Genomic DNA, 72089 nt, shown 5'->3' with positions numbered 1-72089 from the left:
GCTGCGGAGCAACTTAGCCTGTGAGCCACGACTACTGAGCCTGTGCTCTAGAGCCTGTGAGCTGCAACTTCTGAGCCCGCGTGCTACAACTACTGACGCCCGCAAGTCTAGAGGCCGTGCTGCACAAGAGAAGCCACCGTAATGAGAAGCCCGCGCACCACAACGAAGAGTAGTCCCCGCTCGCCGCACCTAGAGAAAGCCCATGCGCAGCAACGAAGACCTGACACAGCCAAAAATAATAAATAAATAAAAACAAAATAAATAAAGTAATAAAAGTTCATTTGCAAGACTATTCTTGTCTTTGGGGGTGATACAGAGAGGAACAGGAACAGAGACAAGACATGGTAGATTCTCCTTCCTTCAGACGTCTTGTCTCTCTCAGGAAATCTCTACAGGCACAGCTTAATAGTGAGCCAGCCGGAAAGGCAAAATAGGGTTGACAGAGACCCAGAAACTTAGAACAGGTTATAGAATTTTGAGCTCAGATATTAAACAAATTTTACTTACCCTGCATCTACTTCCTCTTATATATCCTGACAAAGAATGCAAACAGTGTGCCTTCTGACACAAAATAAACACAGAAGTGACTATAACATCAGTAACACCCACTTCCAAAAACACAAAAACAAAATTTAAGACCTTTGTTAGGGAGTGTACTCATGTTTAGATAGTAAATAGGGAACCACTGACAGATTTTAATGAAATTTACATATATCATTAATTTTGATGTAGAAAATTTCATGTACATAATGACTTCTCTTCTTTCTCCCATGGCCACCTAGGAAACTCAGAGATTAGGAAAAATGCTTCCTTCCCCATATGTTGGTTTAATATCCTAGCCTCAGATATACTCAACACCTCTGCCTGCGCCCCTGATGGAACACCACTCTCAGGTGAGGCAGTGTTTCTACCTGAAGGATTTCAAAATACCCTTAAGATTTGGGAGGAATTGGGAGGTCTAAAGGTAAAATCTGTGCAAACACTATGTAGAAGCAAAAACCTTGTATGACTCAGAAACGTATCTGGAGGGTTGAGTGGGTGTGTGTGAGTGTATGGGTAAAGATTATTTCGGCTGAACTTTAGGCAAACTGTAAACATAAACTCTACACAGAAACACTTTCCAATCCCCTGTGTCTTTAAACTCATGAGATGAGCTGCCCTGCAGAGGCAGGACCTGGTGTCTTTGGGCAGCTGTGGCAGTTAAAGGGTGTGAGCTCTCAAACCAGACTGCCTGGATAAAAGTTCCAGTTCACTTACAGGCTGTGAGATCTTGGGCTCAGGATTTAATATCTCAAATCCTGTCTTCTATAATAATTCTCAATTTCTCCATCAGTAAATGAGGTGAAAAATAGTCCCAACCTCATCGGATTGCTGTACAGATTTAATGAGCTAATACTTTACAAGGGCCTACTTGATGTCGAGCTTGGCACAGAGTAAGTGCAAATTAATGTCTGGATACATCACAAAATGAACACAGTCCATGCTCACTGCTGTAGCTGCACAGATCATCTTTTAATTCTTCAAATATGCTATGTTCTCTTTCTTCTAATGGATCTTTGCCCATCTTCATTCCTCTAACTAGACCTTATGCATAGCTTTGGCCAAAACTGACTTTCTAAGCCCTAATCATCCTTAACGTCCCAACTCAGGCTTTTTTTTTTTTTTACAAGAAGCCTCTTCTCTGTTAAGACGGGGTTGCACATTTCTTCCTTTATTATTTTTAAACTAAAGTGAAAATAAAATAACATAAAATTAATGATTTTAGTCACTTTAAAATGGACAAATCAAATAAAAAGTTCTAAAAATAAAATGTACAAATCAGTTCTTTTAGTACATTCACGATGCTGTGCAACCATCACCCCTATCTAGTTGCAGAGCATCTTCATCAACTCAAAAAGAAACCCTATACCCAGGAAGCGGTCATACCCCATTCCCTCCTATCCTCAAACACTGGCAACCACTAATCTCCTTTCTGCCACTATGGATTTGCCTAATCTGGACATTTCATAGAAATGGAATCATGTCATATGTGGCATTGTGTGTGTGTGTGTGTGTGTGTGTGTGTGTGTGTGTGATATTTTGTAATTTTTGTTCATGGTAGTTGTTATCTTTTTTTCATTATGAACTTTTTCTCATTCTAAAAAAAGATTCACTTCATGCATGATTGTGTATAATGATAGAAGAGAATCTTCCATATTGTATGAGTTTCTTGCCTGTTTGTACTTGCCTGTTTGGAACCCGTTTTGGACTCTCCCTGTAAACGACCTAGACTCCTTGGGTATAATGCCTGTAGCAGTCCAAGAACATACACAAAGATTGTATGCCCTGACCAAAGGATTTTTATCCCAGGAATATAATGTTGATTTGGATTTGTATCCCAGGAATATAATGTTGATTTAACATTAAGAAATCACAGTGTAGGGACTTCCCTGGTGGAGCAGTGGTTAAGAATCCACCCAAAAATGAAGGGGACACAGGTTCGAGCCCTGGTCTGGGAAGATCCCACATGCCACGGAGCAACTAAGCCCATGTGCCACAAATACTGAGCCTGCGCTCTAGAGCCCATGTGCCACAACTACTGAAGCCTGCGTGCCTAGAGCCCATGCTTCGCAACAAGAGAGGCCACCGCAATGAGAAGACCGCACACTGCAACGAAGAGTAGCCTGCAGTCACTGCAACTAGAGAAAGCCCGCATGCAGCAACGAAGACGCAACAGCAGCAAAAAATAAAGAAAGAAAGAAAGAAAGAAAAGAAATCACAGTGTAGGGACTTCCCTGCTGGAAAAGTGGTTAACAATCCACCCGCCAATGCAGGGTACACGGGTCCGAGCCCTGGTCCGGGAAGATCCCACATGCCCCGGAGCAACTAAGCCCGTGTGTCACAACTACTGAGCCAACGTGCCACAACTACTGAAGCCGGCACGCCTAGAGCCTGTGCTCCGCAACAAGAGAAGCCACTGCAAGGAGAAGCCCGCGTACTGCAATGAAGAATAGCCCCCGCTCAGCGCAACTAGAGAAAGCCCACGCACAGCAATGAAGACCCAACGCAGAGAAAAATAAAAATAAATAAATTTATATTAAGAAAAGTAATCAAAGTGTAATACATCTAACAGAATACCAGAAAAATCCTCATGATCATCTTAAGAGACATTTATAAAGCCTTTAGCATAATTCAAGAAACTTCCATGATAAAAGCTCTCAAAAAAACTAGGATTAGAAGACATCTTCTTCAATGCTCAACATCACTAATTATTAGAGAAATGCAAATCAAAACTATAATGAGGTATCACCTCACACCGGTCAGAATGGCCATCATCAAAAAGTTTACAAACAGGGACTTCCCTTGGTGGTCCAATGGTTTAGACTCCACACTCCCAATGCAGGGAGCCCAGGTTCAAACCCTCATCGAGGAACTAGATCCCACATGCCACAACTAAAGGACCCCGCATGCCACAAGTAAGAGCCCACATGCCATAACTAAAAGATCCCACATGTCACAACCAAAGAGCCCACATGCCACGACTAAAGATCCTGCATGCAACAACTAAAAGATCCCACGTGCAATGAAGATCCTGCATGGGGCAACAAAGATCCCACGTGCCCCAACTAAGAACCAGCACAGCCAAATAAATAAAAAAAATAAAATAAAATTTAAAAAAACGTTTACGAACACTAAATGCTGGAGAAAGTGTGGAGCAAAAGGAACCCTTCTACACTGTTGGTGGGAAATGAAATTGGTGCAGCCACTATGGAAAACAGTGTGGAGGTTCCTTCAAAACCTAAAACTAGAGTTGCCATATGATCCAGCAATTCCACTCCTGGGCATATATCCAGAGAAAACTCTAATTCAAAAAGATAAATGCACTGCAATGTTCAAAGCAGCACTATTTACGACAGCCAAGACACGGAAGAAACCTAAATGTCTATCGACAGGTGAATGGATAAAGAAAACGTGGTACATATATACAATGGAATACCACTCAGCCATAAAGAATAATGAAATAATGCCATTTGCAGCAACATCGTTGGACCTAGAGATTATTATACTAAGTGAAGTATGTCAGACAGAGAAAGACAAGTATCATATGATATCACTTACATGTGGAATCTAATACAAAATGATACAAATGAACTTATTGATATTTACAAAACAGAAACAGACTCACAGACATAGAAAACAAACTTATGGTTACCAAAGGGGAAAGGGGGTGGGGAAGGGATAAATTAGGAGTTTGGGATTTGCAGATATAAACTACTATACATAGAATATGTAAACAACAAGGTCCTACTGCATAGCACAGGAAGCTATATTCAATATCCTGTTGTTAACCATAATGGAAAAGAATATGCAAAAGAATGTGTGTCTTTGTGTATATATATATATATGTATATATGTATATATATATTTATATATATAACTGAATCCCTTTGCTGTACACCAGAAACTAACATAACATTGTAAATCAACTGCACTTCAATAAAAATATATTAAAAAATGAAACGCAGCTATGAAGCCACAAAAAAGGTACAAACTCTTAGTTATAAAATAAATGTCATGGGGATGTAATGTACAGCGTGATGACTACAGTTAATACTACTATATTGTATATTTGGAAGTTGCTAAGACAAAACCCTCTTAGGTTTGCTCTTAATAAGAGATGATAATAGGTTTTTCCTTACCTTCTAAGTAATCTCCATAGAAAGCAGAGATTCTGTGTCTTATCAGAATAATTTCCTGTGCTTCTTGTTGATTTATCATGTCCTTTATTTGTAAGATAAATGAGTCTTCTTACTTCTAAAAGAGAGAAGGCTCTTTTTAATCACATTACTTCCAATATTTACTTTTGAAATCTTATATTAGTACTCTGGTTAAATAGGTGGCCAAATAGTTTCTTAGTGACCCATGATTCTATTTAGCCAAGTGTACAAATCTTTTGCCATTTCTAACAACTAGTGATATTTGGTCTTTCCAAATTCAAATCCTAAATGAAATCTGCTTGATCTCATACTGACACTGATATTTCCCAGAGGGCCTGCGGAAAATCCAGAGTTTGTTCTTTCACCTTGTAAATGAGAGATGTTACAATAAGTAGGTTTATTTGATAAGTTGAGTTGCACAGGAAGCACTGCCAAATATGAAGAGATGCTTAACCTTCTCTAGTTTATATTTCTATGTGTAAAATGTTATTAATACAAATACTTCAGAAATTGTATTAATTCCTATAAATGTCAGTGCCCTTGCTGTCCATGACGTATCTTGGCGCTGCTTTGCCTTAGAATCAGACAACATCAGCATAATGTTATCAGCTGTCATGCCAGTTAGTGTCTTAAAATGTTGTATGCCACAGAAACAACCAAATGTCCTTGGCAATTGCATCATTTTTATAATGAACTTTCATCACGTCTTTTACCATGGCCATTTTCACTCTTTTGTCATCCACACTTGTTTTAGTTTGATGCCTCCCTGAAAGCTCTTGCAATCAGCTACAGGCCACAGTAATTATCTTCAACAAAATGGGACTATCTTGGAGTCCCACAGAAAGGACTATGCCAGGTACTCTTGAGGCACAGAACTCCTAATGGCATTGCTTAAATAACTTTGAGACCGTACCACCGGCCTGAGTCAGGATTTCCAGAATTCTCCTGGAGAAGCTGATAAGTTCATGAGATGGCTAACCCAAGATCAAGCAGAACAAGAATTACATAGGGCTGAATGAATTGATCAAGGACGATTATGGCTTTTGCTTGGACTACTGCTGATGCTTTAATGTTCTGTTTTCTGGATATAAAGAACTGCCTACTTTTCTAACTTCAGCTATCTACAATTCATAACAGTTTAGTAGATCATACTTCTGTAAGCAGAAATGAAGTATTTATCTTTTTTTGCCTGCCTGATCACTCTAGAATTTGAATATTCTTACTAAGTATTCTTATTTTCACAGTAATACAATGAACTGCTTAGGTTCCATAAGAATCCTTCCTCCTGGGAACAGAACATAATTGATTTGACTATATGACCAAAGCTCTGAGTGGACTGTCATGTTTTGAAAGAATACAGTGTTTTTAAAAATAGTGATGGATTGATTGACTTGGCTGCACCAGGTCTTAGTTGCGGCACGAGGGATCTTCGTTGCGGCATGCGGGAACTTCAGCTGTGGCATGTGGGGTCTTTTAGTCGCAGCATGTGGGATCCTTAGTTGTGGCATGCAAACTCGTAGTTGTGGCATGTGGGATCTAGTTCCCTGACCAGGGATCAAACCCGGCCCCCCTGCATTCAGAGCACAGAGCCTTAGCCACTGGACCACCAGGGAAGTCCCAGACTATCATAGTTGAGAACAATATATATAATCAGATATGACCAGATAGTCTTAAGGAACTAAAGGTGATTTTATGGAGCCAATGCTTATGAAGTCTTCTTGGGAAAATGGGCCTGGCACCTGGATTACAGCTTTCTCAGCCTTACAGGTGAGCGGGAGAGGCCACCTCCTGGCAGGCCTAGGAAACTTAGGATATTTTGGGGGCCTTCAAGAAGAGATTAATTTACCCAGATCTATAGGTACTGCAGGGGAATTGTGGTGGTGAGATTTGGGCTTGGTTTCCTAGCTTTGAGAGGCTTTTAAAAGTCCAATTGGAGTGAGACTCCTTATGAAAAGTTCCAGCAGAGTAAACTAAAAATGGCCTATGTGGTCAATTATCATCCTTGCTGCAATTGTGCAAATAAGCAAGCCAAATCTAATAAGACCAGACACTCTATAAGCAAGAATAATCTTACTTTGATTATCTTTGATCAAAAGGGAGGTGACGGGGCTTCCCTGGTGGTGCAGTGATTGAGAGTCTGCCTGCCGATGCAGGGGATACGGGTTCGTGCCCCGGTCCAGGAGGAACCCACATGCCGCGGAGCAGCCCGGAGCCTGTGCTCCACAATGGCAGAGGCCACAACAGTGAGAGGCCTGCGTACCACAAGAAAAAAAAAAAAAAAAGGAAGTGACGGTTGAGTGAAATTTTATATTTCAATACAAAACACACCCTTGTGAGGGATGAGATTCTGGTCCCATTCATTATCTTTCAGCTAATTTGCACTTCTTTGTAAACTACGTGTTTGTGTTACCTACATGTAAATTGGACTAGCTCCTGCTATCTCACACATTTTGTCAGTCCTTACCAAATTCTCAATTCTTCCAATTTCCTTCAACATCTGGCTGCAACTCTTCAAACTAATGTTTCCAATTTTTCTCCAACCCTCCTGATTTGACATCGCAGAGAACTCAAAGCTGACCACCCAGATTCTTACTGGATCCTTAGGTTTTCTTCTAACTGGCTTTGTTTCACAGGATCTAAAGAAGCCCTGTGAGCTGAAGTTGGACAACTTGATGTAAACTTCAAAGGACTCTTCCCTGCAGCAGATCATGTATGATCCTCATGCCTGGAACTGCTGCCGTGTGGGCCACTCGGGAAATTCACTTTATCTTCCATGCTCTGCTCCACGAAATAATCGTGACTGTGGATGATCTTACCCAAACCTAACTGATGTCTAGGCCATCAGAAAACATCCACTGTAAACTAGGAAATCCATCAGATTGCCACTGCCATCCTCACTCCACCATCTAAACATGCGTCAAGCCCAGCATCTTCAATGGGCTGTCCTTCTGGACTCAGAAGCTGGCTTCAAATAGTCCACTACAAACATTAATCTTTCTTTTTCTTTTCTTAGAAACCCTCCTCATTAAATGCCTCATTCCTGGCATGATCCAGCAAATATCCTCTACTACCAAACATCAGCAGATGGCTCAGTTGTTCCTTAATGAACAAAAGGTGACTGAATGAGAAATGGACTTATATTGTTCACAGGAAAAAAGAATGCCTCTTGTTGCCTTGCACAAGAAGGGGAACTCAAAGTAACTCCCTTCTTAACCAAACTTGAGGCCATTCTGAGTCCTCTTCTTCACTAGGCCTCAAGCTTGATCCTATCTTTGGCCTGCCAAGCCCAGTTTTAGCAAAAATCCTCCTAGGCCAGTTTAGCAAGAATCCCCCCCTCCTTCGTATCTAAGTTCTTCATCCCTCCTCTTGAGGTCTAATCAAGTTCCACCCCCCAGCCTCCCTTCATCCTTGTGTTAGTCAGGGTTCTCCATAGAAACAGGACCAGTAAGAAACAGATAGGCATATAGATAGCTTATCTATCTATATCTACAGATCAATATCAATGGTAGGTATATATATCTAGATAGCTATGTCAGATATCTAATATCTGTATATTTATAGATGTATCTTTATATTAATGCTATTTCTCTGTTATATAGAGATATAGATGTTGATATAGATATAGATATAGATGAGGAGATTTATTATAGTAATTGGCTCATGAGATTATGGAGGCTGAGAAGTCCTACAATCTGCTGTCTGTAAGCTGGGAAACCAAGAAAGCCAGTGGTATAAACCACTCTAAGTCTGAAGGCCTGACAAACAGGAAAGTCCCAGATCAAGATTGAAGGCCCAAGAATCAGGGGACTGATGCTGCAAATCCTGGTCCAAGTCCAAAGGTCCCAGACTAGGAGTAGTGATGTCTAAGAGCAGAATAATATGGATGTCCCAGCTCAAGCAAAGAGAAAACTCATCCTTCCACTGCCTTTTTGTTCTATTCAGGCCCTCAAGAGATTGTGATAATGCCCACTTGCATTGATGAAGGCAATTTTCTTTACTAAGTCTGCCAGTTCACATGCCAATCTCTTCCGGAATCCTGCTCACAGACACACCAAGAAATGTTTCACCAACAATCTGGGCATCTTTTACTCAAATCAAATAGACACCTAAAATTAACCAACACAATACCTAAGTTCCCCTCAGTAATCTGCCATTCACTAACTCCCTCACCCTCCCTGTTGGCCATAAACTGTCATCTGTCTGTCTTGTATGTGGAGTTGAGTTTATTTTCCCTATGGCAATAGTCCCTGGCCCCTATTACAATGGTCCTGAAAAAAGCCTTCCATGCCTTAAACTCCATATGGCATACTTTTTTATTGACAATATTGATGTTACTATGTTCCTGTGAGTGAGAGAATGTGTCCGGATCATTGCTGAGCTAGGTAATGTGTCTGCATATTCATGTGAGAGAATGTGAGAATGTGAGTCCATATGAGCGAATTTCTTCTGTGAGCTTATGTTGGAGCTATACGGTGGATGTGAGCATATCTGTGTGTACATCTGTACGTAAGCATGTTCCTGATTTCAAGAATGTGCATGTGCAAGTGAAAGTGTGAGTGACAGCATCGGGAAGCATCTGAGTGTTTATACTCGGGTCCCCATGTGAGTAAACTTATGAGTATGGTCATGAAATTAACTGAATATATCAGCATGTTTATGTGAAGCCGTGAAAGTATAAGTGGATGCATGTGAATGTACGTGTTTTTAAATTTCAATTTGTAGGCAAATCTGAGCGTGTTTAGGGAGTGTGCAAACATGTGACTGTGTGTAAGCATATCTCTGTGTGACATTGTAAGTGTGAACATGTCCATGGGTGAGAGTGTTTTCGTAGGTGCAAATTTGTGTTTAAAATTAATATTTAAGTGTGTTCACTTGTACGAATGAATTTGTAAGCACGTGAAGGCAGATTAGCATAATTCTGAGTCATTGGGGTAAATGTGTTTTTTGTGTGTTCTTGTTTATGTGTGAATATATTTGAAAAAGGGAGCATGTATATGGGAATGCATGTAATGGTTTTTTAAGTGAATGAATGAAATCATGAGCTTCTTGCTGATTGTGAGCATGTTCCTGTGCAACTCAATATGTAAGCATATTACTGTTGGTGACAAGGATATTTTATATGGGTAAGGGAATGGGTGTGTGCATGTGTAAATGAAATGAGTGTACCTGGAGTGTGAGTGAACTTGTAACCATGCTTATGTTTTAAGTGCATGATTGATGATGATAATCTGAATGAGGTGGGGCTACTGTGTGTGTGTGAACTGTGAGCCACCAAGTGTGAATGTATGTTAGTATGTGTGAGTACCTTTGCCAGTATATGTGTTTGAGTGAGTTATCTGTAAGCATGATACTGTGAGTGAACAAATGAGCATGTACGTGAGCTTGTGCATTTGTGAGAGTAAATATGCGGCCTTGTAATCTCAAAGTGTGCTAGTATTTCAGTCTCTGAGGACTGCTGTAAATGTATGTTCAAGCGCACCCTTGAATTTGCAGCCATATGCATGGGGGTTAGCATGTTTGTATGAGTAAGTGAACGTGTATCAGGTTCACTGTGGTGAGCTACTTCACAGGTGAGTATATTTGTGTAAGTGAAACCTGAATAAACATGAGTGGAAGTGCATGTGAGTGTATTTGCTTCTTTGAGTGGATATTCTGAGCTTCATGGAGGATGTGAGCGTGTTTGTATGTGAATACCTATGTGAACATGTTCCTGATTTTAAGAGTGAAAATGTGCATGTGTAAGTGAATGTGTGAGTGGGAGCTCCTGAATGTATGCATTTGTGTCCCTGTGTGAATGAATCTCTTGGCATGGTCATGTGATTGAGTGTTTGAGCACGTTCGTGTGAAGGAGTGAATGTCAGTATGTACGTGTGAATGTATGTGTGTCTGTGAGTGGGAGTGAATTGGTGGGCAAGTTTGAGAATGTCTGAGTGTTTTGTCAGTGAGTGAATGTGTGAGTGTATGTATGTGAGCCCATCTGTCTGTGACAGTGTGTAGGTGAGCCTGTTCGTGGGTGAGAGTGATCTCTTGGATCTACATTGGCACGCTTCAAGTGAACACTTTTGTATGCTCATCTGTATAAATGAACTTGTAAGCCTGCGAATCATGTTAGCATATTCACGTATAGTGGATGAGCAAGTATGTTTTCTTGTGACCTTGTTAATATGTGACTACAGTAGTTGCAGACTATTCATGGGGGACTCATTCCAGCACCCACCAAGGATACCAAAATCTGAGAGTGTCCAAGTCCCATAGTCAGCCCTCTCTATCCCCGTAGTCTGCATTCGTGGACTCAACCGACTGTGGATCATAAACATAGCACGTGATATGCAGCTGGTTAAATCTGTGAAAGCAAAACCCATTGATACAGAGGGCTAGCCGTATATTTATTGAAAAAAATCTGCATATAAGTGGACCCACACAGGTGACACTCTTGTTGTTCAAGGGTCAGCTGTATATTCGAATGAGGTCATTCATGCCCATACGTGTGAGTCAATGTAAGGGTTTTTATATAAATGAGTGAATTTGTGAGCTTCTAAGTCAGTGTGAGCATGTTTGTGTGCAATTATATTTCTGACTATGTTAATGTTTATGACCAAAAAGGTGCATGAGTAAATGAATGCGTAGGTTTGTGCATATACACACAATGAGCATGTCTGGAATGTGAGCGAATTTGTAATCACTCTTGTGTGTATAAGTGAATGTGTGCATTTGCTCACAAGTGTGATGTGGGAAATTTGGGGTAGGTATATGAATGCCTGAGTGTCTGAAGGGGAATATATGTGCATATGTGTATATGTGTAAGTAAATTGGTCACTACACGTGTTTGAATAGTGAAATTTAAGCATGTTAATATTAGTGAATGAATGTTTGAAAGTATGCGTATATCTGAGTTCGTCCACTCACAACACTGAATATATGAACATGTAGATCTGAGACAATATTTGTGTTGATGTACATGTTCGTGAATGTTCAAGTGCATCTTTTTTTTTTTTTTTTTGCGGTACGCGGGCCTCTCACTCTTGTGGCCTCTCCCACTGCGTAGCACAGGCTCTGGACAGGCAGGCTCAGTGGCCATGGCTCAGGGGCCCAGCCTCTCCGCGCCATGTGGGATGTTCCCGGACCGGGGCACGAACCCGTGTCCCCTGCATCGGCAGGCGAACTCTCAACCACTGCACCACCAGGGAAGCCCTCAAGTGCATCTTTTAATTTGTGACCATGTGTATGGATGTTAGCACGTTAGGGAATAAGTATCAGATTCACTGTTTTCAGCTAGTTAAGATAGTGTGACCATTCGTGTAAATTATGGGTGTGTACATGGAAGGACATGTGAGTGTATTTTCTTCTGTGAGCAAATGTTTGAGCTCCAAGGTGGATGTGAGTATGTTTGTGTTCGTGCATCCGTGTGAGCATATTCTGGAGGTTAAGACTCTGAATGACATGTGTAAGTGAAGGTGTGAGTGGGAGCATCTGACTGTATATATTCGTATCCCAGGTCGAGAGAATGTGTGAGCATGGTCGTTTGATTGAATGCACGTTGGAGCATGTTTGTGTGAAAGAGTGAATGTGTCAGCGTGTGAGTGTAAATGCATATGTGTTTTAGAATGTGAGTCAGTTTTGAGTTTGAGTTTGTGAATATTTGGTGTGCTTTCTGAGTGAATGTGTACCTCTATGTAAGTCAGGATATCTGTGTGCAACAGGCTATGTGTGAGACGGTTTAGGGGCAAGAGTAATTTCCTGGCTGTAAATTTGCACACTTACAATGAAGATGTATGTGTGCTCATCTGTATAAACAAATTTATAAGCATGTGAATGCAGGTTAGTATAATGCTGAGTTCTCAGTCAGTGAGTTTGTTTTTCAAGTGATCTCATAAATGAGTGAATATATTTGAATAAAGTAATTTGTGAGCATGTGAGTGAGTGAATGCAACTATTCTTAAGTAGTGTAATTGAGTGAATTTGTGAGCTTGGTGTGACCATATCTGTGTGCAAGTGAATATATGAGCTTGTTACTCTTAGTGACAATAATAATGTGCATGCGTGAATGGGTGTTTATAACTGCAATGAGCATATCTGCAAGTGAGTTAATTTGTAATCACTTTCATGAGTGAATGAATACGTAGTTCAGCTCATGAAAGTGAGTGAGGTGTGGGATACTTTTTGTGAGTGTGTGAAAGTATGAACATTTGGGTGTGAATGTACGTTAGTTACCATGTGTATGGATGTGGGTAAGTTGTCACTATATGCATTTGCATAGTGAATGCAAGTGGTAATGTGAGTGAATGTGTAACCACGTGCTTCTATGCGAGCATTTATCTTCTTTAGAGTGAACATGTGAACCTGTACATCTGTGTATGCTGACATGTTTGTGTGTTCAACTGTATGTTTAAATTTGTGACCATGTGTACAGCGGTCATCATGTTTCTCTGAGTTAGTGAATATGTATAGTTTATTACTGTGAGTTGAATCGTTCAGTGTATTTCTGCGAGTGAAATACGAACATGAGTGTAAGTGCATGTGAGTGTATATTCTTCTGTGAGTGACTACTGGACCTTCACCTAGAAGTGAGCACACTTATGTGTAAGTGTCCATGGGAGCATGTTCCTGATTTTCACAATATTAATGTGCATGTATAAGTGAATGTGTTAGTGGGAGCATCTTAGTATATATGTTTGAGTCCCCATGTGAATGAATTTGTGGGTACGCTCATGTGATTGAGTGACCGTTTGAGTAGGTTTGTGCGAAGGAGTGAATGTGTCGGTATGCATGAATGTTTCTATGTCTTTGAATGTGAGCAACATTGTGGGCATATTTGAATGAGTGTTTGAGTATGTTTTGTGAGTGACTGTGTGAACATGTTTATGTACGCAAGCATGTCTTCTATGACGGTTTAAGTGTGAGCCTGCTCATGGGTGATTGTGTTCTTAAGTGTAAATTTGTGTTTACAAAGTGAATATTTGTGTTCCCATCTCTACGCGTCCATTTGTTAGCATGTGCAATCCTATTAGCATATTAGCGGGTATGAGCAGGTGGTTTTCATGTGATCCTGATAACGTACAACTATATTTGAATAACCTACTCTGAGAGCATGTGTGAGTGAATGTGATTTTATGTAACTGAGCGAATGGGTGAGATTCTTAGTGTATGTTCTTGAGCAAGTGAGTGTGTAAGCATGCTGTGTTTGTGACCATGATAATTTGCATGGAAAAGTGAATGTGTGAGTGTGTGCATATACATGCAATGAATGTGTCTAGAATGTGAGGGAATTTGTAATCACTTTCATGTGTATAAGTGAGTATGTGATTATGCTTATGCGAGTGTGGTACGAGCTACTTTGTGGGAATGTTTGAGGATCTGAGTGTGCATATGTTAGTATGGGTATGTGTGTGAGCCAGTTTGTATGTGCATTTGAGTGAGTGAACTATAAGCATGTTAACAGGACTGAGGGAATGTTTGAGCGTGTGAACATATGTAAGCATGTACACTCGTGAGAATGAATGTGTAAACTTATACATGTGACAGTGTGTCAGGAAGGCATTTGAAAGTTGACATATGTGTGTTTTAAAGTGTATGTTTCATACTGGATGTGAGCATGTTTTTGTGTGAGGGTTCTTACAAGCATGATCCTGATCTTCTCAATGTTAATCTGCATGTGTAAGTGAATGTCTCAGTAGGAGCCTCTGTGTGAATGAATGTGGGCATGGTCATGTGGCTGAGTGAATGTCACCACGTTGTGTGACTGAATGTGTCAGTCTGCGTGTGTGAATGCATGTCTTTGAATATGAGTGACTTTGTGGGCATATTTCAATGTGTGAATGCTTAAACTTTTTGCTGAGTGATGAATGTGTGAGTGTGTGTATATACGTATGTCTCTGTGTAAGTGTATGTGTGAGCCTGCTCATGCTCCTTCATTGTGAGCAAGCATTTTTCAAGTGATGTTTCGTTGCACTCATTGTATGTATGGATGGTGAGCATGTACAGACACGTTAGCATGTTTCTGTGTAGTGACTATATGGTGGGTTTCTTTTTTATCTTGTTTATGTGGGAGTACATCTGAGTAAGGTCATGTGTGAAAGTGTGTTGTAAGGGAAAGTGTTTTACGTGTTGTAAGATTTTGTGAGATTCTTGGTGACTGTAAGAAGATTTCTGTGCAAGTGAATGTGTAAGCATGTTTCCGTTTGGGACAATGAAAATTTGCATAAAATTGAAAGTGAATGTGTGATTGTGGAACTGTAAACCTAATATGTATGGGGTATGAATGAATTTTTTATCATGTTCATCTGTGTGAATGTGTGGTAATATTTCTGTGACTCACTGAGCTGTCGGCATGATTGTGTGAGTGAAGGGAAGTGTGTGTGTGAGTGCAAATGTATGCATGTTTACATATGTGAGGAACTCGTCAGGATGTTCACAGCAAGAAGTGAACTATACTCATCTTAATGTTGGTCAGTCAGTGTGTGATCCTGTGCATATATGTGAGGATGCACATTTTTGAAAGTGATTATGTGAATGTGTAGGTGTCTTGGAGTATGCTCACGGAAGAATATTTGAGTGGTCAAGGAAAGGTTTCTTGGTGTTCATGTGTATGCGTTACCTTGTGACCGTATGCTTGGATGAAAGCATGTTCATGGGCGTGTATGATTGTATTTTATGCTCATATTCATGCATGTATACTGTGTGGGTGAAATGTGAGTGCATGACTTGAGTTCATGTGAGCGTATGGATTAATGAATGCGTGAGCTTTGTGGTCAGCACGAGCATATTTGTGTGCAAGGGCGTACGTGAGCATGTTCCTGATGGTGAGCATGTTAATGTGGGTAGCTAAATGGGAGCCCTGGAGAGTATATTTTTGGGTATCCCTGTGAGAGAAACGGTAATCATGGTATGCGACTGAGTGAAGGTGTCAGCTCATTTTTATGGAGTGAATGTATCAGTGTGTTTGTATGAGCAGCTCTGAGTATGTACATCAGTGAAATTGTGAGCATGTTCAAGTGAGGGAGTCAATGTCTGACCACGCTCATGGAAATGAGTGAAGTTGTGAGCATACCTGAGAAAACGTGCGAGCATATGGTGCGAATGTGAATGAGAAGTATTGAGTTTTTAGTCAGTATGTTCATTTGGATGAGTCAACACTACGTGTGTTAACGCAATTGTGTGTCCATTGGTGAGCATGCACACTGTGAGCATGAATACATGAACTTTTACACGTCTTCAAGTGTGATTATATTTGAAATGTTTGAATTTATTGAAAAAGCATTTGTGTGTGCATGTGAATGTGTGAGCATGTTCATGAATGATAGCATATTCATGTAGGTGTCAGGGCTTATTGTGTTTATTTATGTGAGCCTGTTAAAGTGTGAGTACACTGTATGAGTGGAATGTGAGCATGGGAGTATGTTTGTGAGTTTATGTGAGTGAATGCTGGCACTTCGTGACGAGTGTGATCATGTTTATGTGCAAGTGTATATGTAGGTTCCTGATTGTGAGCATGTTCAGGTGCTTGAAAAGTGAATGGGTGTGTTGGAAAATGAATATAGGTCTCTATGTGCATGAAACGGTCAGCATGCTCACGTGGTTGAATGACTGCTTGAGTAGGTTTATGTGCAGTGAATGTGTCAGTGTGTGTATGTGTGCATCTGAGAGTGTTTATGTATGAGGGAATTCATCAGCATGTTCTTAGGAGTTCATGTGTGAAAGCGTCTTGTTACTAGGTGAGTGTACGTTACTGGGTATATGCAAGCCTTTCCACGGCTGAGAGTGCCTTATTGTGAAGGAGTCTGTATGTTTCAGTGAATATTTTGTGTGTACTCATCTGTATGAGTGAATTGGTGAGCATCTGAGCGCATGTCAGCATTTTCTTATGTGATGATTGTGTATGTGTGTTTTTGTGTGATATGTGAATGTAAGTATACTTGTATAAGGGAATGTATGGAAGTATGTGTGTGAGTGTACTTTTTTCTGAGTTTGAGATAACTTGTGAGCTTCTTGGGAGGTGTGAGCATGTTTGTTTTGACGTGCCTACGTGAGTTAATTCCTGTTTGTGACAATATGGATAAGTGAATGTGTGATTGTTTGCATATAAATATAATGAGTATGTTGTGACAGCACTGTGGCAATGGCGACCTACAAGAATGTCCTGGGCTTCCCTGGTGGCACAGTGGTTGAGCGTCTGCCTGCCGATGCAGGGGACACGGGTTCGTGCCCCAGTTCGGGAAGATCCCACATGCCGCGGAGCGGCTGGGCCCGTGAGCCATGGCCGCTGAGCCTGCACCTCCGGAGCCTGTGCTCCGCAACGGGAGAGGCCACAACAGTGAGAGGCCCGCGAACCGAAAACAAAAAAAAGAATCCGCCTGCCGATGGAGGGGACACGGGTTAGAACCCTGGTCCGGGAAGATCCCGCATGCCACGGACCAACTAAGCCGTGCGCCACAACTACTGAGCCTGAGCTCTAGAGCCCGCGAATCACAACTACTGAGCCCACATGTGGCAACTACTGAAGCCCGGGCACCTAGAGTCCATGCCCCACAACAAGAGAAGCCACCGCAGTGAGAAACCCGTGTACCTCAACGAAGAGAAGCCCCCACTCGCGGGAACTAGAGAAAACCCGCGCGCAGCAACGAACACCCAACACAGACAAAAGTAAAAAAAAAATGTAATGGACTGAATTCTGTTCCCCCCAAATTCGTATGTTGAAGCCCTAACCCCAGTGTGACTATATTTGGAGATATGGCCTTAAGGTTAAACGAGGTCATAAGCTTGGAGCTCTAATCCAATAGGGGGGTATCCCTATAAAAAGAGGAACAGACGCCACAGAGCTCTCTCTCTCCCCACACTGAACAAAGTAAAGGCCATGTGAGGACACAGTGAGAAGCCAGCTGTCTGCCAAGGACAAAGGTCTCACCAGGGTATAAATTCTTTTAGCAAATTCTAGACTTCCAACTGGATTGAACTGTGGACCTTTGTATCAATTTAAATTGTTTCCTCCCTCTGTATTCAAGTTTTCTGATTTCTTTCTCTCTGATTCTTTTTGCTTGTTTGTTTGTCACTGGATGTACTTTGTGTGTGTGTGTGAGGGTGTGTCCTCTCTAATCTGCTCATATTTATAGATTTCTTCCTTCAGAGAGCATCAAACCAGTTTCATTAGGGATAGAAGCCACCCCTATGGCAATGGTTGCTTACTAAGTCTTAAGGACTCTGGCTTAAGTTGGGGTTAATTTCATCACCGTGTCACAAAAGTGCCATGGTTGCTTTTCCCTATCATTAGGATGATCAGGATTTTTACTGCAACAGAGGCATACGCAAAGGAGTGGCACAGCAGAAGATTGCTGGGCCCCCAAGCCAGAGGTGGGTGGACTGAAACCATTTTCTGCTATGGTGCTGCCACTTGTGTTGCATGGAATTATTATTATTATTATTTTGTCTTTTCTCTCTATACATATTCCTCAGAATATTTTAGATTTCTAGCAGGGCAAATTTACAGCTGTGGGTTTTATCTCCATTTAATCATGAGTGGTCCAGACCTTTTCGGGGCTTATGGGGACAGGTTCGGAGGCACACTGACCCACCTCTTGGGCAGCCCAGGAGAGGAGGACATCGCAGGCCATGCAGGACACGTGGGGGTTGCATTCTGGAACAGCGTGAACCAGAAGGCTCTGTGGCAGGCGGGCTTTGGTGAGGTACGCCCTGGTGCCTAAGCAAGGATGTGATTGGCTTGTTTGAATCGTTCAGCTGGCTGACAAGGAAACACTATTCAGGGGTAAGAAGCAAAAAAACCATCCGGTGCATTTAATAAGGGTTGTTGCTAGAGGACCCTACCTGGCGGAGCAGAGTGGGGAGCGGAATCTGGGATTAGGCCGTTCGAGGCCCTCCCAGTTTTACCAGCCGTCAACTCAGCACGGAATACTAACTTTAGCCCTCACCGCACCATCACCCCCTCCCCCCGCGCACACACACACAGGGGCCAGTATACCTGGCTGAGGAGAACTCAGTCCCTGGAGATGGAGGGGTGGACCCTGGAGCAGTAGCTCCCCGACCCCCGCCATTTCAGCGCTATTAGGTACCACAGCGACACAGGGGCTGAAACAAGGGGGCTCCATCGCAGCTGCACGTGCCCAGCCCCACCACCAACTCCTCTACGGACTGGCCAGCAGGCAGCGCGCGTGGGCAGCGGTTCAAAAGCCCAGACCCACGTCTGCTCCAGCCGTCTCCTTCTAAGAGGTCGCCCACTCACCCTCTGCCCGCCCAGCTCACGGCAGCCTGGCGACCCCGCTCACCAATCAAAGAAGTCCAGAACGACGTCAGGAACATCAGGCGAGGAGAGGTCAGAAGCCAAAGTGGAATTTCCACCTGGGATTGGGGTCGTCGCCCGCCAAGGGCCGGGTCCTGATGGGGAGTAGGCGCACAGCGGCCCGCCGCATGTCGGGACGCCATAGCTCCGACCGTCCGAGAACCCTGGAGACCGCTGCAGAGCGGGAGGCCGATAGACGAGGGGGGCGCGGGATAACCAAGAGGAGCGGGGCGAGGAGGTCGTGCTTCTGCAAAGAGCCGCCTGTAAGGTGACAACATCGAGGCCAAGGGGAGCGCGGAGGGTGCGGGTCGACCAGCGGCCCTGAGCCAGGGAGCGGCAAGAAGAGCAGCAGCCCAGCAACTTCACTCCACGCAGCACCCCGACCACGAACCCAGCCGCTGCAGACAGCGCTGGGTCTGACGCCCTTCTGGCGGCCGCTGGGCGGGCCTGAGGCCCGGCGCACAACTGGCTCCGCCCACCCCTATGGCAAGCGAGCTTCGCCAATCAGGCAGGCGCCGGGAGCCTTTCAACGAGATGCATGGTCCAGCCTCCTACCGCAGCCTGTGTGCCGCCCAGCCCTCTGCTCCTTCTGGCGTCTGCAGTCATTCCTGGGTCAGCCGCAGTTCCAGCTCCCTGGCAGCTGGAGAGCTGGGCCGGAGGTCAGCGGCCTGGGGCACCCCACCCTGCACCTCCCCTTTGCAAAAACGCAAAATGTGCTTTTCACTTGGAACAGTGTATGCCCAAGAGTTTGCTTTTTGTGGTGAAAGTAGTAATTTGACCACCCAGGCTCAATCTGCGTTTTGAAAATACTGGACACCTTTGAGGAATCAGGACCTAGTTGACTGGTGGTCACTCCCTGACCCTCGGGCCTCCAGTGAACCAGACTGCCTGTCCTCTGGAAGGCATAGAGGAGGTTCAACCAGTGCGTTTTGTGACACGGTTCTGGCCCATCATCAGGACCGAAATTGGGCTCCAGGAGCCCCTCTCCCATAGCTAAGGGATGCACAGTTGAAGTGAGGGTTCTTGGCTGACAGCATTGAAGGGGAAAAGAAGGCAACGGTCAGTGTATCGGATCTTCAAGGCAGTGAGCCCCCGGAGAGCAGGCCACTCTAATGCTCCAGCATTCTGGCTCTGCATGTGGGGGAAAAAAAAGCCTTACGTTTTTGCTAGAGGGCTTCTCTTCTTTCTGCTACCCTGAACATTGCCACACAGAGTAGAAATATCTCAGAGAAAGAGGAAATGCTTCCACTCATTCACTACCCTTCATCCTTCCCATCTCAGGTACCTTGATGAAGCAAGGTCAGAAAGAGGCTTCTTCAGAGCACATAAGCCACATGGGCAATGAACAGATAGACCTCAGTCATATTCACCAGCGCTGGACCTCGTGAGGCATGCCATGTAAAAGTGTTGAAATCAAAATGGATTTCAGGTTCACTCTTGGTCAACTAGAATATTCAAAACAAACATTCCCCCCCTTCCCCTTTCCTTCAGTATTTGGTGAAAAGAGTTGGTACTGCTTGTGCCCAGCATATTGCACAGCTTTATTTGCATGGAACTCTCTGGGGTGGCTGAGTGTTTTGTACAGCTAAAAATTTAACTCTTTACCCCACCTCGACCTCTTCTCAAGCACCCTCTTTCTTCTTCTGTCTTTTTTTTAAACGATTTTAGAATCACACATGTTTAAAATGTGTCTCTTAATTTCCTTCCTTCTCTTCACCAGCAGAGCATCTTCACACATTCGTTTTCCCTCTCCTTTCCCCCTCTTTTTCCTTCTATTGCAGTAAGTGCTCTCTTCTCACTTACAGGGCAGATCCGCATAGAACTAACCCACTTACTTAGGTGGGGGATCCCTCTATGACGAACCATCACAACAGCAGTGGGTCAGTTGAGCCCAGCCCTACTGCTCTTAATCCTGCACCCCTTGTCTCTGGTCAGCCAGGCATCCTCGAACAGACAATGCTTGCTGGTTAAAAATGAAAAGGCCATTTCAGTTCAGTTTGTCTGAGCATCTGAATTGTATATGGGCGAGGAGGTGTGGGGACTGCCTAGAGAAGGAGGGTCGATGGGCCCAAGGTTACACAGTGACAAAAAGCGAAACTAGAAACCTATTTCCAGGTTGGCCTACTTCTAGAAAAGTGTGTTTTTCTAGTGAAACTCAGCTTTGACTGCTATTTCAGGCAGCCACAGGCATGTGGGTATTGTTTTGTTTGAAAGCAGGTTATTCCTATTCCTGGAATCAAATTCTTCAATCAGTGTCTCAACTGACAGGAAAAGCAAGCCTCAAGTTTTTCTCCTAGGCATCCTTGTGACTATGGATACGGCCAAAAACTTGATGGCAAGAATGAATTTACTTCCAGAGCTTACGTCCCACACTCACATGACAAAGAGCCGAGAAGGCAGCAAGGAATATGAAAAAGCCAGTATAATTTATACTTGTTGAGTTTTTGTCTAGTTCATTTATTAGAATGTACATCAATATCCAGATTGAATGCACTTAAACCTGAATATGGGATCATGGTGTAGAGGACATAGCACTGACCTAGGAGTTAGCCCATCTGTGTTCTGACCCAGCTCTGACCCATGACTGCGAGTATTCCAGTTTGTCTAGAGTATGAGGTGGATTGGGAGGTAAGGCAAGAGGTAAAACATGTAAGAAGAAAAAGAATAGGTAGTACCTGGCCTAGTGAGGGCCGCACATTCAGTGCACAGAAAATAACTACTCAGTGAATATGTGAAGCTAAGAAAGAGAACTTTATTTTATTTTATTTTTTTACTTATAAGCAGCTAACAGTTATTTGTCACAGTCCTAGAAGCTGGTTAGTCCAAGATCAAGGTACCAGCAGCTTTGGTGTCTGGTGAAGGCCACTTCCTGGATCATGGGTGGCAACTTTTCACTATGTACTCACTGGTGGAAGGGTCAAAGTATCTCTCTGGACTCCCTTAAATAAGGCCCTAATGTCATTCATGAGGGCTCCACCCTTATGACCTAGCCACCTCCCAGAGACACCACCTTCTAATACCGTTATTTTGGGGTTTAGAATTTCAACACACAGATTTGGGGAAAATGCAAACATTCTATTTAGGATACCTACCCAATTTCCACACTGCCCACAAAGTGCCATGTCTAAACCCATATAAAATCACATCATTTTCTTACTTTAAAAAGTTCAAAGTCTTCTGATTGACTGGCAGAGAACCTTTCTTCTTCAACCTTTCTCTCCATAACCTATTCCACATACTCCATTTTTCATCTGCATCTCCTCTATTTTTCTTTTATGTTTTCTTTCTGTCTTTTTTTTTTTTTTTTTTTTTTTTTTGCAGTACGCATGCCTCTCACTGTTGTGGCCTCTCCCACTGCAGAGCACAGGCTCCGGATGCACAGGCTCAGCGGCCATGGCTAAGGGGCAGAGCTGCTCCACGGCATGTGGGATCTTCCCGGACCGGGGCACGGACCCGAGTCCCCTTCATCGGCAGGCGGACTCTCAACCACTGTGCCACCAGGGAAGCCCTCTACTTTTTTTAAAGTTAATTTTTATTGAAGTATAGTTGCTTTACAATGTTGTTTTAGTTTCTGCTTTACAGGAAAGTGAGTCAGTTTTATGTATATGTATATCCCCTCTTTTTCAGATTTCCTTTTCATTTAGGTCACCACAGAGTATTGAATAGAGTTCCCTGTGCTATATACTAGTTTCTCAGAAAGAGAGATTTAGATCTCATCATCCAAACAAAGGAATTTGAATTTCATCTTACATTCAACAGTAAGCTTTTGGAGGATTTGTGCAGGAAAATGACACCATCAGGAAGAAACTTCCAGTTACTTTTTGGAGGAAGAACTAGAAGAAAGAGAGACTGGGGACAAGGAGAGAAGTTAGGAGGGTGGTGCACACCTCTGCTTCCAGTCATGGCAGGCTAAGTCATTTGCACTCACCAGCCCAATGAGGACAACTAAAAAATACTGGGTGAAATGTGAAAAAGAAATTATCTTCATTAAGCGCTAAGAAACTCTGGGGCTAAAATCTAGAAGAAAGCAAAAACCCAAATAGGAAAGCCCAGCACTCAAAGCCACTTTTGCCTGAGGGCATTAGCAAATCCAGAAGAAAGAATTGTGACACTGAGCTGTGCTTTTGGTGGCCTCATGGAAAAGAGATGAAAACTTGAAGTTCTTCTCATCCCCGGTGAGTACATCTGATAAGCCCTCCAGCCACTCTAAAATAAGTGGCTACCCCTTTGGGATAATGGTGAACCAGAAGCAACAAGCCCTGGCATGGAATTGCAGTCTAGATATCCATCAGCAGAGTGATCCAGGGAACTTCAAGCCCTGAACTTGGATTAAAGTGGTCTTGGACAGGTAGTGACCGAGGCATTTAGCAGCAGCAAGTAAAAATGCTCTCCGCAGGAAGGTTCTGTCTTCCTATGCCTGAAATCAGTCTGATAAATAATTTTTCAATAATATATTGGCACATAGTCAAAGATAAGTGGACACATAAGCAAAAAACTACATTGTAAGTGACAGCTGAAATAAAAATTAGACAATGAAAACAAATTCACAAATATTTCAGATATCAGAATTATGAAACACAGACTATAATCACTATGGCCTACTATAGTTCAAAAAATTTTTAAAAAGCTTTAAAATATTTTCAGGGAACAGAAAATCCTAAAAAGTGGCATAGCCAATTTGAAAAAGAATCAAATAGGACATCTAGGAATAAACAATGTAACGATTGAGGGTTTAATGGATGAGTTTAACAGAAGGCTATACATAATCATTAGATGATGATAAATGCAATGAAGAGATATAAACCTAAGAGAGAATTACTGAATTCGAAGATAGACCAAAGAAATCATCCAAACTTTTGCCTGGAGAAATGAATTATATGAAAAATAAAGTAGGATAAGAGACACAATGAATAGAGTGAAGAAGTCTAATATACATTTGATTTAAAGCCTAGAAGGACAGAAGTGAGAAATGGGAGAGAAGATGATGGCCAGAAATTTTCCAGAGCAGATGAAATGCACCAATCCACAGATTCTAGAAGCCCAGTGAATTCTCAGCAGGATAAAAAACAGATATTCACTCCTAGACACATCATAATGAAAGTGCAGGAAATCAGAAAGAATGAAGGCTATATTAATGATCCAAGTTAGAGATAATGAATCTTGACCTTGGGCAGGAGCAAAAGAAATAAAGACAAGGGGATGGGCCTCTACACGCTTGCCTTTAGAATACCTTTTGCTCAGACTTACCATGAACGACTATTTTATAAACATTCTCCATTTCATTCTTCATTAATAAAATACATTTGCTAACAAATCTATTTGTTAGAGCAACCTGACACCTAGGAGCTGTTCAAATTTTCTTAGTCATACATGAAAGGTCGTCATCTTATAAGTATGTCATCTCATGGGCTATGAAAGGGGTGAGTATTCTCCATAGGAATTATGACGGTTAATTTTATGTGTCATCTTGATTGGGCTAAGGAAGATTTTCAAGTGCATAAATCTATTCCAGAAGCTATTAGGTCTGAAAAAGTCTGTGTGGATCTGCAGATCCTATTTAGGAGTGAGCTATGGAAATGAAGTCAGAGTGACCTTTCTTGTGTTCCATTTAATGCAAACATATTAAGAGAGCATCTTTACACTGAAATGCATTATTATGGCAACTTGCTTATACAGAACTTCACTTTGAATTTGTTAAAAATAAATGGAGATGCTTATTTCACCTTGAGGATTATGTGTAGACCTTAATTGACAAAATGTACTCTCTACCCCAACCCACTGATCAGAAAATGGCCACCCTCCTCCAGAGGACAAATAACAATAATTTAATCCTCACTTCAGCTCTGTAAGGTAGGTATTATTCTTCCCATTTTCCAGCCAGGAGGGGAGATGATATAGTAGATGTCAGAGGTTAGACTCTGAAGCCAGACTGCCTGGGTTGGAACTTCATCTGTGCTACCCACTAGCTGGCGCATCTTAAGCAAGTTAAATAGCTTTTCTGTGCCTCAGTTTCATCATCTCTAGAGTAAGATAAAAATAGTACTTCTTTAGAGGCTGCAATGAGTTAATTCATGGAAAGCACCTAAATTATTATGGCCAATCATACAATCAGTGCTCCAAAAATGGAAAATCTTCTTCTTCTACACTTACGTGGCCATTTGTCTCTGGCCACTCAATACGACGAATGAGAAGGGAAAATATGCACCACTGAAGCCGACTAGAAGAAGAAACGTGGGTCATGGGAGCAGCCTGGCCTTATTATCCATAGTTCCTGAAATGAGCTGTGTGACCCTGACTGGGGGCAGGGGGAGGTGTCTACAAGGGTTGGAGAAGGCACTCCAGGGGGAGCCAGTGCCTAAGATATGTCCCAAAAGTGTCTGCCCAGCCAGAAGCTCCTGGAATCCCAGAGATGAGAGAAGGCCCTTTCCCACACAGGCTCCAGGAAGCGTTTAGAACCCCAAGGAATATACAAATTACTAAGCTCAATGAATCACAATAAATTCACTTTAAAAGTACTAGTTTACCCTCTTAATTTACAAGTGGCAATGTATGAAGCAACTGATTGTTCATCATAGTTTTTATTTGAGAGACCTGAAGCAGCTTCTGGCTTACCCAGTAGGGATGTCAAACCCCTGAGTGACACGCAACCACCTTATCACCTTACCTTATAATTTCTAATGGCTGGACTTCGAGTTCTGTTGTCATCACAGAATGTAAATGGTTTCAACTATTACTTGGTTCAAAGCCCTTAGTCCATATCAAACTACCTTCCCCTTTACTTTTCAGTTAAGACTCTCAAGTAGTTCCTAGAGCAGCTTCAGCATTTATACCTTTCTGTCAGCAGCTTTGTCTGAGATATTCATGTGGATACAGCCTTGTTCACAATGGAGCCCAGGGCAAAATGCAGAATTTCTTTGTGTCTCTGATTTACTATAATGAGGGATAAGTGTGCTTAGGGCAATCACTCCCATGGAGAGCAAAGGGGAAATTTAGCAGAACATAATGTGTGTTGACTTGAGTAAGCCTCAGTCCCGTGCCCCTCCCTTGGGGTTGGATTCCAGTTTCTGACTACCAAAATGTGTTCACAATGCACACTGGAAGATGTAGCCCCATCTGGCAACACTGGAAATAAGCAAGGAGTCATAGGGCCCCTTAATACAGAGGAATTCCCCAGGTCACTGAGTTGGTGAACTCAAGGTGATCCGGTATTTCTCCATTCCTCATGATAGCATTATTTATTGAGAGAGAGCCATATGCCAGGTCCTGTGCCATGCACAGCCACACACACGGTCTGCCCCCAGGGAAACGACACTTTAGTAGAAATATAGATGACGAGCCAAGGAATTCCAAAACACATGGTACAGTGATATACATAAGAGGGGCTCCTGAACCAGGCTTGAGGGTTTGCAGAGAAAACTGGATGTCTGGGGCAGGAGTGAAAGGAAGTATTAATCTTCACACTTTTATGTCTTTCCCTCAACCCTGCCATAATTTATAGACAAGTCCTATTTTCTGAGTAAAATATAAATCCAACCACTTTATAACGCCTTGCTTTTGTCACTCTGGTCCAAGCTCCCATCGTCTCTCAGGTGGACTACTCCAATAGCCTCCTAATTGGCTTCCCCGCTTCCAGTTTTATATCCTGTGGCAAATATCGTAGGTTAGCTCACTTGACTCCATTACAATCCCAATCACAGCAGGTAAGGCTTGGTCGAGGTTGCAGACCAAGTCTACATTTCCTGAACTCCCGCCCTTATGGCCTGGATTCCACACATAGCTTAGCCTCTGCCAAGCAGATAATAAACCCCCATGAGACTTGGTAGGAGCAGGAAGGTGGAGTCTATGCTGCTTCCTCTGTGGTTTCTGGTTTCTCTTAGTGAGCATGGGCTCAGAAACTTTCGCTTCTCCTGCAGCAGTAATAATAGAGGTGCCAGGGTACAGTTCCTAGTTTTGTGGCTATCAAAGGGCAAGGCATGGGACATTAACTTGGTATAGATGGAGAAGGAGGCAATGTGGTCTCAAAGCCAAAATTTGTGATGCTCTCAGCAGAAACAGAGTGGTCCAATGTCTTCTTCACTTTCCACCCTCCTGATTGTCCCAGTTCTGGGGTATTATTCAAGAAAACAATTCTGGAAATTATAACTACTACTTGAGTTAAAACAAACATGACCACCCCTCCCCCCCGTGAAAAAGTCTCTTGTGCTTTTCCCTCATACACCCAGGTATTTTGTAGGCTCTTGTAATTTATTTATCATGCCTGTTTTTGTACTTTGTAAAAATGGCCTCCTATAGAATGTATTCTTGTGTGTGTCTGTTCTTTCTTTCTTTTTTTTCTTTTTTGGCTTGATATCTTGATTCGTAAGATTCATCTAACGTGTATGTAGCCAAGTTTGTTCATTTTCTTTGCTGTATGACATGCCACTGATGGATATATCACTTCATATACCTACCCAAGTAGTTTCTGAATTTGGGTTGTGTCCAGTTCTGGACAATTACATACAATGCAGCTCTGTGCATCCTTGGCCTTGTCATCTGCTTTGCATGGGCATTCTCTAGGCGAAGCACCTAGTGGTAGTATTAGTGGGTCCAGGGTAAATATATCTTAAACTTTGAGGGATACTGAATATTCCCGTTATTCAGTTCTACATATTTCTTGATTTCCGCCAATCCAAGGATTAGTTAGTAGTATGCTATTTTGTTTCCAAACATTTGGGTGTTTTAAAGCTATCTCTGTGTTATTACCCTGTGCGTTAAGCATTATGATCAGAGAGCCTAGATTTCATGCCAGTGATCCTTTGCAATTTATTGAGGCTTCCTTTTTCTTAGTAAGGTCTATTTCTGTAAACGGTCAATATGCTCAACAGAATTTATGTTCTCTGCTTGTTGGGTATAAAGTTTTATAGTATCTAATAGCTCAAATGTATTATTGTGTTTAGGCCTTTGATATCACTGCTTATTTCTGTTTGCTTGGACTTTCATGTTCTGAGAGTGGTGGGTTAAAATCTCCAGCTCTCATTGTTAACGTATCTATCAGTCCCTACAGTCATAAACTTTATCGTTGAGGTTTAAGCTATCCTGCTACGCCACCTTTTATAACGCTCTCATGCTATCATCCACTGACCCTAGCCATCCACTCCTCTCTGCCCCATCCTACCACCTTCTACATGACTCCAACTTCCCCATCTATCACTCAACAATTTGACGCTCTCATTTCCAATGAACATCTTTACAACATACTAGCCAACTCCTCTCACAGATACAGTCTGGTTTATTCTTCACCCTAAACTACTCTACCTCTCACATCTAAAAGGAAGATATCCCAGTGTTGGACGGCAAGCCCCTGGCCATGCTGCTCTCTCATTCTTTTACTCTCTCTACACGTGTTCTTTTATCTCACTGAGCCCTCCTATTCCTTGGCCTCTCTATTTTCTGCCCATCTGCACTCTCCTTCTTCTGTCTCTCCCTCCTGTCACTATTGATTTGGTTTGGGGTTTTCCCTATTTTTTTTTCTGGCCCAGCCACGCAGCTTGCTGGGATCTCAGTTCCCCAACCCGGGATCGCACCCGGGCTCCCAGCCACTGCCGAGTCCGAACCACTGGACCGCCAGGGAATTCCCTGTGGTTTCTCCTCTTTTCCTTCTTTTCCTGCTCCCACTGTGACATACTAAGTTCTCAATACATCTACCACCACTTATTCTTCTATGCTTAAAACACCTTCTGTATCTCTACATCCAGTTATCACCCATAGCCAATCAACTGTTGACTTTCAGTTCTATACACTTCTTCATGTGCTTTCAATACCCCTACCTTAGTCTAGGACTTCAGCATCTCTCACATAAATCACTGCTACCATGAGCACTCCATTCTTGCTCCTCTCTGATCCTTTCTTCACATTGCTTTCAGAGTGACATTTCTAAAACACAAATTATTTCCCAAATTAGAGCCCCTTGACGGCTTCTTGTAGCCTTAAGAATGAAGTCTCTACTGCTGTCTCTGGGGAAACGCAGATGGCCAACAGGCACATGCATACATGTTCAACATCACTAATCATCAGGGAAATGCAAATCAAAATCACGAGACATCACCTCACCAAAGGACACACATAACAAATTTTGGCGAGGATGTGGAGAAAAGGGAACCATCCTACACAGTTTCGTGGGAGTGTAAACTGTTGCAGCCACTGTGGAAAACAGTATGGATATTTCTCAGAAAACTAAAAATAGAACTACCATACGACCCAACAATTCCACTGATGGGCATCCATCTGTAAAAAACAAACACACGAATTCAAAAAGATGCATGCACCCCAATGTTCATAGCAGTGTCATTTACAATTGCCAGTGTATGGAAGCAATCTGTGTCTTTCAACGGATGAATGGACAAAGAAGATGTCAGGTATATATACAAAGAAATACTAATCAGCCATAGAAAAAGAATTTTGCCATTGGCAGCAACATGGATGGACTTGGAGGGTATTATGTTAAGAGAAATGAGTGAGACAGAGCAAGACAAATACTCAGTAAATTCAAAAGAATTAATAACTGGCTGAATTAATGGACATAGAAATGAAGGTAGAACAGACTTAAGAAAGGGTAAGTCTTCAACAACACACATGCTGCAGTGAGCAGAGAAAGGGCAGGGCTTATTTGAAAACCACCTAATAAGTTGGTATTACTAGTACTACAGAGCTAGTGGGCCCTTTTGTGTGCGTCTTAAATGCCAAGTCGATTGTGTATGCAGTAGAGTCATCAAAATTGTCTTACAGGAATTTGGCATGGCCAGAGTTGGGTTTTAGGAAGGTTAACTTAGCAAGTATATGAAGCATGTATCTGTGGGGAAAGACAGGGAGGTAGGAGAAGGTTAGGAGTCTAGGGCAAAGTTCAGGCAAGAAGTAATGAAGGTAATGATACTAAGAGTTGGCAAGAATGTGGAGCAAATAGAAATCTCATCCCCTGCTCTTGGGAATATGAACTAGTACAACCGTTTTGAAAGATAATTGGTGTTACCTAGTAAACTGAACTTGGGCAGAACCTAGGACCCGGAAATTTCATGTCTAGGCCTATACCGTAGATCAGGGTTTCTCAACTGTTGACATTTTGAAAAGATAATTCTGGGTTGTAGAGGACTGTCCTGTGCATTGTAGGATGTTCAGCAGTATCCTTGGCCTCCACCCACTAGATGCCAGTAGCACACCCTCAATTATGACACCCAAAACCTTTCCAGACGTTATAACATATCACCCTGGCTGGGGCAGATGGGGCAGTGCGGAAAATTGCTCTCAACTGAGAAACTAGAGAAACTCTTGTATAAGGGCATAGCGGGATATGAATGAGGAAGTTCATCCCAAAATAATTTGGAAAAGCATAAAAGTGGAAACAACCCACATGTCCATCAACAGGAAATAGACAAATTGTGGAATTTTCATATGATGGATAACTATACAGCAATGAAAACTGATTACTACCGTTTTACACATCAACATGGATAAATCTCACAAACACAAATTTCGGGGGGAGAGAAAGAGTAAGACAAGTAATACATCCAGTATAATTAGATCTACATGAAGTCCAAAATGGAGAAGAAATAACATTATTTAAAGGAACATTCCTCTACAGTAAATGTATAAAAAAGTGAAGTATTAACAAGTTCAGGATTGTGGTTACCTCTGGGAAGGAATGAGGAGATGAACCTGGAAGGGCACAGGTGGGCTATCAAGGCATTAGCCGTGTTCTAGTTCTCAAGCTTGGTGGTGAGTACACAGGTTTACATATTATTAAGATACACCTTACATATATGCAGTATTATCTTCTGTATACATGAAACAGTTCATAAAATTTGTCAGGAAGTGATGCGGTCTAAAATAATGCAGGAAAACGGAGAGAAAGGCAACAGAGTAAATAACTAATTGGATGAGAGACAGAGACAGACAGAGAGAGAGAGGGAAGAGCCAACCTTTAGGTGCCTCTTTGAATCATTTTAAACTCATTTTCTTCATAGAATTGGGGATGAAATCAATTCCTTATCTATAAACACACATAATTCATTGCTCAGACATCTAAGAAATGTATATTTTATGCCTCAAAACGGATCCTACTATATGATGTGATTCACAGGACTGGATAATACTACATTTCACAAAACACCATTGTCTGAGAATCCTGCCCTGTTAGACTTGTAAATGTGTACTCATTTGTATTCCTTGGAGTTATAAGCATCTGAAAATAGGTGGCTTAGAGTAAAAGTGATTCTTCATCACTAACTTTAGTGTCATTAGCATACGCCTAACTGGTACAGAAAACTGTTTCCAACTCCGGCACCCACCCTACCCCTCTGTTTTTCTCCCAATGGTCACCTCACAGGTAGTGGAATAAAAGGAGAACTTTTGGATCAAATCCTTTCAGAAGATGGAGCCATAACCAAGGAAAATATCAGAACATCCTAACCTTTCCTGGACCAGGCAGGGAGGGACAAGACAGGTCTCTTCCTAGAAAAAGCACAGAGTTTTCAAGGCTGAAGGACTCACTGAAAACATATTTTACACATGTGGATACAGACAAACCCACAAACACCCAGAGAGATAGGAAACGCAGGATTTGTCCCTGACCTGATTTAGGGACCGTCTCTCAGAGACTCAGAGAAGCCTGATATGTTAGATCTACAGCAAACCCTCAGAGCAGCAAGCCTGAGCTTCCTCCCTCAACATGAGAGGCTTCAGGTGCATGCATGTGGATAACGTAGCCCACTTGTCCTGTTACCTGTATACATGGCCATCACCTCGTAGATACCTCTCAGTCCTGAGAGCATAACACTGTCAGTGCAACTCACCCCTCAGAAGCACAGACTCAGTGAAGAGGAACACACATGCCTCTTGGGGCTTGGGACATGGGGCCACCTGGGGAGTAAATTCAGGGCCCTAGGTAACTGGAGCTCGGTAAGGGGCAGGGATAAGGACTCCGAGCATGCACCAAAAAAGGCTTATCTCAAAAAGAGGTATGCATGCGTTTGTTTAAACTGAAACTCCCGGGACGTCCCTGGCAGTCCAGTGGTTAAGACTCTGTGCTCCCAATGCAAGGGGCACGGGTTCGAAACCTGGTCGGGGATCTGATATCCTGCATGCCACATGACATGGCCGAAAATATAAATAAACAAACAAACAAATAAATAAATAAAGTGAACTTCCGAAAAATTTTAAGCGCAGGTAAAGGCCTTTAATATTAACTATTAACTATAGTTAATACACTAACTATATAACACAGAAATACACACACACACACCCTGCTGGCATGGCATGAACCATATGGAACCAAACCAATGTGAGAAATTTCAAGGGACACTACATGGATAAATTTCTACTTGGACTGTTCTTTCATTAAACAACGGTGACAAAAAGCCTCGTGACTTTTGTTGTTGTTGTTTTGGCATGAGGAATACTCTGTGTTACTACATGATAATGCATTTTTAAATGTCAACCCCACTGACAGGGGAAAGGGTTGTGGATACCTTACACTCACTTCACTTTAACAGAACTTTATCAAGCATCTACAAAGAAGAAAACACAGTGCTTTAGGAGACAGAAATCAATCAAAGCCTTTAAGTTCCGAACACGTCAGAAGCTCACATTTTAGGGAGCTGGGGCGATACACACATAAATAAATAATGTTAATCTACTCTAGGATACGAGAGGAACTAGCATGGAAAACAGAAAATGTATTGATGCTAACTAGCAAGCTCTCAAGCAGCCTTAACTAAATATAGAAATAAGGCTTTGTGCCCTCAAACCCCTGGTCCTCCCCTTCTCTGATCGTCTGCTCTCCTCAAGTACCACTTCACTCTTTTCCCTGAAAGAAGTTCCAGATACTACGCCCATTTCCTCTTTTAATTTTCTTTAAATTAGGACATATTTCAGACCTCGACAAAGGTACAGAGAATGCTACGCCCATGAAACCATCAGCCGTCTTAAGAAACGTAAGCTTACAAATAAAATTGAAACCCAGTATTCCCCTCCCCAACTGAATTCTCCATCTTTTTCCATAGATTTAACCACTGTCTTAAATAGGTTTATTGTTCTCATACACACCTTTCTGCATACTACATATGCATGCATTACTCCTATGTATGCCTTTTACTACAAACAGATGTATCTATATTCAAACTAATAATTTTGCATGCCTTTAAACTTCATATGTGCATGGTATCATAATGCTTTTATCGTGTTGGAAGTAGGTTCTTCCTTTATCTATTTGTCCCTTCCACTACTGAATCTTTGCCCCTTGTTATAAGCTGAATTGTGTCCCCGCAAAAGATATGTTGATGTCGTGACCCCGGAACCTGTAAGTGTGACCTTATTTGGAAATAGGGTATTTGCCGGTGTAATAAAGATCAGATGAGGTCATACTGGATTAGGGTGGGCCCTTCATCCAATATGACTGGTGTCCTTATAAGAAGAGAAAGAACACAGAAACAGAGACACAGGGGAAAACACTATGTAAAGAGGAAGAAAGAGACTGGAATTCTGCATTTACAAGCCGAGTGATGCCAAGGATTGACAGAAACCACAAGAAACTAGGAGAGAGGCATGGAACAGATTCTTCCTCCGAGCCTCCAGAAGGAACCAACCCTGCCCACATTTCAACCTCAGACTTCTGGCCTCCAGAACTGTGAGAGAATAAATTTCGGTTGTTTCAAGCCACCTGTTTTGTGGTAATTTGTTACGGTAAACCTAGGAAACTAACACCTCCCTACGGGAGGTCTTTGTGTCTAGTACCTTCCTCAGTCCAGATCTTACCATCCTGTTCAGTTTACCTGCAATAGTACCAAGTCAGTGAGTTAGGGCTGGTTCTACTGTAGGTGTAGTTAAACGTTTCCCCCACTGCCCTAAAGCTGCGGTTCTCAAACTTCAGTGTGCTTCAGTAGCACTTGGAGGACTTGTAAAAACCTGATGGCTAGCAGCCTACCTTCAGAATATCCAATCCAGTAGGTCTGGGGCAGGGTCTGAGAATTTGCACTTCAAACAAGTTCCCCGCTGATGCTGATGCTGCTGCTCCATGGCAGGCCAATAGCACCATCTGGTCCCCAGGCAAGCTAGGTCATCCATCAGTTTCTTTCAATAACATATACTAGAGGCTGGGCCACCATCTCTATCATCACACAAGTTGTTTATAATCTAATATTTTAATTTATTTGAGGCTGCTATAAAAGGATGTCAAACAGGCTTACCAAATACTTGAAAGAAATCCCTTTCAATGACAGTAAGGTAGGCCGAAATAAATGGAACAAAGATACATTGGAGTCAGTGTTATTTATGTTAAAAAAACAAAAACCTCTGCAGCTTATTCATGTCAAACAAGCTTTTATTTTCAATGTGATCAATAGTGTCAAACTTATATGTAAAAGGTAAGAATAAAGTCAGATAGCAGTTAATATCATTTTGGGATGTTGAACTTTGAAACAAAATCTGTGTTGTGGGCTAATGAAAACTAGAATCTCCGTGAAGAACAAATTCTTCTTTTCTTTCGCTGTCCACTTCTTTTTATGTCTTCCAACTGTAGGATGGGATAAGAGTCAATTAACAATTTTACACCAATAACATGCACCAGGGACTTTCTAAATAGGAGTCAATTCTATGTACATCTCTTGGCTCTCCAAGGAGAAAACAAAATGTTTTCTTCTTGTAACCCAGACCCTTGGTTGTCAGGGTGCACATCATTTCATCACACCAACCACATCTCTCTCTTGCCAACCACTATATATGTTAGGTTTTTTTCTTGAAAGGTCAGTCTGTGATTTAAATGTCTTTCCACCTTAAGAGCCTATGCTCCTTACCAAATCATAAATCCCTTATAATCCCAGACCTTCAGTTTCCGTATCTGTATAATGAGAATGAGGCTGTTATCAAACATCCACAGGTGTGAAAATTAAGAAAGGGAGAAAGAAAGAGTGTGATACTGAGAGAGAGAGAGAGAGATGAGAAAGGAAAAGATGAATGGGTAGTGGAAAGAGAAACTAGGATTGAATTACCAACTCAGTGAGAGCCAATAATAATACTATGGCTAATTTTCTTTCCTTTTGAATAAAACATCTAAATTGAACTAATATTTGTGAATTACTCATGAAATGCAGTCTTATTTGAAATCCTTAACTTTTTACTACTTTGTAAGGAGTCACCTTCTCAAAGGCATTGTTATTCCAAGAGACTTCATTTCTGTGTCCAGGTGATGAAGGTACAGCTAGTGCACAGCTTAGTCGCTTTAGCTGCTTCTCCTGGTGAGCAGTCTCTAAAACTATAGGTCTCTATAGTTTAGACCTCTAAGAAAATATAGGTCTCTATTTCCAGGTCTGATAAATTTCCCATCTGCAGTAGACTTAAAACTACAGGACAAAGGACTTGTGACTGTAAATGACATACATTTCAGAACACACTTCCTTCTATACCATCTAGAATACAAGTACATTATTAACATTAAACTGTTTTTCCAAAACTAAATTGCAACAAGTTTTTCTTATTTACTTTACAAAAAAAATTAAAAACATGATAGATAGCTAGTGGGAAGCAGCTGCATAGCACAGGGAGATCAGCTCGCAGCACTGTGACCACCTAGATGGGTGGGATAGGGAGGGTGGGAGGGAGACGCAAGTGGGAAGAGAAATGGGGATATAGGTATACTATAGGTGATTCACTTTGTTATAAAGCAGAAACTAACACACCCCTGTAAAGCAATTATACTCCCATAAAGATGTTAAAAAGATAAACAAAAAATAGATTAAGGATGTAAACAAAACAAAACATAAAGCTGTCAGTAACAGGTATATGTCAGGACCGGTTGCACCATACATTAATACCTTGTATTCTCCAGAGCCGCCCTCTGCTGAGACCATATCCAGCTTCGGTCCTTCTTCTGCTTTTTCATTTCCATCCTCTTTCTCTTCCTCAGCATTTTCATAATGATATTCACTCTCTTCTTTAGTGTCGAATGATACGGACTTTGGCATCACAAGGTGGTGGGAAACATTTCCTGATTTAAAATCAGCAGCAGAATCTAGTTCTCTGCTCTCAGGAGGATCTGGAGAAGAGAAATGTGTCAGAAAATAAATAAATAAATAAGAAGACTCGCTGGTCATGTTCCTACTGGTTGATACAGCGCTTCCTTGGCCCTCACACTTCTGCTGCTTGACAGTTTTCACAACATTTTCCCCCTCTTTCCAGTAGATCTCACACACACTGTGCTGCTGATTATTTCTGGCCCTTTGGAGAAGGGATCGGAATCATTTGATTCTGAGCAGATTTTTGTATATTTCTGCCAGAATCTCACTGGAAAATGTTCACCCGATTTCAAGACAAATTCAACCTCGAATCTCATTGATTCCTCAACCACTGAAATGTGCCCCTGTGCCATTTCATCATTTTCTCAGGTCATCGTACTGAAAATCTTAACATTTTTAGAAGCCCGTCAACCAAAAATGAGGTATGCCATATGTCTGCCCCTAGGTTGGTAGAAGGCAGCATACTTTTTCTCAAGATCCTAAAGGTCTTTAGAGAATTGGGCTTCTACTTGTGCATATCGTGCCTGAAGGTTTTTGAGAGCTTTGACCCGCTGCTTAACCACCAGAGGCCAGCGGTGAGTGCATCCTGCCATAGAGGCCGATGCCGCAGCAGGGGCTGCAAGGGACAGGGGACTGGGCCTCCCCTAGCCAGCCTCGGCCCCTTCGATGGGTCCACAAGTCCCAGCCACCCAGGACTCGGAGGCATCAGCCAGGACCTCACCCGCCCAGAACTCACCCTCCCCTGCCCCCGCCACCGGTTCCTCTGCCTTCTGGGATGCCAGCCCCTCCGCAGGCTCCCACGGCTCCCAGGGCGGGGGGCCCTCTGCCTGGCACTCGCCCCGCCAGACCTCACCTGCCTCTCCCAGGTCTTCCTGCCCGTGAGGAAGCACGGCATCCTCTGCAGGGTCCGAGGGCCATCGGGATCGGTGCCTGACCCTCACGCGGCTGGCGTGGGGCCCGACCAGGACACGGTCCTTGTAGTGGCTGTGGTGCAGAAGACAATGGGCCACATCCCGGAGCAGGGAATGAAACTGCACCGCGGTCGCCCCATGGCCTGCGACCACTCCCGCGCCTCCCTGCCCATGCTCGTCCTCCTCTTCTGTCTCTTCCTCCTCCTCGACCTCTTCCTCAGTCTCCTCCCCTTCTTCTGACTGGTACTCAGCCTCCTCCCGGTCCTCGGTGTCTAATTCAAACTCTTCCCTCTCCTCCTCCACCAGCTCTGCATCCCAGTCTTCTTCCACTGCGGCCTGGGCGGCCTCCTGCCCACCATCCTCCCCGTCAAGGGCTCTGGAGAGTCCCAGGGAAGCCAGAAGGGCCTCGGCCACCTTGACTCCATCCATCCCTCCAGAAGGGGAGGCACGGACCCCGAGGGGACTGGGGTCACCACCCGCCCTGCCACCAGCTCTATCCTGGCCACCTGGGATCAGCCCACGCTCCTCGTTGGCAGACATGGCTGGAGGGACACGCCAGACACAGATCGGGCGGCAGTGACGACCGTGGGGAAGATGGCGGCCGCTGCACTGAGTGTGGCTGAGGGAGGGGACGCTGTTGGAAGCTGGGCCACCGGGCCGAGGTGGGGGCTGCAGAGAAGCTGGCTGCCCAGGGGACAAGAGTCGGCGAAGATACCTCTGCGAGCCCCGCCACGGGAAGTGCAGACGGCCTCCTAGCAGAGCGCCCCAGCGAGACTGGGCGGCGGCCGCTGTGCACAAAGCGGGAAAGAGCTTGATTGGCTGGTGACGGGAGGCGGACCTTACAAGGGTCAACGAAGGGCCACTTCCTCCAGCGCCGACTCTAAGCTCATTTGCCAGCAGCCAAGGATTGACAGCACCACCGTCCAATGAGTGATCAAGCTCTTCAGTTTCCCTGGAGGCCTTAAAAGGCCAGCTCACCCTCAGCCTCTGTGAGCGCACAGGAATCCCTTCTTTTCATTCCACAACTGCAAGAGCAAAACTACAATGCCCCTAAAGGCGGTGCTCTGGGGTATGGGAACCTGCATGTGTTCCCCAATTGCCACCCTGGGGCAGCTCACGCTGATACAGACACACTTAATTCAAAACCGAGACAAAGAGAGAAGGTGTATAGATCAAATCTCTGCAACGCTTAAAACCTCCCACAAGAGACAGCAAGAGAATTTGGAGGTTTTAATGCTGTTAAGGCTCCTTAGAAAAGGACATACAGAGTCGATATGGATGCAGTGAGAATGGAGAGTGGAAGAAGCAGTAAAGACAGGAGCTGGAGAGTGTTTCATCAGGGCTCCCCAATTCCGTTGCAGCCTCCAAGAAATGAAGATGGAGAGAGAGAGGGAAGAGAGACAGAGACAGAGACAGAGATTTCTTTTAAAGACTGGTCTGAGCACCTGCTCTGCACTGGATTGAGCACACCCCTTGCCTCCCAAATTCATACGAGAAGCCCGTCCCCAGCCCCACTCCACCCCCAGGAGATGGTATTTGGAGACTGGGTCTTTGGTAGGTCATTCAGTTTTGGTAAGGTCAGGAGGCTGGGGTCCACACATTGGGATTATTGCCCTTACAGGAAGAGACCATAGATGGTACTCTCCTCCCACCACCCCAACGTGAAGCCACAGGAAGAAGGCGGCTATCTTCAAGCCAAAACGAGGGCCCTCACCAAGAACTCCACCATCCTGACACCCTGACTTTGGGCTTCCTAGCCTCCAGAACTGTGAGAGAATAAATAACTGTCTTGTTTAAGCCGCCCAGCCTATGGCATTTTACTAGGGCAGCTTGAGCAGACTAATACAGCATGGCAGACCTTAACAGCACAGGCTTCCTAGAATCATTTCTCGGTCAACAGTCCGAGACTTTTTGTTGTACTCAGCCCCACTTAGCTGAGTGGTCAAGGGTAACGAATGCTGAAAATGAGGAAGAAATCGACAACTATTTTATGCTAATCCCAGTTACTACTGTGGATGGGCATAGAAGCAAGACTGGGTGTTAGCTGTAACTTCACGTTTAGGAGAACATAAGCTATGTCCCTTACTTCCATAAGCACACCGCGTTGGGATCCAGGACATCTAATTTGACAGATCCTAACGTTTCACAGATGGGAAGCACACATCCTGCAGTGCGCTCCTGGGAAGGCTGAGGAGAAGAGCTGTTGTTGCCACCCTGAGTCACTATGGACTCCTCCTATCCCAAGTTGGGTTCAACGGTCAATAGGTCTGCTGACACCACACACACACACACACACACACACACACACACACACACACACACACACACACACACACTACCGAGACGCGATGCAAAGTGTATTCCTTACGTGAGGAGGCTTCTGGGGGGAGAGCAGGGCAGCCTTTTCAAGCTGCTCCAAAATAGACTTCAGAGAGTCAGGAAAGGAAGAAATTGCTTTGGGAGTTCTACTGTGACTAGTGGATGGGGCCAGCATGACAGTTCCCTTGTGCTGGCAGTAGCTAGTGTCGTTTGCTGCCCACTCCTCCTGCCCTCCACCCTACAACCGTGCCAAAGGAGAGAGTGGAGGGTGGGGCACTGGGGAAGAGGGAGGGTTGACGTTTAAAAGCCCTCAGCAGTCAAACATCAAAGGATGCAGTCAGACCCTATACTATAATTCACCTCTGGCGTGTGACAGGCGACAGAAACGTGCCATTTTTGTGTAATGGAATCTGAACTTGTGGAAGTAAGCCACTCTGGAACTCTGAGTCCTGCAGCCTAAGGCCGGGTAGGCAGGCAAAAGGTCCACTGAAGGCCGTTCAAGAGCCCAGTGTGGTGTATCCTGAGAAGTAAAATGCATGCCTCGGTCGCCATCAATAAGGCCCGGAACTCCAAAGCCCATAAGGAGGGTCTTGGCGAAGCCCTGCATAGTAGTTTTAGTATATGTAGAGACACGTGTGACCAGGATTTATAATTTGGGAGTCTGCGGGCCAAGAGATTCCCAAGGCTCTTTACCCCAAAGGGGACAGTTTTACACAAGGAAACGTCACTGCCGCCATGGGCCGGACCAGACAGCCAGACCGACGACAACGGCCTGATTGTCTATGAAAATGTGCAGATGGTGCTAACTGTTGGCCAGAGCATCCAGCGCTAAGGTGACTGCCTGAAGTTCACTCACTGGTGCTGTCTTTTCGTTGAACAGTTTTATCTATGGTTATTGTATTGATTACTGACAAGGAAAGAGTTTTCCTGACATTTTCCTATTTATTTTCCACATGTCAGTCGTTTTTTGTTCCTTCACTCCTCAATTACTGTATTTTCTGTTATTAATTACAGTTTCATAGTGTACAAGGTGATCCTTCATCACCCCTTTTGCTGTACTTTTTTAGTTTTTTTTTTAGTGCTGGAGCTTTTTGTGCGGTAGTGTCGGTGGTTACACTGGGATCTACAATTAGTATCTTAGCTTTATAAAAATCAAGTTTGTATTAATATGGAGATAGTTGCCATAGTATTCAAAACCTCTGCTTTTCCCTAGCTCTGCCACATTTCTTTATTTAATTATGGTGACACACGGCATGTTTGTATATTTGGTGCCCATTAACAGAGATTTATAGTTAATGCTTTATACATTTGTATTTTAAATCATATATGAGAACAAAAAGAGGAGATATAAACCAAAAGTGCAGCAATACTCGCTTCTGCGTTTACCTGTGTAGTTACCTTGGCCTTTGTGGTTTATTTCTTCATATTGCTTCAAATACGTGCCCAGCATTGTTTCAATTCAGCCTGAAGGACTCCTTTCAGTACTTTCTATAGGGCAAGCTTACTAGCTATGTACTCTCTCAGTTATTGTTTGTTTTGGAATGTCTTTAACTCCCCTTCATTTCCCCCACATATAGAATTCTTGGTTGAAAGGGTATTTTGGTTCATTTGTTCTACGCTTTTAATATGCCATTCCAATGCCACCTGTCCTCTGTGGTTTCTGTAGAGGAATGGGCACAAATCTTACCAACGATTACTTGTATATGAGGAGGTGTTTCTATTGCTGTTTTCAAGGTTCACTCTTTGTCTTTGACTTTTGATAATTTGATCATGATGTGCCTAGGTGGGGATCTCTGATTCTATCCTGCTTGGAGTTTGTAGAACTTACTGGGTATGTAGATTCATGTCTTTCCTCCGAGTTTGGAGGTTTTCAGGCATCATTTCTTTAAAGATTTCCTGCCCCTTTCTCTCTCTCCTCTGCCTCTGCCACTGTCATTATGTGTACATTGATAAGCTTGCTGATGCATATAAGTCCCATAGGATTTGCTCATTATTCTTCATTCTTTGCTTTTTCTGCTCCTCTTTTCCTTTCCAGAGACTGGATATTTCAACTAACCTTTTAAACTTTGCTGATTCTTTTTCTCCTGTTCAAATTTGCTGTTGGACATCTTTTATTAAATTTTCATTTCACTTACAGTGATTTTCAGCTGAGGAACTTTTTTTTTTTTCCTTGCGGTACGTGGGCCTCTCACTGTTGTGGCCTCTCCCGTTGCGGAGCACAGGCTCTGGACGCGCATGCCCAACGGCCATGGCTCACGGGCAACGCTGCTCCGTGGCATGTGGGATCTTCCCAGTCCGGGGCACGAACCCGTGCCCCCTGCATCGGCAGGCGGACTCTCAACCACTGCGCCACCAGGGAAGCCCATGAAGAACTTTTTTTTGTCCCTATTTATAATTTCTATCTCTTTGGGATACATCTTTCTCATTGTTTCCTAGTTCTTTGATCACTGTTTCCTTTTGCTCATTGAGTTTATTGAAGACAGCTGACTAAAAGTGTATTTTTCTAGTAACCCAAATACTGTGCTTCACCTCTGACAGTTTATAGTAATTAAGTTTTTCCATGTGAACAGGATACACATTCCTCCCATCCCCTCCAACTATATGGAAGTATAATTTACAAATAAAATTTGTATATTGAAGGGGAACAATGTGATGCTTGATGTACGTACACATTGTTAAATGATTACCACAGTCAAACTAATTTATGCATTTATAACCTCACATAGCTAAAGGTTTTTTGGGGTGGTGCGTGGTATAAAACTAAGATCTACTCTCTCAGCAAGTCTCCAGCATACCATACAATATCTTAAATTAAATCTGCATGCTGTGCATTAGATCCCTAGAATGTATTCATCTTATAACTGATCATTTGTACCCTTTGATGAACCACCCCACAAATAACAAACCTGGAGGCATCATGGTTCCTGATTTCATTATATGACAAAGGTATAGTAATAAAAACAGTATGGTAGTGGCATAAGAACAGATATATATATATAGACCAACGGATCAAAATATAGAGCCCAGAAATAAACCCACACATATATGTTCAACTATTTGACAAGAACTCCAAGAACACACAATGAGGACAGGATAGTCTCTTCAATAAATGCTGCTGGGAACACTGCATATCCACGTGCAAAGATACTATACTGGAGCCTTATCTTACACCATACCTCAAAATGAACTCAAAATGGATTAAAGACTTAAACGTAAGGCCTGAATCTGTGAAACTCCTAGAGGAAGACACAGGGGTAAGCTCCTTGACATAGGTTATGGCTTTGATATTTTTTTGAAATGACACCAAAACAAAGGCAACAAAATCAAAAATAAACAAGTGGACTACATCAAACTCAAAAGCTTCTGCACAGCAAAGGAAACAATCAACAAAATGAAAAGGCAACTGACCTATGAAGCAGAAGAAAATATTTGCAAATCATGTTATCTGTTGAAGGGATAATATGCAAAATATAAAAGGAATTCAATCAACTCAACAGCAAAAGAAAAAAAAACAAAAAAAAAACATCAACCAATAATTAATAAAAGGGCACACGGTTCGAATAAACATTTTCCCAAAGAAGACATACAACTGGCAAATAGGTATATGAAGAGGTGTTCAACATCACTAACCATCAGGGAAATGCAAATCAAAGCTGCAATTAAGACATCACACCTATTAGGATGGCTATTATCAAAAGGACAAGAGACAGCATGTGTTGGCAAGAGTGTGGTAAAAAGGGAACCCTCGTGCCCTGTTGGTGGGAAAGTAAAATGGTGCAGCCACTGTGGACAACTGCATGGAGGTTCCTCAAAAGACTGAAAGTAGAACTATCAGATCAGCCAGCAATCCCACTCCTCAAAACAGATCCAAAGGAGGTGATTTCTGCTCTGCTCCCTTATGCTCATTGCAGCATTATTCACAAGAGCCAAGCAATGGAGACAAGCTAAGTGTTCTGGGCAGATGAAAGGATAAAGAACATATCACAATTATATAAAAGACATATCAAAGAATTCTTCTTAAAAATTCATCAGAGGGCTTCCCTGTGGCACAGTGATTAAGAATCCACCTGCCAACGCAGTGAACATGGGTTCAAGCCCTGGTCCGTGAAGATCCCACACGCTGCGGAGCAACTTAGCCTGTGAGCCACGACTACTGAGCCTGTGCTCTAGAGCCTGTGAGCTGCAACTTCTGAGCCCGCGTGCTACAACTACTGACGCCCGCAAGTCTAGAGGCCGTGCTGCACAAGAGAAGCCACCGTAATGAGAAGCCCGTGCACCACAACGAAGAGTAGTCCCCGCTCGCCGCACCTAGAGAAAGCCCATGCGCAGCAACGAAGACCTGACACAGCCAAAAATAATAAATAAATAAAAACAAAATAAATAAAGTAATAAAAGTTCATTTGCAAGACTATTCTTGTCTTTGGGGGTGATACAGAGAGGAACAGGAACAGAGACAAGACATGGTAGATTCTCCTTCCTTCAGACGTCTTGTCTCTCTCAGGAAATCTCTACAGGCACAGCTTAATAGTGAGCCAGCCGGAAAGGCAAAATAGGGTTGACAGAGACCCAGAAACTTAGAACAGGTTATAGAATTTTGAGCTCAGATATTAAACAAATTTTACTTACCCTGCATCTACTTCCTCTTATATATCCTGACAAAGAATGCAAACAGTGTGCCTTCTGACACAAAATAAACACAGAAGTGACTATAACATCAGTAACACCCACTTCCAAAAACACAAAAACAAAATTTAAGACCTTTCTTAGGGAGTGTACTCATGTTTAGATAGTAAATAGGGAACCACTGACAGATTTTAATGAAATTTACATATATCATTAATTTTGATGTAGAAAATTTCATGTACATAATGACTTCTCTTCTTTCTCCCATGGCCACCTAGGAAACTCAGAGATTAGGAAAAATGCTTCCTTCCCCATATGTTGGTTTAATATCCTAGCCTCAGATATACTCAACACCTCTGCCTGCGCCCCTGATGGAACACCACTCTCAGGTGAGGCAGTGTTTCTACCTGAAGGATTTCAAAATACCCTTAAGATTTGGGAGGAATTGGGAGGTCTAAAGGTAAAATCTGTGCAAACACTATGTAGAAGCAAAAACCTTGTATGACTCAGAAACGTATCTGGAGGGTTGAGTGGGTGTGTGTGAGTGTATGGGTAAAGATTATTTCGGCTGAACTTTAGGCAAACTGTAAACATAAACTCTACACAGAAACACTTTCCAATCCCCTGTGTCTTTAAACTCATGAGGTGAGCTGCCCTGCAGAGGCAGGACCTGGTGTCTTTGGGCAGCTGTGGCAGTTAAAGGGTGTGAGCTCTCAAACCAGACTGCCTGGATAAAAGTTCCAGTTCACTTACAGGCTGTGAGATCTTGGGCTCAGGATTTAATATCTCAAATCCTGTCTTCTATAATAATTCTCAATTTCTCCATCAGTAAATGAGGTGAAAAATAGTCCCAACCTCATCGGATTGCTGTACAGATTTAATGAGCTAATACTTTACAAGGGCCTACTTGATGTCGAGCTTGGCACAGAGTAAGTGCAAATTAATGTCTGGATACATCACAAAATGAACACATTCCATGCTCACTGCTGTAGCTGCACAGATCATCTTTTAATCCTTCAAATATGCTATGTTCTCTTTCTTCTAATGGATCTTTGCCCATCTTCATTCCTCTAACTAGACCTTATGCATAGCTTTGGCCAAAACTGACTTTCTAAGCCCTAATCATCCTTAACGTCCCAACTCAGGCTTTTTTTTTTTTTTTACAAGAAGCCTCTTCTCTGTTAAGACGGGGTTGCACGTTTCTTCCTTTATTATTTTTAAACTAAAGTGAAAATAAAATAACATAAAATTAATGATTTTAGTCACTTTAAAACGGACAAATCAAATAAAAAGTTCTAAAAATAAAATGTACAAATCAGTTCTTTTAGTACATTCACGATGCTGTGCAACCATCACCCCTATCTAGTTGCAGAGCATCTTCATCAACTCAAAAAGAAACCCTATACCCAGGAAGCGGTCATACCCCATTCCCTCCTATCCTCAAACACTGGCAACCACTAATCTCCTTTCTGCCACTATGGATTTGCCTAATCTGGACATTTCATAGAAATGGAATCATGTCATATGTGGCATTGTGTGTGTGTGTGTGTGTGTGTGTGTGTGATATTTTGTAATTTTTGTTCATGGTAGTTGTTATCTTTTTTCATTATGAACTTTTTCTCATTCTAAAAAAAGATTCACTTCATGCATGATTGTGTATAATGATAGAAGAGAATCTTCCATATTGTATGAGTTTCTTGCCTGTTTGTACTTGCCTGTTTGGAACCCGTTTTGGACTCTCCCTGTAAACGACCTAGACTCCTTGGGTATAATGCCTGTAGCAGTCCAAGAACATACACAAAGATTGTATGCCCTGACCAAAGGATTTTTATCCCAGGAATATAATGTTGATTTGGATTTGTATCCCAGGAATATAATGTTGATTTAACATTAAGAAATCACAGTGTAGGGACTTCCCTGGTGGAGCAGTGGTTAAGAATCCACCCAAAAATGAAGGGGACACAGGTTCGAGCCCTGGTCTGGGAAGATCCCACATGCCACGGAGCAACTAAGCCCATGTGCCACAAATACTGAGCCTGCGCTCTAGAGCCCATGTGCCACAACTACTGAAGCCTGCGTGCCTAGAGCCCATGCTTCGCAACAAGAGAGGCCACCGCAATGAGAAGACCGCACACTGCAACGAAGAGTAGCCTGCAGTCACTGCAACTAGAGAAAGCCCGCAAGCAGCAACGAAGACGCAACAGCAGCAAAAAATAAAGAAAGAAAGAAAGAAAGAAAAGAAATCACAGTGTAGGGACTTCCCTGCTGGAAAAGTGGTTAACAATCCACCCGCCAATGCAGGGTACACGGGTCCGAGCCCTGGTCCGGGAAGATCCCACATGCCCCGGAGCAACTAAGCCCGTGTGTCACAACTACTGAGCCTGCGCTCGAGAGTCCTTGAGCCACAAATACTGAGCCAACGTGCCACAACTACTGAAGCCGGCACGCCTAGAGCCTGTGCTCCGCAACAAGAGAAGCCACTGCAAGGAGAAGCCCGCGTACTGCAATGAAGAATAGCCCCCGCTCAGCGCAACTAGAGAAAGCCCACGCACAGCAATGAAGACCCAACGCAGAGAAAAATAAAAATGAATTAATTTATATTAAGAAAAGTAATCAAAGTGTAATACATCTAACAGAATACCAGAAAAATCCTCATGATCATCTTAAGAGACATTTATAAAGCCTTTAGCATAATTCAAGAAACTTCCATGATAAAAGCTCTCAAAAAAACTAGGATTAGAAGACATCTTCTTCAATGCTCAACATCACTAATTATTAGAGAAATGCAAATCAAAACTATAATGAGGTATCACCTCACACCGGTCAGAATGGCCATCATCAAAAAGTTTACAAACAGGGACTTCCCTTGGTGGTCCAATGGTTTAGACTCCACACTCCCAAAGCAGGGAGCCCAGGTTCAAACCCTCATCGAGGAACTAGATCCCACATGCCACAACTAAAGGACCCCGCATGCCACAAGTAAGAGCCCACATGCCACAACTAAAAGATCCCACATGTCACAACCAAAGAGCCCACATGCCACGACTAAAGATCCTGCATGCAACAACTAAAAGATCCCACGTGCAATGAAGATCCTGCACGGGGCAACAAAGATCCCACGTGCCCCAACTAAGAACCAGCACAGCCAAATAAATAAAGAAAATAAAATAAAATTAAAAAAAACGTTTACGAACACTAAATGCTGGAGAAAGTGTGGAGCAAAAGGAACCCTTCTACACTGTTGGTGGGAAATTAAATTGGTGCAGCCACTATGGAAAACAGTGTGGAGGTTCCTTCAAAGCCTAAAACTAGAGTTGCCATATGATCCAGCAATTCCACTCCTGGGCATATATCCAGAGAAAACTCTAATTCAAAAAGATAAATGCACTCCAATATTCACAGCAGCACTATTTACGACAGCCAAGACACGGAAGAAACCTAAATGTCTATCGACAGGTGAATGGATAAAGAAAACGTGGTACATATATACAATGGAATACCACTCAGCCATAAAGAATAATGAAATAATGCCATTTGCAGCAACATCGTTGGACCTAGAGATTATTATACTAAGTGAAGTATGTCAGACAGAGAAAGACAAGTATCATGTGATATCACTTACATGTGGAATCTAATACAAAATGATACAAATGAACTTATTGATATTTACAAAACAGAAACAGACTCACAGACATAGAAAACAAACTTATGGTTACCAAAGGGGAAAGGGGGTGGGGAAGGGATAAATTAGGAGTTTGGGATTTGCAGATATAAACTACTATACATAGAATATGTAAACAACAAGGTCCTACTGCATAGCACAGGAAGCTATATTCAATATCCTGTTGTTAACCATAATGGAAAAGAATATGCAAAAGAATGTGTGTCTTTGTGTATATATATATATATATGTATATATGTATATATATATTTATATATATAACTGAATCCCTTTGCTGTACACCAGAAACTAACATAACATTGTAAATCAACTGCACTTCAATAAAAATATATTAAAAAATGAAACGCAGCTATGAAGCCACAAAAAAGGTACAAACTCTTAGTTATAAAATAAATGTCATGGGGATGTAATGTACAGCGTGATGACTACAGTTAATACTACTATATTGTATATTTGGAAGTTGCTAAGACAAAACCCTCTTAGGTTTGCTCTTAATAAGAGATGATAATAGGTTTTTCCTTACCTTCTAAGTAATCTCCATAGAAAGCAGAGATTCTGTGTCTTATCAGAATAATTTCCTGTGCTTCTTGTTGATTTATCATGTCCTTTATTTGTAAGATAAATGAGTCTTCTTACTTCTAAAAGAGAGAAGGCTCTTTTTAATCACATTACTTCCAATATTTACTTTTGAAATCTTATATTAGTACTCTGGTTAAATAGGTGGCCAAATAGTTTCTTAGTGACCCATGATTCTATTTAGCCAAGTGTACAAATCTTTTGCCATTTCTAACAACTAGTGATATTTGGTCTTTCCAAATTCAAATCCTAAATGAAATCTGCTTGATCTCATACTGACACTGATATTTCCCAGAGGGCCTGCGGAAAATCCAGAGTTTGTTCTTTCACCTTGTAAATGAGAGATGTTACAATAAGTAGGTTTATTTGATAAGTTGAGTTGCACAGGAAGCACTGCCAAATATGAAGAGATGCTTAACCTTCTCTAGTTTATATTTCTATGTGTAAAATGTTATTAATACAAATACTTCAGAAATTGTATTAATTCCTATAAATGTCAGTGCCCTCGCTGTCCATGACGTATCTTGGCGCTGCTTTGCCTTAGAATTAGACAACATCAGCATAATGTTATCAGCTGTCATGCCAGTTAGTGTCTTAAAATGTTGTATGCCACAGAAACAACCAAATGTCCTTGGCAATGGCATCATTTTTATAATGAACTTTCATCACGTCTTTTACCATGGCCATTTTCACTCTTTTGTCATCCACACTTGTTTTAGTTTGATGCCTCCCTGAAAGCTCTTGCAATCAGCTACAGGCCACAGTAATTATCTTCAACAAAATGGGACTATCTTGGAGTCCCACAGAAAGGACTATGCCAGGTACTCTTGAGGCACAGAACTCCTAATGGCATTGCTTAAATAACTTTGAGACCGTACCACCGGCCTGAGTCAGGATTTCCAGAATTCTCCTGGAGAAGCTGATAAGTTCATGAGATGGCTAACCCAAGATCAAGCAGAACAAGAATTACATAGGGCTGAATGAATTGATCAAGGACGATTATGGCTTTTGCTTGGACTACTGCTGATGCTTTAATGTTCTGTTTTCTGGATATAAAGAACTGCCTACTTTTCTAACTTCAGCTATCTACAATTCATAACAGTTTAGTAGATCATACTTCTGTAAGCAGAAATGAAGTATTTATCTTTTTTTGCCTGCCTGATCACTCTAGAATTTGAATATTCTTACTAAGTATTCTTATTTTCACAGTAATACAATGAACTGCTTAGGTTCCATAAGAATCCTTCCTCCTGGGAACAGAACATAATTGATTTGACTATATGACCAAAGCTCTGAGTGGACTGTCATGTTTTGAAAGAATACAGTGTTTTTAAAAATAGTGATGGATTGATTGACTTGGCTGCACCAGGTCTTAGTTGCGGCACGAGGGATCTTCGTTGCGGCATGCGGGAACTTCAGCTGTGGCATGTGGGGTCTTTTAGTCGCAGCATGTGGGATCCTTAGTTGTGGCATGCAAACTCGTAGTTGTGGCATGTGGGATCTAGTTCCCTGACCAGGGATCAAACCCGGCCCCCCTGCATTCAGAGCACAGAGCCTTAGCCACTGGACCACCAGGGAAGTCCCAGACTATCATAGTTGAGAACAATATATATAATCAGATATGACCAGATAGTCTTAAGGAACTAAAGGTGATTTTATGGAGCCAATGCTTATGAAGTCTTCTTGGGAAAATGGGCCTGGCACCTGGATTACAGCTTTCTCAGCCTTACAGGTGAGCGGGAGAGGCCACCTCCTGGCAGGCCTAGGAAACTTAGGATATTTTGGGGGCCTTCAAGAAGAGATTAATTTACCCAGATCTATAGGTACTGCAGGGGAATTGTGGTGGTGAGATTTGGGCTTGGTTTCCTAGCTTTGAGAGGCTTTTAAAAGTCCAATTGGAGTGAGACTCCTTATGAAAAGTTCCAGCAGAGTAAACTAAAAATGGCCTATGTGGTCAATTATCATCCTTGCTGCAATTGTGCAAATAAGCAAGCCAAATCTAATAAGACCAGACACTCTATAAGCAAGAATAATCTTACTTTGATTATCTTTGATCAAAAGGGAGGTGACGGGGCTTCCCTGGTGGTGCAGTGATTGAGAGTCTGCCTGCCGATGCAGGGGATACGGGTTCGTGCCCCGGTCCAGGAGGAACCCACATGCCGCGGAGCAGCCCGGAGCCTGTGCTCCACAATGGCAGAGGCCACAACAGTGAGAGGCCTGCGTACCACAAGAAAAAAAAAAAAAAAAGGAAGTGACGGTTGAGTGAAATTTTATATTTCAATACAAAACACACCCTTGTGAGGGATGAGATTCTGGTCCCATTCATTATCTTTCAGCTAATTTGCACTTCTTTGTAAACTACGTGTTTGTGTTACCTACATGTAAATTGGACTAGCTCCTGCTATCTCACACATTTTGTCAGTCCTTACCAAATTCTCAATTCTTCCAATTTCCTTCAACATCTGGCTGCAACTCTTCAAACTAATGTTTCCAATTTTTCTCCAACCCTCCTGATTTGACATCGCAGAGAACTCAAAGCTGACCACCCAGATTCTTACTGGATCCTTAGGTTTTCTTCTAACTGGCTTTGTTTCACAGGATCTAAAGAAGCCCTGTGAGCTGAAGTTGGACAACTTGATGTAAACTTCAAAGGACTCTTCCCTGCAGCAGATCATGTATGATCCTCATGCCTGGAACTGCTGCCGTGTGGGCCACTCGGGAAATTCACTTTATCTTCCATGCTCTGCTCCACGAAATAATCGTGACTGTGGATGATCTTACCCAAACCTAACTGATGTCTAGGCCATCAGAAAACATCCACTGTAAACTAGGAAATCCATCAGATTGCCACTGCCATCCTCACTCCACCATCTAAACATGCGTCAAGCCCAGCATCTTCAATGGGCTGTCCTTCTGGACTCAGAAGCTGGCTTCAAATAGTCCACTACAAACATTAATCTTTCTTTTTCTTTTCTTAGAAACCCTCCTCATTAAATGCCTCATTCCTGGCATGATCCAGCAAATATCCTCTACTACCAAACATCAGCAGATGGCTCAGTTGTTCCTTAATGAACAAAAGGTGACTGAATGAGAAATGGACTTATATTGTTCACAGGAAAAAAGAATGCCTCTTGTTGCCTTGCACAAGAAGGGGAACTCAAAGTAACTCCCTTCTTAACCAAACTTGAGGCCATTCTGAGTCCTCTTCTTCACTAGGCCTCAAGCTTGATCCTATCTTTGGCCTGCCAAGCCCAGTTTTAGCAAAAATCCTCCTAGGCCAGTTTAGCAAGAATCCCCCCCTCCTTCGTATCTAAGTTCTTCATCCCTCCTCTTGAGGTCTAATCAAGTTCCACCCCCCAGCCTCCCTTCATCCTTGTGTTAGTCAGGGTTCTCCATAGAAACAGGACCAGTAAGAAACAGATAGGCATATAGATAGCTTATCTATCTATATCTACAGATCAATATCAATGGTAGGTATATATATCTAGATAGCTATGTCAGATATCTAATATCTGTATATTTATAGATGTATCTTTATATTAATGCTATTTCTCTGTTATATAGAGATATAGATGTTGATATAGATATAGATATAGATGAGGAGATTTATTATAGTAATTGGCTCATGAGATTATGGAGGCTGAGAAGTCCTACAATCTGCTGTCTGTAAGCTGGGAAACCAAGAAAGCCAGTGGTATAAACCACTCTAAGTCTGAAGGCCTGACAAACAGGAAAGTCCCAGATCAAGATTGAAGGCCCAAGAATCAGGGGACTGATGCTGCAAATCCTGGTCCAAGTCCAAAGGTCCCAGACTAGGAGTAGTGATGTCTAAGAGCAGAATAATATGGATGTCCCAGCTCAAGCAAAGAGAAAACTCATCCTTCCACTGCCTTTTTGTTCTATTCAGGCCCTCAAGAGATTGTGATAATGCCCACTTGCATTGATGAAGGCAATTTTCTTTACTAAGTCTGCCAGTTCACATGCTAATCTCTTCCGGAATCCTGCTCACAGACACACCAAGAAATGTTTCACCAACAATCTGGGCATCTTTTACTCAAATCAAATAGACACCTAAAATTAACCAACACAATACCTAAGTTCCCCTCAGTAATCTGCCATTCACTAACTCCCTCACCCTCCCTGTTGGCCATAAACTGTCATCTGTCTGTCTTGTATGTGGAGTTGAGTTTATTTTCCCTATGGCAATAGTCCCTGGCCCCTATTACAATGGTCCTGAAAAAAGCCTTCCATGCCTTAAACTCCATATGGCATACTTTTTTATTGACAATATTGATGTTACTATGTTCCTGTGAGTGAGAGAATGTGTCCGGATCATTGCTGAGCTAGGTAATGTGTCTGCATATTCATGTGAGAGAATGTGAGAATGTGAGTCCATATGAGCGAATTTCTTCTGTGAGCTTATGTTGGAGCTATACGGTGGATGTGAGCATATCTGTGTGTACATCTGTACGTAAGCATGTTCCTGATTTCAAGAATGTGCATGTGCAAGTGGAAGTGTGAGTGACAGCATCGGGAAGCATCTGAGTGTTTATACTCGGGTCCCCATGTGAGTAAACTTATGAGTATGGTCATGAAATTAACTGAATATATCAGCATGTTTATGTGAAGCCGTGAAAGTATAAGTGGATGCATATGAATGTACGTGTTTTTAAATTTCAATTTGTAGGCAAATCTGAGCGTGTTTAGGGAGTGTGCAAACATGTGACTGTGTGTAAGCATATCTCTGTGTGACATTGTAAGTGTGAACATGTTCATGGGTGAGAGTGTTTTCGTAGGTGCAAATTTGTGTTTAAAATTAATATTTAAGTGTGTTCACTTGTACAAATGAATTTGTAAGCACGTGAAGGCAGATTAGCATAATTCTGAGTCGTTGGGGGTAAATGTGTTTTTTGTGTGTTCTTGTTTATGTGTGAATATATTTGAAAAAGGGAGCATGTATATGGGAATGCATGTAATGGTTTTTTAAGTGAATGAATGAAATCATGAGCTTCTTGCTGATTGTGAGCATGTTCCTGTGCAACTCAATATGTAAGCATATTACTGTTGGTGACAAGGATATTTTATATGGGTAAGGGAATGGGTGTGTGCATGTGTAAATGAAATGAGTGTACCTGGAGTGTGAGTGAACTTGTAACCATGCTTATGTTTTAAGTGCATGATTGATGATGATAATCTGAATGAGGTGGGGCTACTGTGTGTGTGTGAACTGTGAGCCACCAAGTGTGAATGTATGTTAGTATGTGTGAGTACCTTTGCCAGTATATGTGTTTGAGTGAGTTATCTGTAAGCATGATACTGTGAGTGAACAAATGAGCATGTACGTGAGCTTGTGCATTTGTGAGAGTAAATATGCGGCCTTGTAATCTCAAAGTGTGCTAGTATTTCAGTCTCTGAGGACTGCTGTAAATGTATGTTCAAGCGCACCCTTGAATTTGCAGCCATATACATGGGGGTTAGCATGTTTTTATGAGTAAGTGAACGTGTATCAGGTTCACTGTGGTGAGCTACTTCACAGGTGAGTATATTTGTGTAAGTGAAACCTGAATAAACATGAGTGGAAGTGCATGTGAGTGTATTTGCTTCTTTGAGTGGATATTCTGAGCTTCATGGAGGATGTGAGCGTGTTTGTATGTGAATACCTATGTGAACATGTTCCTGGTTTTAAGAGTGAAAATGTGCATGTGTAAGTGAATGTGTGAGTGGGAGCTCCTGAATGTATGCATTTGTGTCCCTGTGTGAATGAATCTCTTGGCATGGTCATGTGATTGAGTGTTTGAGCACGTTCGTGTGAAGGAGTGAATGTCAGTATGTACGTGTGAATGTATGTGTGTCTGTGAGTGGGAGTGAATTGGTGGGCAAGTTTGAGAATGTCTGAGTGTTTAAGTGTTTTGTCAGTGAGTGAATGTGTGAGTGCATGCATGTGAGCCCATCTGTCTGTGACAGTGTGTAGCTGAGCCTGTTCGTGGGTGAGAGTGATCTCTTGGATCTACAATGGCATGCTTAAAGTGAACACTTTTGTATGCTCATCTGTATAAATGAACTTGTAAGCCTGCGAATCATGTTAGCATATTCACGTATAGTGGATGAGCAAGTATGTTTTCTTGTGACCTTGTTAATATGTGACTACAGTAGTTGCAGACTATTCATGGGGGACTCATTCCAGCACCCACCAAGGATACCAAAATCTGAGAGTGTCCAAGTCCCATAGTCAGCCCTCTCTATCCCCGTAGTCTGCATTCGTGGACTCAACCGACTGTGGATCATAAACATAGCACGTGATATGCAGCTGGTTAAATCTGTGAAAGCAAAACCCATTGATACAGAGGGCTAGCCGTATATTTATTGAAAAAAATCTGCATATAAGTGGACCCACACAGGTGACACTCTTGTTGTTCAAGGGTCAGCTGTATATTCGAATGAGGTCATTCATGCCCATACGTGTGAGTCAATGTAAGGGTTTTTATATAAATGAGTGAATTTGTGAGCTTCTAAGTCAGTGTGAGCATGTTTGTGTGCAATTATATTTCTGACTATGTTAATGTTTATGACCAAAAAGGTGCATGAGTAAATGAATGCATAGGTTTGTGCATATACACACAATGAGCATGTCTGGAATGTGAGCGAATTTGTAATCACTCTTGTGTGTATAAGTGAATGTGTGCATTTGCTCACAAGTGTGATGTGGGAAATTTGGGGTAGGTATATGAATGCCTGAGTGTCTGAAGGGGAATATATGTGCATATGTGTATACGTGTAAGTAAATTGGTCACTACACGTGTTTGAATAGTGAAATTTAAGCATGTTAATATTAGTGAATGAATGTTTGAAAGTATGCGTATATCTGAGTTCGTCCACTCACAACACTGAATATATGAACATGTAGATCTGAGACAATATTTGTGTTGATGTACATGTTCGTGAATGTTCAAGTGCGTCTTTTTTTTTTTTTTTGCGGTACGCAGGCCTCTCACTCTTGTGGCCTCTCCCACTGCGTAGCACAGGCTCTGGACAGGCAGGCTCAGTGGCCATGGCTCAGGGGCCCAGCCGCTCCGCGCCATGTGGGATGTTCCCGGACCGGGGCACGAACCCGTGTCCCCTGCATCGGCAGGCGAACTCTCAACCACTGCGCCACCAGGGAAGCCCTCAAGTGCATCTTTTAATTTGTGACCATGTGTATGGATGTTAGCACGTTAGGGAATAAGTATCAGATTCACTGTTTTCAGCTAGTTAAGATAGTGTGACCATTCGTGTAAATTATGGGTGTGTACATGGAAGGACATGTGAGTGTATTTTCTTCTGTGAGCAAATGTTTGAGCTCCAAGGTGGATGTGAGCATGTTTCTGTTCGTGCATCCAGGTGAGCATATTCTGGAGTTTAAGACTGTGTATGACATGTGTAAGTGAAGGTGTGAGTGGGAGCATCTGACTGTATATATTCGTATCCCAGGTCGAGAGAATGTGTGAGCATGGTCGTTTGATTGAATGCACATTGGAGCATGTTTGTGTGAAAGAGTGAATGTGTCAGCGTGTGAGTGTAAATGCATATGTGTTTTAGAATGTGAGTCAGTTTTGAGTTTGAGTTTGTGAATATTTGGTGTGCTTTCTGAGTGAATGTGTACCTCTATGTAAGTCAGGATATCTGTGTGCAACAGGCTATGTGTGAGACGGTTTAGGGGCAAGAGTAATTTCCTGGCTGTAAATTTGCACACTTACAATGAACATGTATGTGTGCTCATCTGTATAAACAAATTTATAAGCATGTGAATGCAGGTTAGTATAATGCTGAGTTCTCAGTCAGTGAGTTTGTTTTTCAAGTGATCTCATAAATGAGTGGATATATTTGAATAAAGTAATTTGTGAGCATGTGAGTGAGTGAATGCAACTATTCTTAAGTAGTGTAATTGAGTGAATTTGTGAGCTTGGTGTGACCATATCTGTGTGCAAGTGAATATATGAGCTTGTTACTCTTAGTGACAATAATAATGTGCATGCGTGAATGGGTGTTTATAACTGCAATGAGCATATCTGCAAGTGAGTTAATTTGTAATCACTTTCATGAGTGAATGAATACGTAGTTCAGCTCATGAAAGTGAGTGAGGTGTGGGATACTTTTTGTGAGTGTGTGAAAGTATGAACATTTGGGCGTGAATGTACGTTAGTTACCATGTGTATGGATGTGGGTAAGTTGTCACTATATGCATTTGCATAGTGAATGCAAGTGGTAATGTGAGTGAATGTGTAACCACGTGCTTCTATGCGAGCATTTATCTTCTTTAGAGTGAACATGTGAACCTGTACATCTGTGTATGCTGACATGTTTGTGTGTTCAACTGTATGTTTAAATTTGTGACCATGTGTACAGCGGTCATCATGTTTCTCTGAGTTAGTGAATATGTATAGTTTATTACTGTGAGTTGAATCGTTCAGTGTATTTCTGCGAGTGAAATACGAACATGAGTGTAAGTGCATGTGAGTGTATATTCTTCTGTGAGTGACTACTGGACCTTCACCTAGAAGTGAGCACACTTATGTGTAAGTGTCCATGGGAGCATGTTCCTGATTTTCACAATATTAATGTGCATGTATAAGTGAATGTGTTAGTGGGAGCATCTTAGTATATATGTTTGAGTCCCCATGTGAATGAATTTGTGGGTACGCTCATGTGATTGAGTGACCGTTTGAGTAGGTTTGTGCGAAGGAGTGAATGTGTCGGTATGCATGAATGTTTCTATGTCTTTGAATGTGAGCAACTTTGTGGGCATATTTGAATGAGTGTTTGAGTATGTTTTGTGAGTGACTGTGTGAGCATGTTTATGTACGCAAGCATGTCTTCTATGACGGTTTAAGTGTGAGCCGGCTCATGGGTGATTGTGTTCTTAAGTGTAAATTTGTGTTTACAAAGTGAATATTTGTGTTCCCATCTCTACGCGTCCATTTGTTAGCATGTGCAATCCTATTAGCATATTAGCGGGTATGAGCAGGTGGTTTTCATGTGATCTTGATAACGTACAACTATATTTGAATACCCTACTCTGAGAGCATGTGTGAGTGAATGTGATTTTATGTAACTGAGCGAATGGGTGAGATTCTTTTTTTTTTTTTTTTTTTTTTTTGCAGTATGCGGGCCTCTCACTGTTGTGGCCTCCCCCGCTGCGGAGCACAGGCTCCGGACGCGCAGGCTCCGGACGCGCAGGCTCAGCGGCCATGGCTCAAGGGCCCAACCGCTCCGCGGCATATGGGATCCTCCCAGACCGGGGCACGAACCCGTATCCCCTGCATCGGCAGGCGGACTCCCAACCACTTGCGCCACCAGGGAGGCCCGTGAGATTCTTAGTGTACGTTCTTGAGCAAGTGAGTCTGTAAGCATGCTGTGTTTGTGACCATGATAATTTGCATGGAAAAGTGAATGTGTGAGTGTGTGCATATACATGCAATGAATGTGTCTAGAATGTGAGGGAATTTGTAATCACTTTCGTGTGTATAAGTGAGTATGTGATTATGCTTATGCGAGTGTGGTACGAGCTACTTTGTGGGAATGTTTGAGGATCTGAGTGTGCATATGTTAGTATGGGTATGTGTGTGAGCCAGTTTGTATGTGCATTTGAGTGAGTGAACTATAAGCATGTTAACAGGACTGAGGGAATGTTTGAGCGTGTGAACATATGTAAGCATGTACACTCGTGAGAATGAATGTGTAAACTTATACATGTGACAGTGTGTCAGGATGGCATTTGAAAGTTGACATATGTGTGTTTTAAAGTGTATGTTTCATACTGGATGTGAGCATGTTTTTGTGTGAGGGTTCTTACAAGCATGATCCTGATCTTCTCAATGTTAATCTGCATGTGTAAGTGAATGTCTCAGTGGGAGCCTCTGTGTGAATGAATGTGGGCATGGTCATGTGGCTGAGTGAATGTCACCACGTTGTGTGACTGAATGTGTCAGTCTGCGTGTGTGAATGCATGTCTTTGAATATGAGTGACTTTGTGGGCATATTTCAATGTGTGAATGCTTAAACTTTTTGCTGAGTGATGAATGTGTGAGTGTGTGTATATACGTATGTCTCTGTGTAAGTGTATGTGTGAGCCTGCTCATGCTCTTTCATTGTGAGCAAGCATTTTTCAAGTGATGTTTCGTTGCACTCATTGTATGTATGGATGGTGAGCATGTACAGACACGTTAGCATGTTTCTGTGTAGTGACTATATGGTGGGTTTCTTTTTTATCTTGTTTATGTGGGAGTACATCTGAGTAAGGTCATGTGTGAAAGTGTGTTGTAAGGGAAAGTGTTTTACGTGTTGTAAGATTTTGTGAGATTCTTGGTGACTGTAAGAAGATTTCTGTGCAAGTGAATGTGTAAGCATGTTTCCGTTTGGGACAATGAGAATTTGCATAAAATTGAAAGTGAATGTGTGATTGTGGAACTCTAAACCTAATATGTATGGGGTATGAATGAATTTTTTATCATGTTCATCTGTGTGAATGTGTGGTAATACTTCTGTGACTCACTGAGCTTTCGGCATGATTGTGTGAGTGAAGGGAAGTGTGTGTGTGAGTGCAAATGTATGCATGTTTACATATGTAGGGAATTCGTCAGGATGTTCACAGCAAGAAGTGAACTATACTCATCTTAATGTTGGTCAGTCAGTGTGTGATCCTGTGCGTATATGTGAGGATGCACATTTTTGAAAGTGATTATGTGAATGTGTACGTGTCTTGGAGTATGCTCACGGAAGAATATTTGAGTGGTCAAGGAAAGGTTTCTTGGTGTTCATGTGTGTGCGTTACCTTGTGACCGTATGCTTGGATGAAAGCATGTTCACGGGTGTGTATGATTGTATTTTATGCTCATATTCATGCATGTATACTGTGTGGGTGAAATGTGAGTGCATGACTTGAGTTCATGTGAGCGTATGGATTAATGAATGCGTGAGCTTTGTGGTCAGCACGAGCATATTTGTGTGCAAGGGCGTACGTGAGCATGTTCCTGATGGTGAGCATGTTTATGTGGGTAGCTAAATGGGAGCCCTGGAGAGTATATTTTTGGGTATCCCTGTGAGAGAAACGGTAATCATGGTATGCAACTGAGTGAAGGTGTCAGCTCATTTTTATGGAGTGAATGTATCAGTGTGTTTGTATGAGCAGCTCTGAGTATGTACATCAGTGAAATTGTGAGCATGTTCAAGTGAGGGAGTCAATGTCTGACCACGCTCATGGAAATGAGTGAAGTTGTGAGCATACCTGAGTAAACGTGCGAGCATGTGGTGCGAATGTGAATGAGAAGTATTGAGTTTTTAGTCAGTATGTTCATTTGGATGAGTCAACACTACATGTGTTAAGGCTATTGTGTGTCCATTGGTGAGCATGCACACTGTGAGCATGAATACATGAACTTTTACACGTCTTCAAGTGTGAATATATTTGAAATGTTTGAATTTATTGAAAAAGCATTTGTGTGTGCATGTGAATGTGTGAGCATGTTCATGAATGATAGCATATTCATGTAGGTGTCAGGGCTTATTGTGTTTATTTATGTGAGCTTGTTAAAGTGTGAGTACACTGTATGAGTGGAATGTGAGCATGGGAGTATGTTTGTGAGTTTATGAGAGGGAATGCTGGCGCTTCGTGACGAGTGTGATCATGTTTATGTGCAAGTGTATATATAGGTTCCTGATTGTGAGCATGTTCGGGTGCATGAAAAGTGAATGGGTGTGTTGGAAAATGAATATAGGTCTCTATGTGCATGAAACGGTCAGCATGCTCACGTGGTTGAATGACTGCTTGAGTAGGTTTATGTGCAGTGAATGTGTCAGTGTGTGTATGTGTGCATCTGAGAGTGTTTATGTATGAGGGAATTCATCAGCATGTTCTTAGGAGTTCATGTGTGAAAGCGTCTTGTTACTAGGTGAGTGTACGTTACTGGGTATATGCAAGCCTTTCCACGGCTGAGAGTGCCTTATTGTGAAGGAGTCTGTATGTTTAAGTGAATATTTTGTGTGTACTCATCTGTATGAGTGAATTGGTGAGCATCTGAGTGCATGTCAGCATTTTCTTATGTGATGATTGTGTATGTGTGTTTTTGTGTGATATGTGAATGTAAGTATACTTGTATAAGGGAATGTATGGAAGTATGTGTGTGAGTGTACTTTTTTCTGAGTTTGAGATAACTTGTGAGCTTCTTGGGAGGTGTGAGCATGTTTGTTTTGACGTGCCTACGTGAGTTAATTCCTGTTTGTGACAATATGGATAAGTGAATGTGTGATTGTTTGCATATAAATATAATGAGTATGTTGTGACAGCACTGTGGCAATGGCGACCTACAAGAATGTCCTGGGCTTCCCTGGTGGCACAGTGGTTGAGCGTCTGCCTGCCGATGCAGGGGACACAGCTTTGTGCCCAAGTCCGGGAAGATCCCACATGCCGCAGAGCGGCTGGGTCCGTGAGCCATGGCCGCTGAGCCTGCACGTCCGGAGCCTGTGCTCCGCAACGGGAGAGGCCACAACAGTGAGAGGCCCGCGATCCGAAAAAAAAAAAAAAAAAGAATCCGCCTGCCAATGGAGGGGACATGGGTTTGAACCCTGGTCTATTCAGGGGTAAGAAGCAGGAATGCATACGGTGCATTTAATAAGAAGGGTTGTTGCTAGAGGACCCTACCTGGCGGAGCAGAGTGGGGAGCGGAATCTGGGATTAGGCCGTTCGAGGCCCTCCCAGTTTTACCAGCCGTCAACTCAGCACGGAATACTAACTTTAGCCCTCACCGCACCATCACCCCCTCCCCCCGCGCACACACACACAGGGGCCAGTATACCTGGCTGAGGAGAACTCAGTCCCTGGAGATGGAGGGGTGGACCCTGGAGCAGTAGCTCCCCGACCCCCGCCATTTCAGCGCTATTAGGTACCACAGCAACACAGGGGCTGAAACAAGGGGGCTCCATCGCCGCTGCACGTGCCCAGCCCCACCACCAACTCCTCTACGGACTGGCCAGCAGGCAGCGCGCGTGGGCAGCGGTTCAAAAGCCCAGACCCACGTCTGCTCCAGCCGTCTCCTTCTAAGAGGTCGCCCACTCACCCTTTGCCCGCCCAGCTCATGGCAGCCTGGCGACCCCGCTCACCAATCAAAGAAGTCCAGAACGACGTCAGGAACATCAGGCGAGGAGAGGTCAGAAGCCAAAGTGGAATTTCCACCTGGGATTGGGGTCGTCGCCCGCCAAGGGCCGGGTCCTGATGAGGAGTAGGCGCACAGCGGCCCGCCGCATGTCGGGACGCCATAGCTCCGACCATCCGAGAACCCTGGAGACCGCTGCAGAGCGGGAGGCCGATAGACGAGGGGGGGCGCGGGATAACCAAGAGGAGCGGGGCGAGGAGGTCGTGCTTCTGCAAAGAGCCGCCTGTAAGGTGACAACATCGAGGCCAAGGGGAGCGCGGAGGGTGCGGGTCGACCAGCGGCCCTGAGCCAGGGAGCGGCAAGAAGAGCAGCAGCCCAGCAACTTCACTCCACGCAGCACCCCAACCACGAACCCAGCCGCTGCAGACAGCGCGGGGTCTGACGCAGTTCTGGCGGCCGCTGGGCGGGCCTGAGGCCCGGCGCACAACTGGCTCCGCCCACGTCGATGGCAAGCGAGCTTCGCCAATCAGGCAGGCGCCGGGAGCCTTTCAACGAGATGCATGGTCCAGCCTCCTACCGCAGCCTGTGTGCCGCCCAGCCCTCTGCTCCTTCTGGCGTCTGCAGTCATTCCCGGGTCAGCCGCAGTTCCAGCTCCCTGGCAGCTGGAGAGCTGGGCCGGAGGTCGGCGGCGTGGGGCACCCTGCCCTGCACCTCCCCTTTGCAAAAACGCAAAATGTGCTTTTCACTTGGAACAGTGTATGCCCAAGAGTTTGCTTTTTGTGGTGAAAGTAGTAATTTGACCACCCAGGCTCAATCTGCGTTTTGAAAATACTGGACACCTTTGAGGAATCAGGACCTAGTTGACTGGTGGTCACTCCCTGACCCTCGGGCCTCCAGTGAACCAGACTGCCTGTCCTCTGGAAGGCATAGAGGAGGTTCAACCAGTGCGTTTTGTGACACGGTTCTGGCCCATCATCAGGACCGAAATTGGGCTCCAGGAGCCCCCCTCCCATAGCTAAGGGATGCACAGTTGAAGTGAGGGTTCTTGGCTGACAGCATTGAAGGGGAAAAGAAGGCAACGGTCAGTGTATCAGATCTTCAAGGCAGTGAGCCCCCGGAGAGCAGGCCACTCTAATGCTCCAGCATTCTGGCTCCGCATGTGGGGGAAAAAAAAGTCTTACGTTTTTGCTAGAGGGCTTCTCTTCTTTCCGCTACCCTGAACATTGCCACACAGAGTAGAAATATCTCAGAGAAAGAGGAAATGCTTCCACTCATTCACTACCCTTCATCCTTCCCATCTCAGGTACCTTGATGAAGCAAGGTCAGAAAGAGGCTTCTTCAGAGCACATAAGCCACATGGGCAATGAACAGATAGACCTCAGTCATATTCACCAGCGCTGGACCTCGTGAGGCATGCCATGTAAAAGTGTTGAAATCAAAATGGATTTCAGGTTCACTCTTGGTCAACTAGAATATTCAAAACAAACATTCCCCCCCTTCCCCTTTCCTTCAGTATTTGGTGAAAAGAGCTGGGACTGCTTGTGCCCAGCATATTGCACAGCTTTATTTGCATGGAACTCTCTGGGGTGGCTGAGTGTTTTGTACAGCTAAAAATTTAACTCTTTACCCCACCTCGACCTCTTCTCAAGCATCCTCTTTCTTCTTCTTTTTTTTAAAATGATTTTAGAATCACACATGTTTAAAATGTGTCTCTTAATTTCCTTCCTTCTCTTCACCAGCAGAGAATCTTCACACTTTCGTTTTCCCTCTCCTTTCCCCCTCTTTTTCCTTCTATTGCAGTAAGTGCTCTCTTCTCACTTATGGGGCAGATCTGCATAGAACTCACCCACTTACTTAGGTGGGGGATCCCTCTATGACGAACCATCACAACAGCAGTGGGTCAGTTGAGCCCAGCCCTACTGCTCTTAATCCTGCACCCCTTGTCTCTGGTCAGCCAGGCATCCTCGAACAGACAATGCTTGCTGGTTAAAAATGAAAAGGCCATTTCAGTTCAGTTTGTCTGAGCATCTGAATTGTATATGGGCGAGGAGGTGTGGGGACTGCCTAGAGAAGGAGGGTCGATGCGCCCAAGGTTACACAGTGGCAAAAAGCGAAACTAGAACCCTATTTCCAGGTTGGCCTACTTCTAGAAAAGTGTGTTTTTCTAGTGAAACTCAGCTTTGACTGCTATTTCAGGCAGCCACAGGCATGTGGGTATTGTTTTGTTTGAAAGCAGGTTATTCCTATTCCTGGAATCAAATTCTTCAATCAGTGTCTCAACTGACAGGAAAAGCAAGCCTCAAGTTTTTCTCCTAGGCATCCTTGTGACTATGGATACGGCCAAAAACTTGATGGCAAGAATGAATTTACTTCCAGAGCTTACGTCCCACACTCACATGACAAAGAGCCGAGAAGGCAGCAAGGAATATGAAAAAGCCAGTATAATTTATACTTGTTGAGTTTTTGTCTAGTTCATTTATTAGAATGTACATCAATATCCAGATTGAATGCACTTAAACCTGAATATGGGATCATGGTGTAGAGGACATAGCACTGACCTAGGAGTTAGCCCATCTGTGTTCTGACCCAGCTCTGACCCATGACTGCGAGTATTCCAGTTTTTCTAGAGTATGAGGTGGATTGGGAGGTAAGGCAAGAGGTAAAACACGTAAGAAGAAAAAGAATAGGTAGTACCTGGCCTAGTGAGGGCCGCACATTCAGTGCACAGAAAATAACTACTCAGTGAATATGTGAAGCTAAGAAAGAGAATTTTATTTTATTTTATTTTTTTACTTATAAGCAGCTAACAGTTATTTGTCACAGTCCTAGAAGCTGGTTAGTCCAAGATCAAGGTACCAGCAGCTTTGGTGTCTGGTGAAGGCCACTTCCTGGATCATGGGTGGCAACTTTTCACTATGTACTCACTGGTGGAAGGGTCAAAGTATCTCTCTGGACCCCCTTAAATAAGGCCCTAATCTCATTCATGAGGGCTCCACCCTTATGACCTAGCCACCTCCCAGAGACACCACCTTCTAATACCGTTATTTTGGGGTTTAGGATTTCAACACATAGATTTGGGGAAAATGCAAACATTCTATTTAGGATACCTACCCAATTTCCACACTGCCCACAAAGTGCCATGTCTAAACCCAAATAAAATCACATCATTTTCTTACTTTAAAAAGTCCAAAGTCTTCTGATTGACTGGCAGAGAACCTTTCTTCTTCAACCTTTCTCTCCATAACCTAGTCCACATACTCCATTTTTCATCTGCATCTCTTCTATTTTTGTTTTTTGTTTGCTTTCTTTCTTTCTTTTTTTTTTTTGTGGTACGCAGGCCTCTCACTGTTGTGGCCTCTCCCACTGCAGAGCACAGGCACCGGATGCGCAGGCTCAGCGGCCATGGCTAAGGGGCAGAGCTGCTCCATTGCATGCGGGATCCTCCCGGACCGGGGCACGGATCCGAGTCCCCTGCATCGGCAGGCAGACTCTCAACCACTGTGCCACCAGGGAAGCCCTCTACTTTTTTTTAAAGTTAATTTTTATTGAAGTATAGTTGCTTTACAATGTTGTTTTAGTTTCTGCTTTACAGGAAAGTGAGTCAGTTTTATGTATATATATATCCCCTCTTTTTTAGATTTCCTTTTCATTTAGGTCACCACAGAGTACTGAGTAGAGTTCCCTGTGCTATATACTAGTTTCTCAGAAAGAGAGATTTAGATCTGATCATCCAAACAAAGGAATTTGAATTTCATCTTACATTCAACAGTAAGCTTTTGGAGGATTTGTGCAGGAAAATGACACCATCAGGAAGAAACTTCCAGTTACTTTCTGGAGGAAGAAGTAGAAGAAAGAGAGACTGGGGACAAGGAGAGAAGTTAGGAGGGTGGTGCACACCTCTGCTTCCAGTCATGGCAGGCTAAGTCATTTGCACTCACCATCCAAATGAGGACAACTAAAAAATACTGGGTGAAATGTGAAAAAGAAATTATCTTCATTAAGCGCTAAGAAACTCTGAGGCTAAAATCTAGAAGAAAGCAAAAACCCAAATAGGAAAGCACAGCACTCAAAGCCACTTTTGCCTGAGGGCATTAGCAAATCCAGAAGAAAGAATTGTGACACTGAACTGTGGTTTTGGTGGCCTCATGGAAAAGAGATGAAAAGTTGAAGTTCTCATTCCCAGTGAGTAGATCTGATAAGCCCTCCAGCCACTCTAAAATAAGTGGCTACCCCTTTGGGATAATGGTGAACCAGAAGCAACAAGCCCTGGCATGGAATTGCAGTCTAGATATCCATCACCAGAGTGATCCAAGGAACTTCAAGCCCTGAACTTGAATTAAAGTGGTCTTGGACAGGTAGTGACCGAGGCATTTCGCAGCAGCAAGTAAAAATGCTCTCTGCAGGAAGGTTCTGTCTTCCTATGCCTGAAATCAGTCTGATAAATAATTTTTCAATAATATATTGGCACATAGTCAAAGATAAGTGGACACATAAGCAAAAAAATACATTGTAAGTGACAGCTGAAATAAAAAATAGACAATGAAAACAAATTCACAGATATTTCAGATATCAGAATTATGAGACACAGACTATAATCCCTATTGCCTATTATAGTTCAAAAAATTAAAAAATAAGCTTTAAAATATTTTCAGGGAACAGAAAATCCTAAAAAGTGGCATAGCCAATTTGAAAAAGAATCAAATAGGACATCTAGGACTAAACAATATAACGATTGAGGGTTTAATGGATGAGTTTAACAGAAGGCTATACATAATCATTAGATGATGATAAATGCGATGAAGAGAAATAAACCTAAGAGAGAATTACTGAATTCGAAGATAGACCAAAGAAATCATTCAAACTTTTGCCTGGAGAAATGAATTATATGAAAAAATAAAGTAGGATAAGAGACACAATGAATAGAGTGAAGAAGTCTAATATACATTTAATTTAAATCCTAGGACAGAAGTGAGAAATGGGAAAGAAGATGAAGGCCAGAAATTTTCCAGAGCAGATGAAATGCACCAATCCACAGATTCTAGAAGCCCAGTGAATTCTCAGCAGGATAAAAACAGATATTCACTCCTAGACACATCATAATGAAAGTGCAGGAAATCAGAAAGAATGAAGGCTATATTAATGATCCAAGTTAGATATAATGAATCTTGACCCTGGGCAGCAGCAAAAGAAATAAAGACAAGGGGATGAGCCTCTACACACTTGCCTTAAGAATACCTTTTGCTCAGACTTACCATGAACGACTATTTTATAAACATTCTCCATTTCATTCTTCATTAATAAAATACATTTGCTAACAAATCTATTTGTTAGAGCAACCTGACACCTAGGAGCTGTTCAAATTTTCTTAGTCATACATGAAAGGTCATCATCTTATAAGTATGTCATCTCATGGGCTATGAAAGGGGTGAGTATTCTCCATAGGAATTATGACGGTTAATTTTATGTGTCACCTTGATTGGGCTAAGGAAGAATTTCAAGTGCATAAACCTATTCCAGGAGCTATTAGGTCTGGAAAAGCTTCTGTCTGGATCTGCAGATCCTATTTAGGAGTGAGCTATGGAAATGAAGTCAGAGTGACCTTTCTTGTGTTCCATTTAATGCAAACATATTAAGAGAGCATCTTTACACTGAAATGCATTATTATGGCAACTTGCTTATACAGAACTTCACTTTGAATTTATTAAAAATAAATGGAAATGCTTATTTCACCTTGAGGATTATGTGTGGACCTTAATTGACAAAATGTACTCTCTACCCCATCCCACTGATCAGAAAATGGCCACCCTCCTCCAGAGGACGAATAATAATCATTTAATCCTCACTTCAGCTCTGTAAGGTAGGTATTATTCTTCCCATTTTCCAGCCAGGAGGGGAGATGATATAGTAGATGTCAGAGGTTAGATTCTGAAGCCAGACTGCCTGGGTTGGAATTTCACCTGTGCTACCAACTAGCTGGCGCATCTTAAGCAAGTTACATAGCTTCACTGTGCCTCAGTTTCCTCATCTCTAGAGTAAGATAATAATAGGACTTCTTTAGAGGCTGCAATGAGTTAATTCATGGAAGGCACCTAAATTATTATGGCCAATCATACAATCAGTTCTCAAAATATGGAAAATCTACTTGTTCTAGAGTTACGAGGCCATTTTTTTGTGGCCACTTAATAGCACGAATGAGAAGCAAAAATATGCATCACTGAAGCCGACTAGAAGAAGAAACATGGGTCATGGGAGCAGCCTGGCCTTATTATCCATAGTTCCTGAAATGAGCTGTGTGACCCTGACTGGGGGCAGTGGGAGGTGTCTACAAGGGTTGGAGAAGGCACTCCATGGGGAGCCAGTGCCTAAGATAGGTCCCAAATGTGTCTGCCCAGCCAGAAGCTCCTGGAATCCCGGAGATGAGAGAAGGCCCTTTCCCACACAGGCTCCAGGAAGCGTTTAGAACCCCAAGGAATATACAAATTACTAAGCTCAATGAATCACAATAAATTCACTTTAAAAGTACTAGTTTACCCTCTTAATTTACAAGTGGCAATGTATGAAGCAACTGATTGTTCATCATAGTTTTTCTTTGGGAGACCTGAAGCAGTTTCTGGCTTACCCAGTAGGGATGTCAAACCCGAGTGACACGCAACCACCTTATCACCTTACCTTATAATTTCTAATGGCTGGACTTCGTGTTCCATTGTCATCACAGAATGTAAACGGTTTCAACTATTACTTTGTTCAAAGCCCTTAGTCCATATCAAACTACCTTCCCCTTTACTTTTCAGTTAAGACTCTCAAGTAGTTCCTAGAGCAGCTTCAGCATTTATACCTGTCAGCAGCTTTGTCTCAGATATTCATGTGGATACAGCCTTGTTCACAATGGAGCCCAGGGTAAAATGCAGAATGTCTTTGTGTTTCTGATTTACTATAATGAGGGATAAGTGTGCTTAGGGCAATCACTCCCATGGAGAGCAAAGGGGAAATTTAGCAGAACATAATGTGTGTTGACTTGAGTAAGCCTCAGTCCCGTGCCCCTCCCTTGGGGTTGGATTCCAGTTTCTGACTACCCAAATGTGTTCACAATGCACACTAGAAGATGTAGCCCCATCTGGCAACACTGGAAATAAGCAAGGAGTCATAGGGCCCCTTAATACAGAGGAATTCCCCAGGTCACTGAGTTGCTGAACTCAAGGTGATCCGGTATTCCTCCATTCCTCATGATAGCAGTATTTACTGAGAGAGAGCCATATGCCAGGTCTTGTGCCATGCACAGCCACACACACGGTCTGCCCCCAGGGAAACAACTCTTTAGTAGAAATATAGATGATGAGCCAAGGAATTTCAAAACACATGGTGCAGTGATATACATAAGAGGGGCTCCTGAACCAGGCTTTAGGGTTTGCAGAGAAAACTGGATGTCTGGGGCAGGAGTGAAAGGAAGTATTAATCTTCACACTTTTATGTCTTTCCCTCAACCCTGCCATAATTTATAGACAAGTCCTATTTTCTGAGTAAAATATAAATCCAACCAGTTTCTAACACCTTGCTTTTGTCACTCTGGTCCAAGCTCCCTTCGTCTCTCAGGTGGACTACTCCAATAGCCTCCTAATTGGCTTCCCCACTTCCAGTTTTATATCCTGTGGCAAATATCATAGGTTAGCTCACTTGACTGCATTACAATCCAATCACAGCAGGTAAGGCTTGGTCGAGGTTGCAGACTAAGTCTACATTTCCTGAACTCCCGCCCTTATGGCCTGGATTCCACACATAGCTTAGCCTCTGCCAAGCAGATAATAAACCCCCATGAGATTTGGTAGGAGCAGGAAGGTGGAGTCTATGCTGCTTCTTCTGTGGTTTCTGATTTCTCTTAGTGAGCATGGGCTCAGAAACTTTCGCTTCTCCTGCAGCAGTAATAATAGAGGTCCCAGGGTACAGTTCCTAGTTTTGTGGGTATCAAAAGGCAAGGCATGGGAAATCAACTTTGTATAGATGGAGAAGGAGGCAATGTGGTCTCAAAGCCAAAATTTGTGATGCTCTCAGCAGAAACAGAGTGGTCCAATGTCTTCTTCACTTTCCACCCTCCTGATTGTCACAGTTCTGGGGTATTATTCAAGAAGACAATTCTGGAAATTATAACTACTACTTGAGTTAAAACAAACATGACCACCACCCCCCATGCAAAAGTCTCTCGTGCATTTCCCTCATACACCCAGGTATTTTTTAGGCTCTTGTAATTTATTTATGCATGCCTGTTTTTGTACTTTGTAAAAATGGCTTCCTATAGAATGTTTTCTTGTGTGTGTCTGTTCTTTTTCTTTTTCTGGCTTGATATCTTGATTCATAGGATTCATCTAACTTGTATGTAGACAAGATTGTTCATTTTCTTTGCTGTATGACATTCCACTGATGCATATATCACTTCATATACCTACCCAAGTAGTTTCTGAATTTGGGTTGTGTCCAGTTCTGGACAATTACAAACAATGCAGCTCTGTGCATCCTTGGCCTTGTCATCTGCTTTGCATGGGCATGGGGTTCTCTAGGCGAAGCGCCTATTGGTAGTATTAGTGGGTCCAGGGTAAATATATCTTAAACTTTGAGGGATACTGAATATTCCCGCTATTCAGTTCTAAATATTTCTTGATTTCCGCCAATCCAAGGATTAGTTAGTAGTATGCTATTTTGTTTCCAAACATTTGGGTGTTTTAAAGCTATCTCTGTGTTATTACCCTGTGCGTTAAGCATTATGATCAGAGAGCCTAGATTTCATGCCAGTGATCCTTTGCAATTTATTGAGGCTTCCTTTTTCTCAGTAAGGTCTATTTCTGTAAACGGTCAATATGCTCAACAGAATTTATGTTCTCTGCTTGTTGGGTATAAAGTTTTATAGTATCTAATAGCTCAAATGTATTATTGTGTTTAGGCCTTTGATATCACTGCTTATTTCTGTTTGCTTGGACTTTCATGTTCTGAGAGTGGCGGGTTAAAATCTCCAGCTCTCATTGTTAACGTACCTATCAGTCCCTACAGTCAAAAAATTTATCATTGAGGTTTAAGCTATCCTGCTATGCCACATTCTATAATTCCCTCACGCTATCATCCACTGACCCTAGCCATCCACTACTCTCTGCCCCATCCTACCACCTTCTACATGACTCCAACTTCCACATCAATCACTCAACAATTTGACGCTCTCATTTCCAATGAACATCTTTACAACATACTAGCCAACCCCTCTCACAGCCACACTCTGGTTTATTCTTCACCCTAAACTACTCTACCTCTCACATCTAAAATGAAAATATCCCACTGTTGGACCACAAGCCCTTGGCCATGCTGCTCTCTCATTCTTCCACTCTCTCTACACGTGTTCTTTTATCTCACTGAGCCCTCCTATTCCTTGGCCTCTCTATTTTCTGCCCATCTGCACTTTCCTTCTTCTGTCTCTCCCTCCTGTCACTATTGATTTGGTTTCGGGTTCTCCCTATTTTTTTTTTTTTCTGGCTGTGCCGCACAGCTTGCTGAGATCATAGTTCCCCAACCCAGGATCGAACCCGGGCCCCCAGCCACTGCCGAATCCGAACCACTGGACCGCCAGGGAATTCCCTGGGGTTTCTCCTCTTTTCCTTCTTTTCCTGCTCCCACTCAGGCATACTAAGTTCCCAATACATCTACCACCGCTTATCCTTCTACGCTTATAACACCTTCTGTATCCCCACATCCAGTTATCACCCACAGCCAATCAACTGTTGACTTTCAGTTCTATACACTTCTTCATGTGCTTTCAATACCCCTACCTTAGTCTAGGACTTGAGCAACTCTCACATAAATCACTGTTATAATGAGCACTCCATTCTTGCTCCTCTCTGATCCTTTCTTCACATTGCTTTCACAGTGACATTTCTAAAACACAAATTATTTCCCAAGTTAGAGCCCCTTGACGGCTTCTTGTAGCCTTAAGAATGAAGTCTCCACTGCTGTGTCTGGGGAAATGCAGATGGCCAATAGACACATGCACACATGTTCAACATCACTAATCATCAGGGAAATGCAAATCAAAACCACAGTGAGACATCACCTCACAAAAGGACACACATAACAAATTTTGGCGAGGATGTGGAGAAAAGGGAACCATCCTACACAGTTTTGCGGGAGTGTAAACTGTTGAAGCCACTGTGGAAAACAGTATGGATATTTCTCAGAAAACTAAAAATAGAACTGCCATATGACCCAACAATTCCACTGCTGGGCATCAATCTGTAAAAAACAAAAACACGAATTCAAAAAGATGCATGCATCTCAATGATCATAGCAGTGTCATTTACAATTGCCAGTGTATGGAAGCAATCTGTGTCTTTCAACGGATGAATGGACAAAGAAGATGTCAGGTATATATACAAAGAAATACTAATCAGCCATAAAAAAAAGAATTTTAGGGCCTCCCTGGTGGCGCAGTGGTTAAGAGTCCGCCTGCCGATGTAGGGGATACGGGTTCGTGCCCCGGTCTGGGAGGATCCCATATGCCACGGAGCGGCTGGGCCCGTGAGCCATGGCCGCTGGGCCTGCGCCTCCGGAGCCTGTGCTCCGCAACTGGAGAGGCCACAACAGTGAGAGGCCCACATACCGCAAAAAGAAAAAAAAAAAAAAGAATTTTGCCATTGGCAGCAACATGGATGGACTTGGAGGGTATTATGTTAAGAGAAATGAGTGAGACAGAGCAAGACAAATACTCAGTAAATTAAGAAGAATTAATAACTGGCTAAATTAATGGACATAGAAATGAAGGTAGAACAGACTTAAGAAAGGGTAAGTCTTCAACAACACA

This window comes from Mesoplodon densirostris, chromosome X, assembly GCF_025265405.1.
Source record: "Mesoplodon densirostris isolate mMesDen1 chromosome X, mMesDen1 primary haplotype, whole genome shotgun sequence".
NCBI classification, from domain to species: Eukaryota; Metazoa; Chordata; class Mammalia; order Artiodactyla; family Ziphiidae; genus Mesoplodon; species Mesoplodon densirostris.
The sequence above is the reverse complement of the archived record's forward strand: the minus strand, read 5'-3'. Positions refer to the sequence as shown.